The sequence below is a fragment of the Nicotiana sylvestris genome, chromosome 9, assembly GCF_000393655.2.
Source record: "Nicotiana sylvestris chromosome 9, ASM39365v2, whole genome shotgun sequence".
In the NCBI taxonomy this organism is placed as follows: Eukaryota; Viridiplantae; Streptophyta; class Magnoliopsida; order Solanales; family Solanaceae; genus Nicotiana; species Nicotiana sylvestris.
In genome coordinates, this window is record NC_091065.1 from 109,129,656 (window position 1) to 109,201,744 (window position 72,089).

At 39.8% G+C, this 72,089-nt stretch overlaps 3 protein-coding genes across 4 annotated transcripts; 2 read left to right on the forward strand and 1 right to left on the reverse strand.

Annotated features, from left to right (window-relative positions):
• The first annotated feature begins 5,757 nt into the window (after positions 1-5,757).
• LOC104243107 (squamosa promoter-binding-like protein 1) lies at positions 5,758-12,823 on the forward strand. The gene is made up of 10 exons (XM_009798256.2): positions 5,758-6,797; positions 7,261-7,442; positions 7,649-8,223; positions 9,733-9,807; positions 9,925-10,032; positions 10,119-10,239; positions 10,387-10,528; positions 10,688-10,838; positions 11,416-12,048; positions 12,182-12,823. Exons 1-10 carry the CDS (start codon positions 6,223-6,225, stop codon positions 12,623-12,625), a joined length of 3,006 nt encoding a protein of 1,001 aa, XP_009796558.1. The 5' UTR covers positions 5,758-6,222; the 3' UTR covers positions 12,626-12,823.
• Positions 12,824-23,752: 10,929 nt separating this feature from the next.
• On the forward strand, positions 23,753-27,028 carry LOC104243108 (tetraketide alpha-pyrone reductase 2-like). 2 transcript variants are annotated; one of them, XM_070156329.1, is made up of 7 exons: positions 23,753-24,107; positions 24,237-24,410; positions 24,485-24,657; positions 25,288-25,476; positions 25,576-25,738; positions 26,245-26,434; positions 26,662-27,028. In XM_070156329.1, exons 2-7 carry the CDS (start codon positions 24,272-24,274, stop codon positions 26,801-26,803), a joined length of 996 nt encoding a protein of 331 aa, XP_070012430.1. In that variant the 5' UTR covers positions 23,753-24,107; positions 24,237-24,271; the 3' UTR covers positions 26,804-27,028. The 2 variants fall into 2 exon arrangements, with proteins under 2 accessions (XP_070012430.1, XP_009796559.1); XM_009798257.2 differs by lacking the exon at positions 23,753-24,107 and having other exon boundaries at positions 24,190-24,410.
• A 27,542-nt stretch (positions 27,029-54,570) lies between these two features.
• On the reverse strand, positions 54,571-55,467 carry LOC138878034 (uncharacterized). The gene is made up of 5 exons (XM_070157690.1): positions 55,400-55,467; positions 55,237-55,304; positions 54,998-55,125; positions 54,778-54,944; positions 54,571-54,679 (listed from the first exon to the last, which is right to left on the reverse strand). Exons 1-5 carry the CDS (start codon positions 55,465-55,467, stop codon positions 54,571-54,573), a joined length of 540 nt encoding a protein of 179 aa, XP_070013791.1.
• Between the last annotated feature and the right edge of the window lie 16,622 nt (positions 55,468-72,089).

Sequence of the window (72,089 nt, forward strand, 5' to 3'; positions counted from 1 at the left end):
TATTTTCAAGATTCTAATCTATTAATTTTTAAAAAGTATTGAAATTTATTTTCTATTATACTAAATTTATATTTTCAAATTAAGATCAAAGAGATATCTAATTATAATTTTAGAATTACTAAGAAAATTTGATCGATAGAGTACTCTCCCAATATCAAATGATTCTTCAAGGTTATTGTTATCAGCATTTTAGATTTATTTTTGTGCATAATTATTCATCATCATTCACAACTTTTCAAGCCTTTTTGAAGGGCTCAAAGTTTAATATATTTACCATCTTCTTGAAAATGGCCGTCCTCCGCTCTTCCTGCCAATCATGCTCAATCTCCATGATAAGAGTCTGGCATGCAAAAAAAGAAGAGAATAGGTCAGTGGAAATAAGTTACACCTACGAAATGAACTAACCTAACATGGGAAAAGCAAACTTACTCGCAAGGCCATGCCAGATATACCCAATGATAGATCCGCATCTTTCAGCATCTGCAGCATCCTATTCTCAGAATCTGCGAACAAAGGAGCGAACGCCGGTACAGCCCGTTCTGAGTTAGCCAAGAGGTTGTAATCTATGGGGATGACTATGTGCCGATCAATTCCCTCCGTCCTTATCTCCACTCGGGTAAACCTCTCCTTAAAAGCCCGCACTTCCTTAGGGTCGACGTTAGAACCCGACCCATCATCTTCTACGAGGATAGTTCTATCCCTTCCGTCCGCTGAAGATGAGCTGACTCTGACTATCCGAGCAGGTTCCCTCCTATCGTAGGTCGCCTCAATTGCTGACGGTCTTTCCTCTGTGACTATAGCCGGCGTGAGAGCAGCCTCAACATTTAGTAAGGGAGTCGCCTTCACGTCCAAATCAATGGGCCTTTCCGACTCGTTATCAGCAGCATCGGCCCTTCCAATCTCCACCCTTCGTCTTTTCATGGGTACCGCCTCCCCCTCGTCGTGAGACGACTCGTCAACTAGATGTAGGACGTGGTGATCAGAGGTCTCAACAGATGTGATGGCTGCCCGTAGGGCGGAATCACCCGACAACGGAGCTAGAGTTCGACCACCCCGTACAGACTTAACCAGTACGAAACTGCATTCCAGCCGATGCAACGGCCTGTCGGAATGCTGGCACTGGAGCCTTCGCCTTCTTGGAAGCTCGCAGACCTGGCTCAGGTAAAATCATGTTTAACTGAGGACGACAATGAGACATTATTAATCTATAACGAAAGCGAAGGTCGTGAAAATAGAAATTAGACTAACTGGTCAAAGGCTTAGGACCAAACCGCTTGTTAAAGGCCATCCAGTCACGAATCCCCACGGTATGTGGCAAGACACGAGTTACCCAGTCCTCGATATCAGAAACCAAGGGAGGTAGACGCTTACCGGCTGAAAGTAGAAAGACGAGCGAGTTAGAAACATAAAAAAAGAGATTAAAAAATATACGACGAACAATAAAAAGCCATTACGGTTGAAGTTTCACTGCTCGGGGAACCCGGCTGGATCCGCTACCACGTGCTCAGTCATGACAAAGAAGTAATTGCACTGGAACCGGCGGTTCACCTTGTCATCTATCCCCATCACCAATCCTTTAGTCCCACGGTGACGGAGATGAATTAGCTTGCACCTGTAGAAACCTGGCGAGAAGAGATGCAGCAGATGACGAATGAAGACTTCGCAACTGGCCAACTCGGCAAACTTCGCTAGCATCAAAAAAGCTTTATATAGGTAAGGGGAAAGCTGTGCCGGGCAGACACCGTAAAAGTGGCAGAACTCCTCAGCAAGTGAGGGAAGAGGAAGAGAATAACCCACCAAAAATGGGTATAGGTAGAATGCCTAATACCCAGGTTGGTGAACTTGTATTGAATCGTTCCCCGCCAGAACAATATCGACGTGAGAAGGAATGTAGAATTTAGACCGCAGTTCAGATATTTGCTTCGACCCCATGGCTGATAATGCCTGTTCAGGAGCGGGGGTAGGCTCTTTCTAAAAGTTGTTCCTGAGGAATTATCTCCTTCGCGATAGGAAAACTTTCATCCTCCGCAATCGTGGGTTCTCCACTACCAGTAGGCATATGTACCGATAAAGGGGTGGCATCGGAAACTGTATCAGAAGAGTGAGGAGAGTTTGTCATTTATACAAGAGACGTGTGTACAGTAGAACTGAAAGTTGGGTATCAACGAAAAAGTGTTTGATCAACGGGAAATCTAGAACTAAAAAGCAGAGGTAAATCGGAAGCAATGGTTAGAGAAGAAGTAGAAGAACAAGCAAAAGTGCCAAAGGAGTACAAAATTTCGAAAAGTCTCATTTTTGAATATCATTTTCCCTATTTATAAGGCATTGTGACGCTAAGATCGATGCATAAAGATTGTCATCAGCGCTAAGATCGAAGCAACAGAGGCATTGGAAACGACGCATTGCATCGGGAAGACGGGTAATGATGACGCACGTGGTCATGACGTTATCCTACGTTAGCCACGCCAACCACAACCTTTGAACCGATCCGTCATCGACATGACCTCGGCTGATTTAGCCCATCCACCATGGCAGAATACTTTGTGATTAGATATGGGTAAAATCAGCTCAACGAGGACCCCAAAAGGACAACCTCAATAAGCGGAGGGACTAACTGTAAGGGTCAAAATTAGATCTGGTTTAGCAAATGCAGATGGACGAGATAAGGTCGAGGTCGAAACCAAGTATGGTTCAGTGGCAAGGAGTCGCCCAAAAGGGGAGTCCCACATCTAGTTCGAGGAGCGAGTAAACAGATGCAGCAATTATAATGTTCCTAGGGTTTTGAGCAGGAACATTCTGTTGAATATTCCCCCATTTTGTACTTTTTAAGGGGTTTTAAGGATTTTCCTTATAAATAGGAAGAGAAAGGAAACAAAAAGGGATTTTTCGAAACTTTTGTAAAGGAACATCTTGTAAAAGAGTTGACTATCAAGAATATACAAAAAACTTGTCTTGCCTCTTTTGTTTGATTCCATCACGTAACATTCTACTTTAGTTCACAAGATCCGAGGACACATTGTTCACTGCTATTGCATGCTGTCACACGTTGCCTCTGAAGAAGGAATCATCCACCTCATCCAACATTTGGATGACTTATTGATTCTTATTACATTAATTGCCATTTATCACATTTATTGCATGCATTCACTCTCATATTTACATCTAATCATTGAGCATTAACTCGACCATCTAAGTTGTTAGATTTCGGGGCTAGGATTTATTACTTTTAACTTGGATTCACTCCTCATCCATTCATTAAATTGGTTTAACTAAAAAGGGCTTAACACTTTTTGGTCAAACAATGGTCACTTATAATTTGAACAAAAGAAAAGATTTTTTCAAATTTTGTGTGTATTATTTTAGATTTCTTATGTATAAAAATAAAATTCTCTTGTAAAAATAACATAAACTAAAAATTAATTTGTAAAGAACCAAAAATTCAATTGACCCGAGAATTCATTTGGACCCTTCATTGAAAAATCACATTGTGCAAATAAGTATAGATAATTTTTGTGTATAAATATAAATTTTTAAATTAAGTTAACATAAGACAAACTTTTAGTATAGCGACAAAAGTAAGTTAAAATTTATGGCAGTTCTTCCATTTTTTGAATTCCCTAACTCCGAAACTAGCTATTAGAGCGTTACGTAATACTTATATTGTGGCATAATTGAGGAAGATTTGGTTTTGCAATTCATTAGAAATGTTATTTTAAATATATAATATTTTTCACAAAGATCAATTAAAAATTAACAAAAAAGCTATTTGTAGGAGTATTTTCTTCTATTTAAATTATTATAGGCGAGCATAAGAGAATATTTCTTCCTAAATTGTTGTTATAGTATATACTATAACTAGTTCTACAAAGCCCGTGCTGATCCCGGGCCCAAAATCAAGGTAATAAAATTCATAATAATAATAGTAATTTGTGTTACATTTTTAGGCATAACTTTTTAAGATCATCTCATAACCATTTATTATTCATTATTTATGTTTTCTGATCATATCATTAGATAATTTATTAAAAGAAATATTTATAAAAAAGCAAGTGTGCTAAGGAATAAGCATATATAAAGGGACAAAAGTAACTTGATATTTAATAACATAATTTTAATTATGCAAAATGATTCCAAATGGACTATAATCATAAATTAAAGAAGATATTTTAATATTTGATGAATTTGTGGGCATATAATTTCTAATTAAAGGTAGAAATAAAGAAGATGTTTTAATAGATTATTTTGGTATTTATTGATTAACTACTCATAATTTCGTATGACCATAGTTTATGCTAGAAAAAATATGGTGATTAAAGTCTAGGTTTAGATGAAATTCAGAAAGACCCAAATTTATTAAAACAAAGTCCAAGAATTAACTTAGTTTGTCATTAACACATTAATGCTTTATTTTTAAAAGAAAATTCCGCTACCCAACCAATTAAAAATTATATGATTTTTGAAAAATTAAATTGCTTTAAGAAACAAAAAATATCTTTGTTTCAATAGCATGTGACCATCAGGCATATTTAATAAATATGAGATTACAAGTTGATCACTTGCTAAGCATCTCTCCCTTTTCCTCTATTATATTCCCACTTAATTAAGTAAATAGGATAAATTTTAAATATTTTTTATTTTATTTTCAAGATTCTAATCTATTAATTTTTAAAAAGTATTGAAATTTATTTTCTATTATACTAAATTTATATTTTCAAATTAAGATCAAAGAGATATCTAATTATAATTTTAGAATTACTAAAAAAATTTGATTGATAGAGTACTCTCCCAATATCAAATGAGTTCTTCAAAGTTATTGTTATCAGCATTTTAGATTTATTTTTGTGCATAATTATTCATCATCATTCACAACTTTTCAAGCATTTTTGAAGGGCTCAAAGTTTAATATATTTACCAAATTAAATATAGGAACCTAAGCAAAAATAAAAATAAAGTAGGGGCAACAAACTTATTGTACATACTCACCTACAAAAAGTTAGGTTAAAGAGCTATGTATTACCAAAAAAGGTTTGAAAGTATCTTGATTTATTGAAAAGATATTTTAGTATACGAAGTAATAAATACTTCATCCGGTCTAAAATAAGTGATTTTTTTAGATTTTAAGAATGAATTAATTATTTTTTTTCTACTTTGCCCTTTAAGTAATTAATGTTGGAGTATGTGTTAGGAGTGTTTATATGAAGAGATAGTAAAGGTTAATATGGTCAATTTCATTGCTAATTAATATTAAAAGGTGAGTTTCTTAATATGTATGAAAACAATCAAAAAATCACTTATTTTGAACCAAAAGAGTAGCAAATACAAGAACATATTTGAAAGGGCAAACCTTTTTGGTTGGCAAGCTAACAAAATAGTTACAATGTAACTAAGGACTACAAAACTTTTTACATTGGACCTTGTATATAGCAGTAATGCTTTGCGCTTAATGGTGTAAAGTCCTAGATTGCCAAAGGAATATAACGCAATACTACATTGAACATTATTGAAGTAGTTTTGTAATTTGTGTAATTATCATGGACAAATGTGATGTGAGAGACGTGAGGAAAGAAGAAGGAAATTAAGAAAGTAAAATAGTACACTGCTTAAAGAAAGAGAGCAAATAAGAAAGTAAAAACAGTATACACACTACTTAAAGAAAAAGAGAAAACCCAAAACCACCGCATCAGTACATGTACAGCTGAGCACACCCACTACTCCCTCCTATACAACACGCTTCCTTTCACATTCACATTCATATTCCTCTCTAATCTTATCATTCATCCGAACCTTTCGCTCCCCCTCCCCCACCTCCCAACTCCCTAACCACCTTCCTTTGTCCTTTCTTCACCGTCGGTCGCCGCCGTCCCCTTCTTCCCGCCGTTTCCTGACCGCCGGAAAGAAGTTCTTTCTTCTTTGTTGAGCTAAATTATCTGATTTCCGGTTCTAGATGCTTCAAATTCACGAGTCTTTTCCTTAGTCAACGCTGAAATTAGGTGTGGGTATGTGGCTTGCTGTTAATCGGTATCATGGTTGTCATCTCTTTGTACTCGACTTTTGGGGTCGTACCGAAGCTGATTAGTGATTAGTTCTCATCTTTCTTCTTTTTTATTTCTTCTCAATTTTGACTTTTGATCTGTTATTCAAACTTGTCCGATCATCAATCACCTAAATCTCCGGATTTAGATCTTCAAACGCGCGCGTGCACACACACAAAAAGGAGCTTAGATGGAAGCGAGTGTGGGAGAGCGTTATTACCATATGGGAGGACCGGATCTGCGAGGATTAGGGAAGAGGAGCTTAGAGTGGGATGTAACTGATTGGAAATGGGACGGAGATCTTTTTATTGCGACTCCTCTTCGTCAAAACCCTTCTAATAATTACCAGAGCAGGCAGTTTTTTCCAGTCGAAACTGGGAATCTGGTGGCTTCATCCAACAGTTCATCTTCCTGTTCAGACGAAACAAATCATGGGATAGAACAACAGAGGAGGGAACTGGAGAAAAGGAGAAGGGTGATTATCGTTGATGAAAATGATTCCGGTGGGACCCTTTCGTTGAAGCTTGGTGGACAAGCTGAGCCTGTAGCTGAAAAAAGGACAAAATTGGCTGCTGCTGCACCTGCACCTGCACCTGCACCTGTTACTGGTACTACAAGAGCTGTATGTCAGGTTGATGATTGTGGGACCGATCTAAGTAAAGCTAAAGACTACCATAGGCGGCATAAAGTTTGTGAGATGCACTCCAAAGCTAGTAGAGCTCTCGTTGGGAATGTTATGCAGCGTTTCTGCCAGCAGTGCAGCAGGTATTTCTTTTTCACTTTATATAAATGACTAATATAGCCGATCTATATAATTTGGGATTGAGTTGTAGTTGAATGATTAATTGATTGATGGCTAGTCTTGTGAATCCTTTAAAAAATTCCATCTTTTTCTGCGTTTGGTTGTTTGTGTTTGGACTGTTGATTTCTGAATAATTCTGTGTTTATTATTCCAAAGATTCTGCTTGGATAAAACACGGGTTTCATCCTAGCCCGGCATAATAAAAGAATGAAATGGGTGCGAAAAAAGTGGAAATGATATGAATGACTAATATAACTGACCTAGAATAATCTGTGAATGTTGAGTAGTGGATTGATTGATGGCAAGTCATGTGAATCCCTTTAAAAAAATTTTAATCTTTTTCTGTGTTTGGTTGCTTCATCTTGGGAAATTGCTTTTTCAATAATTCTGTGGTTATATTCCAAAGATTCTGCTTTTGATACACAGGTTTCATGCACTTCAAGAGTTTGATGAAGGAAAACGAAGTTGTCGTCGACGCCTAGCTGGGCATAATAAAAGGAGGAGAAAGACACAATCAGAATCTGTAGCTAACAACAATTCATCGAATGATGGACAAGCTAGTGGTTATTCCTTGATGAGCCTGCTAAAAATGCTCTCCAATATGCACTGTGAGTAATTCCTAGTTTTTCTTCTGCTATGTTTTGAATTTGCAAATAGTTTTAAATTATTTTTTTGGTTCTGAGAATTTTGTTTCTTGTGCTATAGTGAGGATTCATAAGCAGACCCCAAATTGTTTGGGGATTGAATAGTGGTAGTAGTAGTTGTTGTTGTGCTTTAGAATTAACTGCAAGGTTATGATTTTCATATATTGCAGCCAACGGAACTAACCACAGTGAAGATCAGGACCTTTTGGCCCATCTACTAAGAAGCATTGCCGGCCAGGGTTCGTTGAACGGGGATAAAAGCTTATCCGGACTTCTGCAAGAATCTTCAGACTTGCTGAACAATAGGTCAATCCTTCGAAATCCAGAATTAGCTTCCTTGATCTCAAATGGTTCACAGGCACCTCCTAGAGCCAAAGAACATCAGTTCACTAATTCGGCAGCTGAGGTGCCTCAGAAAAGGTTGGATGCACATGATGTCAGGCTTGAAGATGCGCGGACGGCTTCTTCTCAAAGCCCAGGCATTTTGTTTCCCCCAATTCAAAGCAATTCTCAAGCTTACGCACAAGGCAGGGGAAGTACCACTGGAAGGAGCAAGTTGATTGACTTTGACTTGAATGATGTTTATGTTGATTCGGATGACAATATAGAAGATATAGATAGATCCCCTGTGCAGTGCCCATCTTGGTTACAGCAGGACTCTCACCAGTCAAGTCCACCTCAAACAAGTGGTAATTCAGATTCCGCTTCTGCCCAGTCACCTTCCAGTTCCAGTGGTGACACTCAGGTACTCCTATAATCATCTAAGTACACTTTTACTTGTGCTGCAAATTTCATTTTGTTGGTTTCTTCTTTTTTCGTTCTTTACTTTCTTCTTTATACCCTTGTTTTTATTGAAATGGTTTATCTGAAGATGGGATCAAGTTACCTTTTCTCAGCTGGACACAGAGACTTAGAATTGGGTACATTTTTCAGTGGACTAAGTTTGATAAGGGGACAGAGGCAATAGCTTGAATCATAATAGTTTTCTCGAGTTCTATAGCCTGTTAAAACCTATCAATGAAGTCTCTCTTTCTGTGTGAGGAATACCTTGCTAACTATAGATCCATATTTACACTTTTGGTGTCTGAGTATTATAAAGTCAATTTCTGTCTAAGTGGTAACACTTGAGTTCCTATTTTCGTCTTTAGATCACCTCTTTTTTTGGTGGTCTATTCTTACTATTGAAATATCCCGCTAACATTATGATAAACTTTCTGAAGCTGAATTGTGGTGATTTCTGCTTTTCTCCCCTTCCTTTCATTGGAGGTTGACTTGTACGCTCTATCAAGTTCTGTCTTGAGTTGTCTCTGAATTTCCCTTATCTCTCCTACTTTCGCCTTTAACTATCTTCGATGTTCTTTTCACACACTGTGAGTAAAAACAGGGGAAAGAAAAAGAGGGAATAAAATATTCATTAAGAGTGCAATACTTATCGTACTCTGGGTTTCGAAATGATCATCGAACTGTTAAATGTCCCTTGCTGGTCCTTTTCTCCAAGATTGATGCTAGGCAACGCGAACAAGCTGGTGGCTGCAATTATAGAAGCTCTAGTTCCAGTAACCGGCAGCAAAATTCTTACTACTATTTAATTATGGTTTCTCTGATCCTTAAGAACATGCCAGTTTCTGAGTATTGCAGAATGGTCTTATTTGATGATGCATTATGTAGTTAGATAAAGGTTGAATGTCATCAAATTGCCAGTTCGCTCAGTATTATTAAAGGTCATCTTTTGTTGCTTAAAGTGTTGCGAAGCAAGGTGTTATCGCTTCATTGGTAAAGTCATGTCCTGTAGAGAGGGGTGTGATTCAAACAGGTGATGCGTTGAGTGCACCAACAAGAAGCAGTCGATGTTTTGAATCTCAGCTTTGGGGAGTTAGATTAATATCAGCATCATTGTATTTCGGACGCTAAAATTAGTTTTTTCAATTGATACTTGTTTGTGATAGTACTTATTCATATACATGCGGTACTTTGACCTTTCGTAAATTTTGTACGTCACTTCTAAGGATGTGCTTCACTTCTCCCATTGCACTTCAAGCTTCGCAGACCTCGTCGCTTCTTTGTGCTTTTTACTTTAAAAACACTGTGTCCGCCAACTTATATCTAGTACTTTTCGGTGCTTAAGTTTGTGGTTTTATTATAAAAGAAAGAGTATCTTACAAAATGAAAGAGAAGGAAGATGACAACAACCAAGACTAGTTAACTTGATATCCCTTCTTTTCCTGAACTGAAAATTTATTTTTGTTGGATGCAGACACGCACGGACCGGATTGTTTTTAAACTATTCGGGAAAGATCCTAGTGATTTTCCATTTGTCGTACGAGCTCAGGTATTTCATTGTCTTGAGTACACATGGTTGTTGTTTTGTTGTATGTTTCTGGATGGCTTAAACTCCGTCTTACTTTTTCTTTTTCTGAAATGCTCTTTGAATGGTTTAAAATTTCAGATTCTTGACTGGTTATCTCACAGTCCTACTGAGATTGAGAGCTACATTCGGCCTGGTTGTGTTGTGTTAACAGTATATCTGCGGCTTCCCGAGTCTGCATGGGAGGAGGTACTGCATGTTCATTGAAATCCTGTATTTTGTAGTGGGCTGTCTGTGGAATCCTGTTTGACGTGTAAATTAATTGGTTTGTACAGCTTTGTTATGATCTGAACTCCAGTCTGAGTAGGCTTTTGGATGTCCATGGTGATGATAGTTTCTGGACAAAAGGATGGATTTACATTAGCGTGCAGAACCAAATCGCATTTGTGTGTGATGGTCTGTTCAAATCTAATGTCTTCTTCCATTTAGAATTCCTTTCCAAACCCAAAATATAAAATCAGCTTCACTAAATCTTTTCTGGCAACTTTTGCATCAGTACTGTCCTTCACTGAGATTTTACTTTGTTCTGTTTATGTGCTGCAGGTCAGGTTCTTTTGGATATGTCCTTGCCCTCTGGAAGTAATGAGCACAGTACAATTTTAAGTGTCAGACCAATAGCTGTGCCAGTATCTGGGAGAGCTCAATTTTTAGTCAAAGGCTATAATTTGTCAAAGCCATCCACAAGGTATGCATCAATCATCATTATTATGCGTGCGATATTGCACAAGCCCCTTTTTCTGTTATCCCACTTAGGAGGATTTTGGTGGTATATTCCTAGCAAAATATGTTAGTGAAGTGCAGTAACTTAAGTCTTTGTTTTTCTGCTTTCATTTTTTATTGGCAGGTTACTTTGTGCTTTAGAAAGTAATTACCTGGTTCCAGAAGCTAATAATGAGGTAGAAGAACATGTTGATGGCATTGACAAGGATGATAAACTCCAATCCCTAGATTTCACATGTTCAGTTCCAGCAGTTACTGGAAGAGGATTTATTGAGGTGAACCTTTTCTCTCATCTTCTTGTTTCTCTCTTTGAACATGATTCCTCAAAATTGACGAGGGGAGTTTATTCTGTCTCTCATTTTCACTGCTATTACCGGCCAAGTTTGGTCAGTACCAGCTCTTTTCTTTTATTTTTTGACAAGGAACAGGAAACTCGGCATGATTTTAATCTCTTTAAAAGTTCAGAAATGGCTCAACAGAGTAATAAAAGTTTATTAACTACTTGCGAGATATAGAAAATAAAATTGAGAACACTAAGTCGGGATTACATAAATTACTATGGTACGAGATGTGGAGGCATTTATCACTTTTTTCTTAATTATAAAATATGACCATGAGGTAGTGCATATATTGCAGAAATGTGAGTCTTGTGCACATCATCTTTAGCTATATCAGTTGCTTTTATTTCTACAGTACTGTGTTTATGCTATAAAAGATATCTGGTGCCTATATGATGTGTACAGTATGTAACAGTTACAATGTTATGCATTTTGTAACTTCAAAAGAATCTGACACATTCCCATTCAAGCGATGTACAATCTAAGTCATGCTGAGATTCTTTTGTTTATCCAGGTTGAAGATCACGGACTCAGCAATAGCTTCTTCCCTTTCATAGTTGCAGAGGAAGATGTTTGCTCTGAGATCCGTATGCTTGAGAGTGAACTAGACTTGACTTCAGCTAATTATGTCAAGGGACAGATAAATAATATGGAAGCAAGAAATCAAGCCATGGATTTTATTCATGAACTGGGTTGGCTGCTTCATAGAAATAATTTGAAGGCTAGATTAGAGCATTTTGGTCCTGACGCTGTTCTCTATCCTTTGAAGCGGTTCAAGTGGCTTATTGATTTCTGCGTAGACCATGAATGGTGTGCAGTAGTTAAAAAACTGTTGAACGTTCTTCTCGGTGGAACTGTGGGTGCAGGAGAGAGCTCTTTTTTGAAATTTGCTCTCACTGAGATGGGTCTTCTGCATAGAGCTGTCCGTAGGAATTCTAGGCCTCTGGTGGAATTGCTATTAACATATACTCCAGAGAAAGTAGCAGATGAACTAAGTTCTGAATACCAATCTCTGGTTGAGGCTGACGGGGAATTCTTGTTTAGACCTGATTGTGTAGGGCCTGCAGGCTTGACACCGCTTCATGTTGCAGCTGGCATAGATGGATCTGAAGATGTACTAGATGCATTGACAGATGATCCTGGAAAGGTATTTAATTCCTCTTGTTGCAGACCTCGTTCTTATACAACATTCTGTCAGATGCAGTTATTACCTTTTTTGTGAGGCTATGATCTATTTATTTATCTGTATTCACTAAACATGCTAAAATTGCCCCATGCAGGTGGCAATTGAAGCATGGAAGAATACTCGTGATAGCACAGGTTTCACACCAGAAGATTATGCACGCCTGCGAGGACATTATTCTTACATTCACCTGGTGCAGAGGAAGATTAGCAAGAAAGCAATCAGCGGACATATAGTGGTTGATATTCCTATTGTTCCATCTATTGAGAACAGCAACCAGAAAGAAGAAGAGTTTGCAACCAACAGCTTAGAGATATCAATGACCGAGAGAAGACCCATTTCTCGGCCCTGTGGGCTATGTCATAAGAAGCTGGCTTATGGTAGTCGGAGCCGATCCCTACTGTACAGGCCTGCGATGTTCTCGATGGTGGCCATGGCGGCCGTATGTGTTTGTGTTGCTCTTCTCTTCAGGGGCTCACCAGAAGTTCTGTACATTTTCCGTCCATTTAGGTGGGAGATGGTGGACTTTGGAACAAGCTGATTTTACCACCCCAATAAATCTCATAAAAAATATATTAGTTACTTGTAACAGTACTCGTCTATATAAAAAAGACGTAGGGTCTGAGATATGCTGTAGGAATAGCCCTTCAGGCAGTTTGTTATACCAAGTGTTAACATATTTATTTTGTTTGATGAAATGTATCTTTCCATTGGGGCCTCGTAACCAGGCCTAAAACTATCTACCTCGTTCACTCTGCCCTTTTAACTTTACTTGCATTTTGGTAATATTTGATACTGTAAAAAAGATAAATTTATTTGTGAAACAAAAATAAGAGTCTTTGCAGATGTATTTCGAAGGTTGACTGCGTCCTTTTCATTTTTGGTCTCAAGGCAGAGATTACGGTATGCTCTTTTGCTTCCATTTTGTTTTTTTAGTCTGTTCTAAGAAATTGCACCTTTCTTTTTCTGATATTATTTAATTTTAGTATTTTTATTTTATTTTTGATGACATAAGAAGAGAAAATAAATAAAAAGACGTGTGATGGTGGCAAACATTTTGATACTTTGTACTCCTTCCGTTTTAATTAATGGAAACTTATTTGATTGAACATGAAGATTTAAATGTGGTCTTAAGCATGATCTAGTATTTGTGTTTGTTGTAAAAAAAAAAAATTCATTAAAGGCAGAATAAGTTTACATTAAATTATTTTTAAATTTAAAAAATAATTATTCTTTTTTAAAAAATCACAAAAGAAAATATGTTAACATAAATTAAAACAGAAAGGATTTATGAAGGTAGCTTTCTTACTAGAGAGAGAAGCTCTCCCTTCTCTCTAAATCCCCTTCTTCTTAACACTCCTTTTCCATGTCCCAACACACCATAGACCCTACCCTAATGGACACATCTATACCTCCAAAACCCCCTGACCCAATAATTGAAGCTAGATCTATGAATAACGACACTCCTTTAGAGATAAACTCCTATCCCCAAACCCAATAACCTTCTTGCATGATCATCAAGTTTCCTCCTTTCCCATAACAAATGATTGCCATGAGGACACGCCGAGGAATTCATATCATGAAGATCCACCAAACAGCGATCAACCCATTATTCTATCGCCAGAGGAAATGCAAAGGCTTTATGAGCCATGGAAATACTCGGTTATTATCAAATTATTTGGCAAGCTTATCCTTCATCAATATCTCAAAAAGAAGCTCCACGAACAATGGAAACCTACTGAACAATTTCCCCTCATCGATTTGGGTAATGATTTCTATATAGTTAAATTCTCCCAAAGCTCTTCACCAGGGACCATGGCTCATCAATGGACATTATTTGTCTGTCAAGAAATGAGTTCTTAATTTCGTAGCTTCTAATGAAAAGCTCACTTCTCCGCTGTCTGGTTAAGGCTACCCCAACTCCCTACGGAATTTTATGATAGAGCCATTCTCTCAAAAATTGGTAATAAGATTGGTAAGCTCTTAAAAGTGGATGCTTGCACATCCGCCACCCTAAGGGGTAGATACGCTAGATTATTTATTGAGTTTCCTCTAGAACGCCCTGTCCGACCCTTCATCTATATAGGTTGTCACAAACAACCTATTTTCTATAAAGGTGAAAATTTTCTTTGTAAAGGCTATGGTAGACTAGGCCACATTAAGTCTAACTGCAGCTTCGTCAGTAAAGATCTTACCCAAACTAATACTACTTCTCCTAGATCCACTAATGACCCCCAAAACCATGTTGAGGAGGACCAATGGAAGGTAGTTTCCTTCTCCAAACAGAAAAATCACCGCACAAAAGGCAATTTTCATCCAAAAGTCTCCACAAAAAAAGCTGATTACAAGGAAGGTGGGGGTATCAAGGCAAAAATTTTTTATGCCAACACCGGAAAATATATTAACACTCAAAATTTTTTTTACAAAGAAAAAAACTTCTCCTGCAACAAATCCCAACACTACTACTCGAAACTTTAGTTTGGACACTGTTAACAAGTTTGATATCTTGAACACGTCGGATGACAACCAACTGGCACAAATCAATACTAGAATAAACAATAGTATAAGACAAAAGAGACAAAATAGCCCTTCGACATTCTCTATGCACAACCTGATTTGCATGGAAAAAAATACAAGCCACGTGGCAAATAATAACGAAGGAAACTAGCCTACTAGCCACTTGGCTCCCCAGAATGTCTCCAAATCCTTAATTACCCACAGTTTTAAAGACAAACCACTGGGAAATGACTACATGCAAAACAAGCATTCTCCCCTCAACAAATGGCATCCGAACTTCCTATCCTCCCTAAGGTTAAAATCCATACGCAAACCCATTCAGACTCCATGCAAGTGGATACTATATTTTCCATAGCTATCCCACAAAATACTACTACTCACGTACCCTGCAAAGCCTTAGATTTTATATACTCCCATAATCCTTACAATGCCTCGTCTACCACTTCTCCTTCAACGAAGAACTACTCTACTCAGATTACCACGCCTAAACCACCCTCAAATGGACAACCTTCCACCACTACCACCTCACAACAACCCTCTCATCTACTCAACCACCCCTCTCCCAATGAATTATCAACCTCAATCATGGTTAGAGAGAGGGATCATGGGCTATGCAGCATCATTCAGCCTGGATATAGAGGGTCAGGAGGTTGTCATTATCCTCCAGAACTCAAACTTCTTAGCACAATTGATCATGGAGGGCATGCAATTAGCGATGAACAACTATGTCAACCAAACCTGGTTGACCGACATATTGAATCCAATAACACCAAATGCATCTCCAGCCCTAATCTAAGCCATGCAGGTTCACTGGGGCCCTCCTGCACGCTTCAACCCAGTCCATGTGGTTCAACCACTGCAGAATCTACCTTTCTTCGCACCACAAAACCAAGTGAACCCAATCTTCCTAGCCTGACAAGCAGCAGACCAGGCTCAACATGTGATCAACCTTGTGATACCCCAGAACCAAGAGGATCCTGCTCCAATGGATGTCCAACTACCTCCCAATGTACAAAACTTGGGAAATCCACCACCAGAGCAAGGGGAGGCAGTAGCAAGACCTTTAAGGGAATCTCGAATAGAGTTTAAAAGCCTTAGAGAAATAGAAATATTGCTCTACAAGGAGAGGCAGGACAAGAAATCTATCATCAGTTGCCCAACAGCATTATTCAAATGCTCGATGGACATACGACCCCCACTAAACCCTGCAGCAGGAAAATATGCAGTGGTGCTCAACCCCTCTCTGAGGGAAGGCCCACCTTTACGTTTGGAGGAGAATCAGGGGAACCACAACAAACAACCTTTACAAATGACACGTCCAATTAACTTCATAGTTTGGATCGTGAGGGGGGCTAATAATGCCAACTTTCATAGGACCTTCAGGGATATAATGGATACCCATAGACCCTGCTTTGTTGCTCTCTTAGAAACTCGCATGCAAGATCATGTTCCTCTACAACATGATTTCAACTTCTCGGAAATGGTGGAAATACCATCAGATGGCCGCTCAGGGGGGATTGCCATCATGTGGATGCATATCATGATCACAATAGATGAGGTTGTTAGAGAAGACCAGGAACTGCATGCGATGATTAAGGTACTCCCCAATCAAAACTCTTGGCTTTTAAGCACTATTTATGCAAGTATTGATAGTTATAAATGTAGGATAATGTGGTACAACATTACTAATATATATAAAAAATATAAAGTCCCGTGGCTAGTGACTGGTGACTTTAATGATATTTTCTCTTCTGAGGAAAAATGGGGAGGTCGACCTGTTAATTTTAATAAAACTACCAAGCTTTGGAATCTGGTTAAAAATTGTGATCTTTTTGACCTTGTATTTAAAGGTCCTAAATACACTTGGACAAACTATAGGAAAAGAAGTAAGGGGCTCATTATGGAACGTCTTGATAGATGTTTCGTAAACGAAGGCTGGGTCAATCAATACCCAAATGCCTTAGTGGATCACTTGCCTAGAACTTATAGTGACCATAAACCCTCTCCTAATTAAGCTCAACCCTAAATTTAGTCCTCCAGTAACTAGGTCATTCCGGTTGGAAACTATATGATGTTTCCATCCTCAATTTCCTAATCTTGTGAAAACTTGTTGGAACAATAGGTCCTTTGATGAGACTCTTCTTCTTTCTAAGCATGAAGGCACTAAGTGGAATAAAGAGGCTTTCAGAAATATTTTCAAAAAAAAAAAGAACCCTTCTAGCTAGAATAAATGGTATTCAAAATTCCCAAAACTATCCTAGAAATTCTTTTCTCCTAGATCTTGAAAGCCAGCTTATAAAAGATTATAACGATGTCCTTAGAATGGAATTTGGAAACTTAGATCGAGAGTTAATTGGCTTAATAACGGTGAGGCGAACACTAAATTCTTCCACATCTCTACCCTTATCCGTAGAAGAAACAATAAAATTTCTCATTTCAAAAATGAGGAAGGCAACTGGATTGATGATCCTTTAGAAATTTCAAACCACACTCTCGATTATTTTATGTACATATTTACCACGACACTCACCACCTCAAATAGGGCTGATATTATAAACTCTCCAAAATGCTTTGACAATTTGGACTTAAACTTCCTAGATGCTCCTGTCACTAGCCAAGAAATCTCTAATGCTATTTTCTCATTTAAACCAATGAAAGCTCCTGGTCTGGATGACATCCATCTTTTTTTCTATCAAAATTTTTGGCCAGTTGTTGGTAGTTCAGTTATTACTTATTTCAAACTAAAATAATTCCGGAACCTCTTAACTACACCCATCTCTGCCTAATTCCCAAAGTGCCTAATGCTAATCTTCTAAAAAACTTTCGTCCAATTAGCCTTTGTAATATTATCTACAAAGTAGTCACAAAGATTATTGCTAACAGAATAAAACCCCTCTTACCTAAGATTATTAGTCCTTTTCAATCTAGCTTTATTAAGAATAGAAAGGCTTGCGATAATAGTATTATCATCCAGGAGGTTCTCAACAAATTCAAAAATATTTAAGGCTCTAGGTCTAATATGATTATAAAACTAGACTTAGAAAAAACCTTCGATTACCTGGAATGGTCCTTTATTTATAGGACTCTTGTTTACTTCAATTTCCTCCCCAAAATCACCAATCTTATAATGAGATGTATCACCACTAGTAACATTGCTATTCTAGTCAATGACACTCGCACTAACTATTTTAAGCCTACTAGAGGTATTCGTCAAGGAGATCCTCTTTCACCCTACATTTTGTTCTCTGTATCGAAATGCTCTCACGCTGCATAAATCACCAAGTCGATTGTGCAATTTGGGACCCCATTAAACTTAGTCCAAAAAGACCGGAATTATCCCATATTTTTTTCGCAGACGACCTTACATTGATGGCCAAAGCAAATAACAAAACCTGTGAGGCCATATCTACTACCTTCTCTATGTTTTGCAATTTATCAGGTCAAAAAATAAATTACCAAAAATCAAAAATCATTTTTTCTACTAATTGTCCCCAACCCCTACAGGATAAAATCGCCAATTTTCTAAATATTTCTATTAGCAAACAATTTGGCAAGTACCTGAGCTTCCCTATAACCAATAAATCTCCCAATCATAAGGATTTCCTTTTCATTCTAGACAATATGAGATCAAAGCTTGCTAACTGGAAATTAAATTTCCTTAACCTAGCTGACAGGGCTACACTAATACAATCAACTCTTAGTAACATCCCTAACCATGTGATGCAATACTTCCATTTACCTAAATATACCCTTAAGCTCATTGATCGTATCCAAAGGAATTTCCTTTGGGGTTCTACGTTTGAAAAACAACATCTCCATTTAATCAATTGGGATATAGTTACTAATCCTAAGGAATTAGGGGGAATTGGCTTAGTCAAATCCAATATAAAAAACCAAGCCCTTCTTGCAAATCTCACATGACGTCTTTACAATAATACCATGACCCCTTGGGCTAAGACTCTTATTAACCAATACTCTAATAAAGCCTCACCAAGGAACACTTTTTTATATGGAAAAATATTGTGAATGGTTGGAATCTTTGTAATAAATGTTTTGCTTGAAATATTGAAAATGGAGATAGTGTTAGATTGTGGGATAATAGCTGGATTCCCAATCTTCCTCCTCTTAAAACTCTAATCCATGGTCCCCTTAACGCCAATGAGGATCACATGCTAGTTAGAAACATTCTTGTTAATCAAGAATGGAATCTTGACAAACTCTCCTTTTCCATCCCTAGTGACATACAAAATGCCATTCAAAGCATCCATATAGGCTCCTCAACCCTTGCTAAAGATAAGGCCTACTGAAAACCCACCAATAATGGTATCTTTAATCTAAAATCTGCTATAATAATTCTAACTCCTCCTAAAGACCCACCCATGAATACCTCATGGATTTGGAATCTCAAAATTCCTAGGAAGATTTGCTTCTTTCTTTGGCTTTGCTACCATAGAAAACTTCCAACTAGAACTTACCTCCTACACATAGATCTTAATATAGATGATATATGTCCGGCTTGTAGAAGAAAAAAAGAAGATATTTATCACATCTTCCTAACGTGTCCCATAGCTAAAAAATTCTGGGATGACTTAGGCACCTCTCCCCATCCGCAACAGATATTCACTGGTTGGATTCCGTTAGACTCATGAATCCCTCAATATCGTTCAAAGCCCTAAAGTGGGAAGATATCTATCCCTCCTGCCTTTGGCATATTTGGCTTAACCGCAATAACAACAACATTAACAATATTTCCAATGGAGTCTCAGTCATCACGACTCTCAACAAAGCCGCTGAATTCAAGTACCTCACTGGTTACAATCATCCACCCTTAAATATCATTACTATCCCTATTAGATGGCAAAATCCCTCTAGGGATTCTTTTAAGCTTAACTGCGACAGTGCTTATACCAATAATACCAACACTGGAGGTTTGGGAGGAGTCATACGAAACAACAATGGCAAATGGATAGTGGGGTACCAAAAACTGACTAATGTCATTAGCAACACACATGCTGAACTCCTTGCACTAGAAACAGGTCTAAGAGTTGCAGTCCAATTCAAGCTTCATCCAATCGAAATAGAAACGGATTCCACAAAGGTAATATCTCTTTTTGACAAAGATCACCAAATTTATGATCATCTTATCTCCTCATGCAGGTGGTTAATGACACAATTGGGGACACCATTGCTCAGATATAGCTTCCGAGAAGCAAATTCAGTAGCTCATCTTTTGGCTAAGGATAGTAAGAAATTAAAGTCCATAAATAAAACAATCATCCATCATACACCTACCCAGCCGGTGGAAGTAGCTTTGAAGGATGATGCTGTTGGAAGACAGTACTTTAGGTTAATATCGGAAGAAGTTTGTAATAGATTGGCTAGTATGGGGAACATTAATGCTGTTCAAAACTCTAGTACTTTTGTAAACTCTCTCAGTTTCGATCCCAATGGGATAGCTGGGAGAGTCCTATGTAATGTTACTTAGTTTTTAATAAAGTATTCGTATTTACAACAAAAACAAATACAGAAAGAATATATATTTTATTTAAATGTGACTTTTTTTTACATTTATATTATTTTTTGCTCGTAATCAACTACATTTATATAAAATGGGATGAAGGCAGTATGGATGGGTAAAATTGTGTGGGGTAGCCACTTTTTAAAGTGGTATTTACTTTTTATCCAGCATTTTTAATGCCGAACAAAAGTAGCCACTAGTCTATTAAAATTAATATGAAAAGACAGTGTTACCCTTTCTTTCCCAGACGGAAATACGCCATTTTCAGATTCTGTACAACAGAGCAGCAACCGAAGTTCGTTGTATTTGCAGCTGCTTCAACTTCTATGGATATCTGTGCAGGCACTCGTTGTGTGTACTGAACTTCTATGGTGTGGAAGAGATCCCTTCAAAATACATTTTATAAAAAGGATTACAAGCAATTATGTGCATCAGATTTTGAATCTAGTTATACTGAGTCTACTGAACACATTCAACGGTTTAGCCAGTTGTATAGAAGTGCATTACAAGTTGTGGAGGATGGGGTGATTTCCCTAGATCATTATAAAGTAGCTCTAAATGCATTTGAAGTGTCTCTGACCAGAGTTCACCACATTGAAGAAAAACTAAATAAAAATTCTTGGTAATTAACGTATCTACTTAATAAAATTCTTTGTAATTATTTTGTATTTTGTCCTTAATTTAGAGTTACAGGCACATAAATTAAGGATTGGTAGTCCTGAACTTCGAGTTCCAAGTTCAAAAGTTAAGGACACTTGGTCCTGAACTTAGAATTACAAGTTTAAAAGTTAAGGACACTTGGTCCTGGACTTAGACTAACAAGCTCAAAAGTTAAGGACAATAAGTCCTGAACTTATAGTTACAAGTTCAAAAGTTAAGGACAATAGGTCCTGAAGTCCTGAACTTAGACTAACAAACTCAAAAGTTAAGGACAATAGGTCTTGAACTTAGGCTAAGAAACCCAAAAGTTAAGGACAATAGGTCCTGAACTTAGATTAATAAGCTCAAAAGTTAAGGACAATAGATCTTGAACTTAGACTAACAAGCTCAAAAGTTAAGGACACTTGATCCTGAACTTACAGTTACAAGTTCAAAAGTTAAGGACACTTGGTCCTGAACTTAGACTAACAAGCTCAAAAGTTAAGGACAATAGGTCCTGAACTTAGACTTACAAGTTCGAAAGTTAAGGACAAGTAGTCCTTAACTTAGAGTTACAAGCACATAAATTAAGGATAGGTGGTCCTGAACTTCGAGTTCCAAGTTCAAAAGTTAAGGACATGTAGTCTTGAAGTCCTGAACTTAGAGTTGCAAGTTCAAAAGTTAAGGACATGTCGTCCTAAAGTCCTAAACTTAGAGTTGCAAGTTCAAAAATAACGGACACTTGGTCCTGAACTTTATGAGCAGAAGGGTGTTTTCGTCCAGGCAGGTAAAATTTATTAAAGTAGTGGCTAAAAACTAAAGACATTTTAGACAGTGGCTTAAAAGTAAATACATGTGTTATTAGTGGTTAACCATGCACTTCCCCTTATGGATGGAGTAGGTAGAAGCTGGGGGATTTGTCAAATCAATGCAAGTCATTTTGGGCACAACTGATTATTTGGACTTATGCAGGTCATTTTCTCTTTTGTTGTTTATTTACTTAATAGTACCTTTTTCTACCGAAAGGGGGCCACGTAAGCAGGGAGAAGTGCACGGTTAGCACATGTATTTACTTTTAAGCCACTGTTTAAAATATCTTTAGTCTTTAGCCACTACTTTAATAAACTTTACCTGCCCGGACGAAAACACCCTTCTGCTTATAAAGTTCAGGATCAAGTGTCCTTAACTTTAAAACTTGTAACTCTAAGTTCAGGACTTCAGGACTACATGTCCTTAATTTTTGAACTTGTAACTCTAAGTTCAGGACTTCAGGACTACATGTCCTTAACTTTTGAACTTGGAACTCGAAGTTCAGGACCACATGTCCTTAATTTCTGTACTTGTAACTCTAAGTTAAGGACTACTTGTCCTTAACTTCTGAACTTGTTAGTCTAAGTTCAGGACCTATTGTCCTTAACATTTGAGCTTGTTAGTCTAAGTTCTGGACCAAGTGTCCTTAACTTTTGAACTTGTAACTGTAAGTTTAGGACTAAGTATACTTAACTTTTGAGCTTGTTAGTTTAAGTTCAAGACATATTATCCTTAACTTTTGAGTTTGTTAGTCTAAGTTAAGGACCAATTGTCCTTAACTTTTGGGCTTCTTAGCCTAAGTTCAGGACCTATTGTCCTTAACTTTTGAGTTTGTTAGTCTAAGTTCAGGACTTCAGGACCTATTGTCCTTAACTTTTGAACTTATAACTGTAAGTTCAGGACTTATTGTCCTTAACTTTTGAGCTTGTTAGTCAAAGTTCAGGACCAAATGTCCTTAACTTTTGAACTTGTAACTCTAAGTTCAGGACCAAGTGTCCTTAACTTTTGAACTTGAAACTCGAAGTTCAGGACCAAGTGTCCTTAACTTTTGAACTCGTAATAGGTCCATAGTCGGACAGATAGAGTAGGCACTGAAAGATCCTTATGTTCATGACAAATCTAGTAATTTGTGTTCCTTATTGCTCATGCGTAACCCTTTGCATCAGGCAGGTCCATTGCGGCTTGTGAGGTGCTAGACAATGCTGGTTACAACAACATTTCTGGGTTCAAGGTGGTTTAGAAGCTGCTGAAGAAGAGGTTTCAAATTAATCTTACTTATGTCTTTTTTGCTTTAATATATATTCATCTTTCCAGAATACAAGTTCATATATTTAAATACAATTTGGATCAGGATCTTGAATGAGAAGGTCCACAACCATTTAAGTTCGCAGGAATTGGGGGGCTTTCAGAATTCCTCGGGTAATTATTTCATGCTTGTGCCTAACACATGAAAGAGATAGAAGAAAGGGTAACATAGTCTTTTCATATTAATTTTAATAAATTAGTGGCTACTATTGCTAAGCATTAAAAATATTGGATAAAAAGTAAATACCACTTTAAAAAGTGGCTACCCACACAACTTTTACACGTAAGTATCGTCTGTTATTTACTCTTTGGGAATGGATAAGATTTCGGACCATGTGTTCGCTCAATGTTGTGCCACCAATGTGGATATCATTACAATAAGTCATTAGGTATTACGGCATGTAATAGACTCAGGTTGTTAGGAAACTAGAATATCTCTGATGATGATCCACCAATGTGTGGTGAATTTTCAAGTACTTGTATTAACCCCAACAATTTCTAGTTTTTATATATAATATTTCGGTATTAACAAAAAAAAAAAGATGTTGTGCCACCCAATATAAAATAAGTATTGATTTATGGTAGGAGATCAGTTTAAGAATTTCGCTTTATTAGACAATTCATATTTGATTTTAATTTTATGGTGCGATAGCATTTTTTCAACCAACTGTATACAGAAGCAGAGTTAGTCTATTAGGCATGGGTTCAGTCGAAAAATTTATTAAATATGTATAAATATTTAATTGCAAATTTAGTAAAGAAGACGAGCTATGAATTTGTGACAAATTTAGAAACACATAATTTCAAATTCTGACCCGCTTCTGATTGTATATAATAGGAAGTTCTTATCCTCCATGGCATAGTCAAGTTCTGATGCATGCATAAGCAACAATCGAACTTGACAAAGTCAAAAGGACCCCTGGATAAAATCTCCTATATGTGTGAGGTCACACTTGGATTTGGACGGTGATAAAACCTATTCGCATCGATGCATGTGTTATCAACTTGACAAAGTTAACTTGTTTGGTTTGATATAAATACCGATTACAAATAAATATTTACCGTTTGAGCGAATAAGTTATTTTTGGTTTGGTCGCAGTGAGGGAAACTCACTAGGCTGGGACAATAAACTATGGTTCGACAATAATTCTACTGAAGTTAGAAGGGAAGAAGGTTACAAAATTTGATTCTCAAAGTATTCTTTTAGTTGCGCAAATGTTGAAATTAAAATAAGGTAAGATCAAAATCGTGTGAACTAACAGTTCTAGTTAGCATTCCTTCAAATGCGCTTTAATTTATTCTTATTAATTCTTCCCACAAAATTTTCAAGTTGTACCAAAAAGCAACCTGTTTTCCCATTTAGCTGCATAGATAAAAAGCATGGCCTAGGTCTGTGAAATGGATCGGAGAAGAAAAAGAAAGAAACAAGAAATGGCAGAATATTGTGTAACAGGGGGTACAGGTTTCATTGCGGCTTGCCTTATTAAGGCCCTACTACATAAAGGTCACATCGTAAGAACCACTGTTCGTGATCCAGGTTTGTAATAATCGTTTCTTTCCTCCTTCCAAATATGAATATTATTTATTGAAAGTGTTTTTTGTAATTAGCAGATAATGTAGAGAAAGTGGGGTTCTTGTGGGAGCTAGAGGGTGCTAAAGAGAGGCTCAAGATAATGAAAGCTGATCTTCTAGTTGAAGGTAGCTTTGACGATGCTATTCAGGGAGTTGACGGAGTCTTTCATACTGCTTCACCCGTATCTGTTCCTTACGATGACAATGTTGAGGCAAGTTTTACCTTCACCTTCATCTTCTTTTTTTGTTAGATTGTCCCGCATCAGTTAATTAAAGGATTAGGTCGTTGTTTCCTTATATGATTTTTAGAAAATTCCCACTTCTATGTCGGGTTGAGTTAGAGCATTCGTTTTCTAATTATCACAGTATCAGAGCCAGCCCTAATCGTATTCTTGATTTCCTCATTTTTGGACTGCCCCTCATGTTGTGTTATACACACTCCATTTATTATAAGAGTGGATATAGTGTAGAGCTTATGGGTTCATCCGAAGAAATTCACTAAATGATCCAGTATACATATTATACTCGAACCCAACAATCAAATGGCTGTGTTAGAATTCTGAACTCAAACCTGTAATATGTTTCTTGATCCGCCTTTTGAGTTATAGGGTTGTTAAGTTATCTCATATTAGTCGAGAGAATGAACTATTGTCTCCTTATATGATCTTGGGAAACTATCACCACAAGAGCAGCTCGAATTCGCCCAAGGTCTATTTTCTTATCAATTTTCTAACACATACACACCACACCTCTTATATTGTTCATTTTCTTGAGTAGTGAGATTACTCTCCTCAAACATTAATCAATCAACTTAACAAACTGGACCTACATTGTACTTGCAGAAAACACTGATTGATCCAAGCGTAAAGGGTACTTTGAATGTCCTGAATTCATGCAAAAAAGCAAGCAAGTTGAAGAGGCTTGTGTTGACATCATCTTGCTCTGCAATCAGATACAGAGATGATGCCCAACAAGTTTCCCCTCTCAATGAATCCCACTGGAGTGACCTTCAATATTGCCAAAGATACAATGTATGTATGGACTTCAAATTTTTTTACTTGCTACATAGAATAGAGAAACATGAAAAATATTGCTTAATTGATATTTAACTTTGTTTTGTTTGACTGCAGCTATGGTATCCTTATGCTAAGGCTATAGCAGAAAAAGAAGCGTGGAGAGTAGCCAAGGAATGTGGTATCGATTTGGTGGTGGTAAATCCATCCTTCGTTGTGGGTCCTTTGCTTGCTCCTCAGCCCACCAGTACATTGCTTATCATATTGGCCATTGTTAAAGGTTGTACCTTTTGACAATACCACACAATTGAGGTCCACTATTTACATAGCATTATTATACGAAATGAAAATAAAACGTACTAGAAATTCAATATATTTTCCACTAGCATATAACTCTCTGTCAGGACTAAAAGACTCCTAGAAAATATAGGACCTAAATTAAACGTACTAATAAAAATATACTACAAGTTCACTATATTTTTTGTTGACATAAATATGCCGACCAAAGACTCCTAAAAAACATAGGATCTAATATAAACACGACTAAAAATATTCCCAACTTAATAATATTGCCCATGGTGAAAAGAAAAAAGATATAGTCTATACAAATCTTATTCTTCCATTTTATTTTCCGCCTAGATCTGCATTAATTCCAAGAGATTATAAGTTTTTTGATACAATTTCATTTCACTTCATTTTAGTTTTACCTTGTTTCCTTTCCAAGATGGTGCTTTATGAAAGGCATAACAGTTTTCTTGTTTGTATTTTTTTCTCCCTCTGGACTAGGTGTGCTTGGAGAGTATCCCAACAAAAGGTTGGGATTTGTTCATATTGAGGATGTAGTGGCAGCTCATATTTTAGTAATGGAGGAACAAAAAGCTTCAGGTAGATACATATGTTCAAACTCAGTGCAACACATGTCACAGATCATTGACATGTTAAGGACCAAGTATCCATCTTATCCTTTTGAGAATAAGTAAGCAGATCAACTGAAGTTTCGAACCCCTTTCTTTTTGGATTTAGTTTATATATACTGACAGTGTAACGGTCAGTGAATTTTTACTTGTGATAGCAGATTAGTTACTACTTTTATCAAATACTAATTAATGTTTATCAAGAAATTTACCTATTTTTACTTAATAAATGACCTGATTGTGTAAATAATTTTTATACCGTAAACTCTCCTTTGTTTTTCCTTTTTAGGTGTAGCAACCAAGAAGGAGAAGACATGCCACATAGCATGGACACCAGCAAGATAACTGAATTGGGGCTCCCTCCTCTAAAGACTCTCACTCGAATGTTTGATGATTGCATTAAGAGTTTCCAAGAAAAGGGATTCCTATGAGATATACCTAAGTTGTCACCTCTATATGTGACCTACAAGTTCTTTGTGCTTGGACAAAAGGGTTTAAGTAAAAATTGAAGTGTTCCACTCCTTTACAAGAAATAGAAGTGTTACTAATATCCTTTTTACTGTATTGGGAAAAACTTGACATTAGCTTATTTAAGAAGGTGAAGTTAAGAAATTCAATCTCAAGGCTTAAATAAAATGGCTTATTCAAGAATGTCACTCAGTGGGGGTGATGCTTCTAAGTGAAATGTGTTGCTACCAATTTGCATTAGCCCTAGATATGAAAAAGTAGGGTAAGGCCACAAAACATTGGTTGGAGTATTGTCAATATTGTCGAGAAAAATAAATATCGAACGTAACTCAATCCCAAAGAGTTCAGGACCGGATATCTAGTGCGTAGATAAAATAACATGAGAACTCATTATTAGTAAACCAAAAATAGGAATAGTCTGATCTAATATCATGTCAAGAAAGTAGTTCTTTGACCTATCTCAATCACAAAAATTAGCGTATGGAATGAAGATTGTCAAAAACCATACAAAGAACCAACTATTTTGTCAATCTATCCGAGACACTTAAACAAATATCATACGAACATGACAATAAATATAGTGGCAACATGAGTATAATCATAGAAACTTGTTGTATCTCTATTCATGAATACAAGAGATTTATACATTTACACTAGACTCTATCAAAGGAAACAAAATCAAACAGAATAAAGGAAAATATCCTAAGGATCAACTCCTATAATATAATTAAGTCACCTATCCATGGAAAGCAATCTATTTACATCTCACTAATTATTCTGTAACACTCCCCCTCAAGCTTGAGCATAGATACTAAGCATGCCCAGCTTATTACAGAGGTAATCAACTCGAGTTCCATGCAACGCCTTTGTGAACAAATCAGCTAGTTGCGCTCCTATCTTCACTTAGCTAATGGAAATCAAGATTTCGTGAATCTTCTCACGAATAAAAATGACATTAAACATGAATATGTTTAATTCTTTCATGATACACCGGATTTGAGGCAATATGAAGAGCAACTTGATTATCACACCAGAGTTTTGCTGGCGTATGATGCTTCAACCCAATTTTAGTTAAAAGATAATGTATTCACATAATCTCACACGTAGACTGTGACATAGCTCTATACTTGGATTCTGCACTAGATTGACATACAACACTTTGTTTCTTAATCCTCCACGTTACCAAGTTCCCTCCAACAAAGACACAATAGCTTGTAATAGACCTAATATCAATTTTGGATCTAGCCCAATCAATAGCTGCAAAACACTCAACACGAGTATGGCTGTGGTTGCTATACAATATGCCAAGTCCAGGAGCTTCTTTCAAGTAACATAAAATCTGTTCCAAAGTTGCCCAGTATTTGATCGTAGACGTTAGGAGTGAGCATTCAGTACTTCGGTACAGTATTTAATAACTATGGTTCGGTACGTCGGTATTCGATATATCAATTGTGCATATCAAATACCATACCAAAGTAGTTCGGTACGGTTCGATATTTTCTTATTTCGTTCGGTACGATTTCAGTGTCATGCCAAAGTCTTTCAAATCTCCCAAGATTATGCTTAACGTCTCTTCTGCTAAGAATTCAACCTCTTTATGCACATATATGTAGTTTCTCTTTTGTTTTGATTTCATCAAGAGCTGATTTGGCTCAAAAGCAAACTTAGAAAATAGAAAAGGAAAAAGGGGTAAGCAGAAGAAGCTACTGTCGTAAGCCTCTAAGCCTAAGGGAGGCTGCTAGGCACTAAGGGATTAGGGAATTAGGGGGCTTTGTGTGTTGGTCTTAGACTTATTGGACTGGAAAATAGAAATAAAGGTGGGCTTGGACTTAAATATTTTGATATTTTGGTATACCGAAATGCCAACTGTGCTCGGAGACTAGGGTAACCCTAACCCTTGCACACATAATGAACTTTTACTCTCCCAAATTTTTTCGTAGGGGAGTAATAAACTTTAGTAAGCATGATCACCACGCTCTCCCAACCAGCGTAGACAACGACAATGATCGTGGATGGATGGAACGATTCGTCGTCATTGTTGCCAGGGACATCATTCTGACCACAACTCCAACTTTTCCTGAGTCGTGAAATCGCTTTCATAAGTTTCCAGTCAATCACTTCCTTTTCCCGTGAAAAGATTATCTTCAATTTTGCTGATTTTCCATTTTCTTCATTTCAGGTACTCATTTGGAACCTCCAAGGATTCAAGGCCTGGACCAATGGGTTCAAAAAATTCTGGAAATTACAACTCTAGAATACCGACGGTGGAAAGAGATGTCACCCAAATATGGGTGGAAATCCAAGCACCATGGTACGTAAAAATCCTTCTTTCTTTTATGTTTGAGCACAAGAAATCTCATGCATAAGTTGCTAACTTCGATTTTATCTTATATAGGGCTTTCGAGGGGCTTTGTCACCTGCCTTAAGGTCAACGTCTTAGATGACCCCGATGAGGCTAGAAGGGTGCTACAAAATGATCTTGCTCGAAACAGAGCTCGTGGATCTGCTTCCGGTGAGGGTGCCTCTGCTCGGAGTCCCTAGCCCAAGGACAAAAAACCAAAGAGAACGTTCCTCCTCGGTTGGGACTCAGGAGAAGAGAGTAAAGAAAATGCCATCCGAGCCGGCCATAGTGGTCCTCATGGATGTGGGGGAAGCCAGTGATGAAGAGGTTTCCTGTCAAAGAAGAAAAATATCTTCATTAGCTCAATAGGGGAGCTTCAAAACCCGACATCAGATGAAGTCGAGGCCCTTTGGGGTGAGATGGGCTTGGTCGAGAATGCTGATTCTGTCTTCCCTGCCCCCATTGTTGTCTCGGGTCCAATGAGTTTAGACCCTGGACCTCTTCTGCCTCCAACCACTGAGCAAACAATACTCCTTCTTCCATAATTGCTTCTTCTCTTTCCACACTAATGGCTTCACGCCCACCAACTCCAGTTGCTCTTTCTCCACCAGCAACTGCCTCTCCTCCACTAGTATCAACTGATCAAGAAAAGAATGTTTCTCCTTCTCGATATCACGAGCACGGGAACTTGGGGCACGATTATTCAACCCCTTCCCCAGATCCTCGAGGGAGGAGAAGTTCAACTCTTTCAATTTCGAAAGAGTGTCATCTTTTATCCAGGTCGGTGGAGCTTGTAAATTATCTAAAACCACTAGCTTAGGAGAGAGATTAGAAGAAAATGGGCTTCCTTTCTGGGGAATGTTTGATAAACAACGACATGCATAGTGCAACACAGGTACCCTATTAGTTTCCCTCTATCTATTTTTTGATATGCATACGCTGCAATGGTAGCTTTAAAATCTCTTATTTCTAGGACAACCTCTTTATTTCTGAGAGCTTGCAAAGATTGATCCTTGTTACTCAAGAGTGCTTCCGAGCGGGATCAACTTTTGGCTGAGAGGAACTAGCTTGTTGTGCGCCTCCTTTGTCTTTGAAAAGACTTATGCCATATATCATATGAAGAGGAAAACCTTGGAGGAGGCCAAAGTGGGCATCGCCAACATAAACGATTATATTGCCCAGGCCCGGGAACTAGAGTTATTTGCTTGTGAAAATCGTCCTTCTCAGCCCGTTGCAACTGGCTCCTTGAGTACTGGTTTTGAGTATTCGGGAACCGAAAGAGTGAATCCACCTTCCTCTACCTGGGGAATGTAGATCCTTCTCTTTCTTCGGGTTCTAGCAGCAATGAAGTATAACTTTTTTTTTCTTTTTATCTCCTTTTTTTATTTTGTAATTATGCCAAACCTTTCACTGAGTTTGACACTTGATAAATAAAGAATTTTTTTGCTTAAGTATTGTTTAAAAATATTCCTTTTATGTTTAGTTTATTAAAGCTTCAGGTATATTTTCATTCGATAGCTTTTGATTCCGTGCATAAACTCTTCTAGAATCTACCATTTACTATGAGGATTTCATAAGAGAGGGCCCTTATGTTTACGGTGCTCTTGAAGAGGACGTCTCATGTTTATTCTGTCAGAAGCATTTGAAGTTTTAGTTAACTTTCAAATGATAAAATTAACTCATCATTTGGACAAGAAATAAGATAAAAATAAAAGGACTTTATTTTATTTCTTCTATCTTTAAAAGTACATAGGCTTTTGTTTGCTTAAATAAATAAAGTTGTCAATACATGTGACCAACTTGTAAAACCTATTTCTATGGAGCTAATCATGTAGTCCCCGACCCTGATGATGGGCATTCGTTTGATTAAATAAATAAATTTGCCAATATATGTGGCCAACTTGTACAACTTAGGGGTTGATCATGCAGTCCCCGGCCCTGATGAGACATTATTTCTCTCGGTTCTAGCAGTCATCGATTTTTGTGGCGTTCTTGGTGCCGTATCTTATACTATACTCCTTCAGTGTTTGAAAATTCAAACACTGCAAGTCTTATACCCAAATGTTGCTTCACATGTGGAAACAACTTATGAATAGTCAAATAATCTTTTTTATTAACGGAAGAGAAGGCTTGTCATTGAGTCAAAGATTATTTAACCATCCATATAGTTGTTTACCATCAATGCGAAAGTTGTAATACTTGTTATTTAAAGGTCTTTCCTTTGCCGATGATGCTACCTTTATAGTATGTTTCCGTCGATGCCTCGTTACAAATTTAGCCAGAAAAATTCGATTAGGATAAAAATTGGTCGAAGAGAAAAAGAGTGCTACGACACATACTTTTAGTCTGGGTAGGCTTTATCAGCAATAATACCTTTTGATGTGAGTTATGTTCCAATTGCTAGGTAATTTGACTCCATCTTGATTTTCCAACTCGTATGACCCTTTACCGGTGATAACTGAAACCCGGTAAAGGTCTTCCCATGTTGTTCCTAGCTTCCCGAGTTCTCTGAGTCACTTTTTTCAAAACCAAGTCTCCTACCTTGAAGTAACGGAGATTGGCCCTATGGTTATAATATCTTTCCTTCTTTTGCTTTTGGGCCATCATCCTCACATACTCCAAGTCACTATGTTCGCCGAGCAAGTCCATTCTCACCAGCAACACTTCATTGTTTGCTTCTTTATTTGTTTGGGAAAACCTTAAAGTCGGCTCCCTCACTTCTATCGGTATCAAAGATTCTGTGCCATATATGAGAGAGAAAGGTGTTTCTCCGTGCTCGACTTCACCATTGTCCGATATGCCTATAGCACACCCGGTAGATCATTGAGCTATTTACCCTTAGCATTTTCTAACTTCTTTTTAAGGTTCTGAATAATTACCTTGTGGGTTGATTATGCCTATCCGTTAGCACTTGGATGATAAGGTGAAGATGTAATTCTCTTGATTTTCAATCCTTCCAAAAGATTTATGACTTTCAAACCTATGAACTACGGCCCATTGTCACAAGCATTTTTCTCCGATATTCTGAATAAGTAGATTATGTGGTCCCATATGAATTCGAACACTACGCATACCTATTTAGTGAAGTAATAAGTTAAAACCAAAAGATATCTTACCTTTCAGGGATCCGGTGATAGAGTACCAACTATATCCATCCCCCATTTCCTGAATGACCACAGGGACAACACCAAATACAAAATCTATGCTGGTTGATGCAATAACTACACATGGCACTGACATTTGTCACATCTTTGAACGAATTCCTTTGCATCTTGTTCCATCTGGGGCCAGTATTAACCTGCCCCAATCAACTTTAGCACTAACGAGTCTGCACCAGAATGATTCCCACAAACTCCTTCGTGGACCTCTCTCATCACGTAGTCTGCTTCCGAGGCCCCTAAACACCGGTCAAGTGGTCTTTGGAATGACCTCCTGTATTTGCCTATCCACGATGTAGTAGCGAGCTGCTTTGGTCCATAGTGCCCGGGACGCCTTCGGGTAATATATATCATGTCGGAGATATTCGATGAATTCGTTCCTACAGTCCCAGACCAAGTTGTTCGCATTTACCTCACTGTAGCCATCCACATCCAGTACTGAATGTAAAAGTTGAATGAGCGTACTGGAATCAGACCTTTTCATCTTCGTAGATTATCCCAAATTAGCCAATGCATCTGCTTCCACATTTTCTTCCTTTGGGATGTGGATGATTGACCAGTCTTTGAATAGTGCCATCAATGCTTAAACCTTTTTTTAATATGGTTGCATGCATTCTTCCTTTGTGTTGAAAATTGATGTCACCTAAGTTCACACCTCAAATTGGAGTTGTGAAGCGGTCAATGCAATTATAATTAGTCAACTAGGAGTCGGGATCGAATCCACAAGGAGTGTAGATGGGGTTAGGTATATACTCGGACTAAGCATATAATGTGTCTAAAATGCACTTCCACATACTTTGTCGTTTTTGTCTACTTATAAATTAAGCTATTTCTTGCAAATATAAAACTAGAGAATGATATTTTTGGTGTTGTTTTTCAAGTTGTAAAAGATCTAGGGCTATGACTTTCACCTAGGTGGTTGCCTAACGGGTTGTGGGTTTTAGAGCGAGTTTCGTTGGTCGGGGTGTAATATAGCAATCAACACGAAATTATCCACTCAATACCTCTCGATAATAGAGTGATTTTGTCCAATTTTTCTGTCTCAAGCCCAAATGGGTAATTCACAAAACAGTTGATAGATGCTCAAGTCGGGTTTTACTATCTCAAGATTCAACTCTATAATTGGGACTATCATTTTCTTGAGTTCACCCCAATATCTTGATAGATAAGTTTTCCTAGACTCAATCTCTCTTTCTCAAGTAGAGACTAAGTCAATTAGGCATGAAACAATATTTGCAACCATTAATTCTTAAATTAAAGCAAGAACTAGGCTAAATATCACACACCCATCCTTAAACAAGCCCTGAATCAAACACCCATTAGGTACCCATATGTTACAACCCATATTCACGTATGTTAGTTCATGCCATAAGGTAGTCGACGTAAATCCATGAAGAGATTATCTTTAAAATAATAAGAAGTTAATCCTATTAGTCTTAAATGATACAAAGGTGTATAAGGGTGGTTAATACGTATTAGAAGTTAAACAAATCAAGGATGTTGTCAACCGTATTTTTGGGTAAACCTAGAGGTGCTTAATACACTCAAGAGGTCATGTTTTAAGGTATTTTAATCATATAATATCCGTATCATAAGTCTTGAAGTCAAACGAGTTATGAAACAAAGGTCGACAAAAGTTGTCGCAACTTAGGTTCATAATTTTACTTAAATATTAGGTCAAATGTTACTAAGCTTTTCTCCCAATTTACAAGGAATTACACGGTGATATACCCACCGAATTAAATATATATGAGTCTAGTTTCCAACGCATCAAACCGTTTGTTAATACGATCTCGGAATATAGAGATATTCATATTTTTGCGAGCCTGCGCAGATTGGTAGGCGACAAGTAGGTGCATCACCTACTTGCCAAAATGAGAGGACAAATTAAAAGAACCAAAGTTGGACAAGAGAGGAATTTTAAGGTATTATCAAATCAGTTATTTCACCCATATTTAAGACCTTCAAAACCAAATTGAACCCCTGCAACTCCTCCCCAAAAATCCCACACAAACCCTAATCGATTTTCCCTCTCTTTCAAGTTCTAATTGGAGGTAAAACTTAGAGTTTGAAGAACCAAGGGAAGATATGAGTTATCAAACAAGTAAGGTAAGTTTACTTCTCTCTTTCATACATTTTTTCTGCTGTTAATTCATGTAAATTCGTTCTATACATGTAAGAACTCACGGGACGGTGATCGGTAGCCGTGAGTTCGAGTTATTCACTTGTAGCGGGCTGTTTTGTGGACTGTTTTGTGTTGCTGTTGGGCTGCGTATATTACTATTGTTTTGTGGAGTTTTGGAGGATTAAGGATGTGTATAAACATCATATATATGTAGGGTTGTGGGCTGGTAGTTCTTCGTAATATTTTCGGGTCGTTTGACACGACTACTGTGGCCGTCGTATGTATGAAATGATTAGGTTGTGCGTGGACTGTTTTGGGAGGCTCTATATAATTATTATTGATGTTGTTTGGGCTGTTTGGTGATTGTTTTGAATTGTGTGAAGTCATATATATATGGGAGGTGCTGTCCGTTTCCTCGTAAAATAGGTTGTGGTCGATACATAATAGTTATGACGCTTAAATGATAACGATAATATCGTTTCTCTTATTGTAGACTAAGGAGTCATGACAATTGCATAGCTTGAGATTGGGGCATTATATACAAGGTATGTGAGTCTATCCCTTTCCTTCTTTTGCATGACTTCGATCGTACATAATGTAATGAACGAGCTTCCAAAGATACTCTACTCTTAGAAGCTAGCAGTACTTACATTGTTTCCCCTCTTATGGAATAATTGATGTTGATGTTTCTTCTCTTATTCTTATGTTATCAATGTTGTTGGTACTTCCTGATTCTTATAAGGTTCATAGTGAAGAGTTAGTCCTAATAACGTGTACAGAGGATACCAATCTTACGTCACTCTAAAAGGTTTAGAACGTGATTCTATGAGTCGAGCATGAATTATATATATGTATCTATTTTACTCTACCGAGCCATGCTATTGTCGGCCGGGTACGACACCTATTGTGCAACCACTGATCAATTGGGATTTACCGAGCTCCACGTGGCCGGGTACGATACTACCGAGCCTTATGATGGTCGGGTACATTTTTTTTACCGAGCCTATTACGGCCGGGTACGATATGATGATGATGATGCCCACAGAGGCGTATGTTTTAAAAGTTTATGTATATTGTAGACATGTGATTTTTGACCCTCCCCAAGATTTTTTATATATTAGCGTAAAATATTTAATTTAGGCATAATATAGATATTTTAAGTAATTTTAACTCTTTTACTTTATTTTATTACAAGAAACAAAAAAATGACAAAAATAGGTTCATTAATGTTTTGTAGTCATTTTTAATAAAAAAAAAAATCTTAAAAAAAAATATATATAAAAATAGTATCGTATTTTTAATATGATATTTGAAAATGTCAAAAATAGGTTTGTTTCAATGGGTAGTTTTATTTTAGTAATTATTTAAATAGTAGGAATAATTAATAAATGGGCCTGTATTTTTAATCTCGTTCGCAGCGAAAGAATAGAGCTTGGGCTCGAGCAACCCATTGTTAGGCCTAATTTTGGACCTAGCCCATAATTTCTAAGCCCATAATTCCTAGGCCCATACCCCCTTAACCTAAAACCCTACCACTAACCTAGACCTATGTATATAAACACGCTAGCACCTAAAGAATGGAAAAACGGATGAACAAAAAATGGAAAAAGGCTGCGCATAAGAAAAAGAACAAAAGGAAAAATGCAGCAAAAGCTGCGCATGAAAAACGGAAAAAGTCGAACAAAAAATAACAAAAGGCTGCGAACCAAAACGACCCCCTGAGATCGTCTTCTCCAAAACACCCCCCCTTTTTGCGCGGTCTTCTCCGACGACCCCTGTGCGCAGGACGACCCCATCTTCTTCTTCGACCAATGGTGACAACACAGCCATATCTCTCAGGCGGCGAGTCAGATGACCCCAGCTCGCCGGAAAAACGCCAATGACCCCAACGTTAATCATCAAACGACCCCCATCTCTGCCTGAAACTCTTCGGAAAAAACGAGCTCCACTAGATCATTGGATTAACGAGTTCCAGATGCGCCGTTGCTAGCCTCTAACCCGCCAAAAAACTCCAGTAACCGGCGATCATTTGTGACGCTACAGTTATCGCCATTTTCATTCTCTCCCAGCTCGCTGCGTAAGTTCGCAACTTTGAGTCTCTCAAGGAGCTCGTTTGTTAAACCTGTCCGAAGCTCCGTTCGTTGTTGCTTGTTTCGTTCTGGTCGTAGTTCCGTCGAGGTCGTCGAAAAATGTTCCGGTCAGTTGGTTTCTTTCTCTGCTATTTGGCTTTCATTTTTTCATGGATTCAGAAGCTGGATTTAGCTTCATTTTGATTGTTGTTGTTCATCAAGATAAATGTTTCTCTGTTGAAAATTTCGATCCTTATAACTTTGACTCATTGAAAATTACTTGGAGTACAATGGTCACTCTTATCTTTTAATGGTTGTTAAGTTGTGTACGTATTTGTCCCTATGAAGTTTCATGTCATTCCAACAAATTGATAATAGAGGTATATAATGTGCTTTCAATAAAAATGATTTAGTTTAAATTAGTGGGTTCTTTTTCTGCTGGATTATCTTTTTGTTATTCAAATATCCTTAAGTTGCATGCTTTGATCAAATTATGGTTAATGGACAGGTTGATTTTATATTGTGATTTTAAACAACAGATTTCTAGGTTTTTCTTTTAGTCGATGGTGCAATGGTTGTTGATACATAGTTGATGTTGACCAATCATGCTCAATAACAATATGATGGCTACTCGTAAAACTAGTCCTTACAACAAATTTCAGAGTAGATCGGAAAATAATTAAATGCGCTAGTTGCTTTAGGCGTTAATTAAATAATTATCATGGCTACGGGTACGGTTCCCGTGACGTAGTTGTGATTTGTAAATACTAAATCCGTGTGTACATTTCATGTGACCCGATCCAAATCTCAACGATGTTAAAATATGTCAAGACCACGGGCGCCTTTATGTGACGTGGTTCGAGATGTGTTTTAATAACGTTGCAATTTTCTCTAAAAAATAAAATAAAGCGGTTAAAAGTTAAAATGCACGTAGGTTCATAATTGTTTAAAATCAGATAATTAAGCCAAATATAGCAGTTGAGCGACCGTGCTAGAACCACGGAACTCGGGAATGCCTAACACCTTCTCCCGGGTTAACAGAATTTCTTACCCAAATTTCTGGTTCGCGGACTGTTAAACAGAGTCATATTTTCCTCGATTCGGGATTCAATTGGTGACTTGGGACACCATAAATCTCCCAAGTGGCGAATCTGAATCTTTTAATAATAAATCCCGTTTCGATTGTCCTTTAATTGGAAAAACTCCATTATACGCCCTTCCGGGGGTTTAGGTAAAAAGGAGGTGTGACATATATATACATGTGTATTATGCATTTCATATCAGTAGCCCTCAGAGGTACGCATATGTTACAAGTTGTATATTCTCTATCCCTACTTACATTACTGTTCGTACTTATGGTTCCTTGCCTTACACACTCAGTACTTTATTCGTACTAACATTCTTTTATTTGTGGATGATGTATGTCGTGCTGCAGGTCCTGATAGACAGAAAGGTGCAGCTTCCCCACCACAATAGGTTGTATCTCTTCTCCGGACATGTCGTGGTCTTGGTATGCATTTTTGTTATAGTTATTATGGGTATGTCAGGGCCCTATTCCAGCTATGTTGCAACACTTATGTTTCTTTAGAGGCTCATAGATAGGTGTCGATTCATGTATAGTTTGGTATGCCTTGTCGGCTAGTTTTTGTTGTATAGTCTTTCATGGTAGCGTGGTAGCTCGTACCTTATATACAGTTTCTTGATTGTTTGATCATCCCATGTTATGTATGTTCATGCCATCATATTTTATTGTTGGTTGTCCATGATCCATGTCTACCATTTATATTGATCTCGTCAGCCCTAAAAGATAATAAAGAAGGTTAGATAAAATGTACGTTGGTGCTCGGCAAGTATGGTCGGGTTCTAGTCATGACCCTCCAGTTTGGGTCGTGACAAACTTGGTATCAGAGCAAGTCTGTCCTAGGGATTGTCTATGAGCCGTGTCTAGTGGAGTCTTGATTATGGATGTGTAGAGCGCCACATTTATAATTAGGAGGCTACATGACATCTAGGGTTGTTACCTTCTTCCTGAATCTAGATCGTGCATAGAGTTGAGTTGTAAGTGTTCATCTCTAATATTCACCTTATTTTCTTTCAGCGATGCCTTCGACTAGGAAGCAAACAATTAGTAGACGGCTTGATACAACTGCGGGAGAGTGTATCAGTCAGGTGCCCCAAGCTAGAGCAGGACAAACTGAGGCTCAGAGTGATATGCCGTCTCATACCTCATCTACTTCGTCTCCTCAAGAGGAAATTAGGAGGCATCCAGCACCATCTGTTCCTCCGTCTGACACTACAGACTAGGATATGTGGAATGCGGTACAATTGTTAACTAGCTTGGTAGTTGCTCAGGCTTAGAGGCAGAATACTGGTGTTGTTGATAAACCAGTTAGTACAAGAGTTCGTGATTTTATTAATCTAGACCCTCCAGTGTTTATCGGATCAGACCCCAAGGAGGAACCGCAGACTTTTATTAATCAGGTTCATCGTACACTACGAGTTATGCATGCTAGTGATACAGAGGCAGTAAAGTTGGCTTCTTATCGGCTACGGGATTTAGCGGTTCTCTGGTATGATAGTTGGGAGAGATCCAGGGGTCTGAACGCTCCTCTAGCTGTGTGGAAGGATTTTTCTGAGGCCTTTCTTCGTCATTACTTGCCAGCTGATATACGACAAGCTAGAGCTGATAAGTTCTTGAACCTTAGACAAGGTAATATGAGTGTGCGAGAGTACAATATGCAGTTTGATTCTTTAGCAAAGTATGCTCCCCATATGGTGGCCGAGATGAGTGATAGGGTGCATCTGTTTGTGAACGGGTTGGGACCACATTTGATAAATGAGTGCACGACAGCCTCCTTGGTGGAGGGCATGGATATTTCTCATATTCAGGCTTCTGCCCAGACCCTAGAGGATCGTAAGCGCTAGCATAGGGCATATAGGGAGTAGGATAGGGGCCAACATAAGAGGGCGAGAATTATAGGGTATTCCGATGACTTCAGAGGCAGCGTCAGGCCCCAGTATTCGAGGAGTTTGGTGCCTCCTATAGCTAGTGCTCCTCCACAGTTTCAGAGGCCTCGATATGATCGATTTACCTATTCTGGTCCAGTTCAGAGTTCATAGGCATCAGGCTCGCAACATCACATGGATACTAGTCAGACAAGACCCCCAACACCACGTTGTGATCAATGCGGCAAGGCCCACTTTGGACTGTGCCATCGAGGTTCTAATGCGTGCTATTCTTGCAGATAGCCTGGCCATATGATGCGGGTTGTTCTAATAGAGGAGGTGGTGGTATGGCTCAGCCGACTGGATCTGTGTCTGGTTCTTCCTTATCAGTTCGACCTCCAGCACGGGGTTTTCAACAGTCGACAGGTCGTGGTAGAGGTAGAGGTGCAGTGCCGAGTTTGAGTGGTGCTCAAAATCGAACCTATGCTCTAGTAGGTCGATAGGATCTCGAGTCATCTCCAGATGTTATTACAGGTATATTGTCTGTATTTTCTTATGATGTATATGCACTGATTGATTCGGGATCTACATTATCATATGTTACACCCTTTATGGCTAATAAGTTTGGCGTTGAACCTAAATTGATAAATAAACCCCTTGCGGTATCTACTCCGATAGGAGTTCTGTGATTGCTAGAAGGGTATATAGAGGCTGCACTGTGATGATTTGTGGTCGTCAAACCTCGGCAAATTTATTTGAGTTAGAAATGGTTGATTTCGATGTGATAATGGGAATGGAATGGTTGGCCTTATGCTATGCAAATGTTGACTATTGTACAAAGATGGTTAGGTTTCAATTTCCTGGTGAACCCATCATTGAATGGAAGGGGAACATTGCTACACCGAAAGGTAGGTTTATTTCCTATTTTATGGCAAGGAAAATTATCTCAAAAGGTTACATTTATCATCTCGTTTACGTTAGGGATGCGGAGGCGAAGCCGCCTACTGTACAATCAATCCCCGTGGTCAATGAATTTCCAGATGTTTTCCCAGATGAACTCCTAGGCCTTCCTCCTGAAAGGGAGATTGAGTTTAGCATTGATATGTTGCCTGACACTCAACCGATCTCTATCCCTCCATACAGATGGACCCGATAGAGTTGCGAGAGTTGGAGGCACAGTTGAAGGACTTGTTGGATAAGGGCTTCATTAGGCCTAACACTTCACCTTGGGGTGTGCCAGTTTTGTTCGTGCGGAAGAAAGACGGGTCGTTAAGGATGTGTGTCAATTATCGACAGTTGAATAAGTTTACTATAAAGAACAAGTATCCACTTCCAAGGATTGACGACATTTTTTACCAACTCCAGGGTGCCAAGTATTTCTCCAAGATTGACTTATGTTCAGGGTATCATCAGGTGAGGGTTAAGGAAAAGGATATTCCAAAGACAGCCTTCTGGACAAGATATGGGCACTTTGAGTTCTTAGTGATGTCGTTCGGGCTAAAAAATGCTGCAACAGCTTTTATGGATCTCATGAATACTGTATTCAGGCCCTATCTTGATTGTTCGTGATTTTATTCATTGATGACATTCTGGTGTATTCTCGTTCAGAGGCGAAACATGTGGCCAATTGCGGATAGTATTACAGACGCTTCAGGATCGTAAGTTATATGCTAAGCTCTCCAAATGTGAATTCTGGCTGAACTCAATAGCATTCCTTGGCCATGTGATATCTGACAATGGTATTAGTGTCGACACTCAAAAGATCGATGCAGTAAAGAATTGGCCGAGACCTACAATACCATCAGAAGTCCGCAGCTTCCTGGGGCTAGCAGGATATTATAGGCGGTTTGTAGAAGGGTTTTCCTCTATATCAGCACCATTGACAAAGTTAACACAGAAAGCTACCAAGTTACAGTGGTCTGACGCTTGTGAACGTAGTTTTCAGGAGCTGAAGAATCGATTGACATCCGCACCAGTGCTCACTCTTCCTGAAGGGACAAAAGGTTATGTGGTATACTGTGATGCCTCAGGTATAGGTTTGGGGTGCGTATTGATGCAACGTGGAAAGGTGATTGCTTATGCATCAAGACAATTGAAGAAGCATGAAAAGAATTATCCAACCCATGATTTGGAATTGGCTGCAATAATATATGCTTTGAAGATATGGCGACACTACTTATACGACGTCCATGTTGACATCTACACAGATCACAAGAGTTTACAATACATCTTTAATCAGAAGGAGTTGAATTTGAGGCAGCATAGGAGGCTTGAATTACTGAAAGACTACGACGTCGAGCTATTGCATCATCCCGTTAAAGCCAATATTGTGGCAGACGCTCTCAACCGTAAGTCAATGGGAAGCTTAGTACATATTGAGGCAGGTAGGTGGGGGTTGACTAAAGAGCTTCATCAGCTAGCCAATATGAGAATAAGATTGTTAGACTCTGATGACGGAGGTGTTACGGTACAGAATACATCAGAATCATCTTTGGTAGCCAAGGTAAAAGCACGGCAATATGAAGATCCTATCTTAGTACGATTGAGAGAAAGCATTCAGCAGTGTAAAATTACGGCTTTTGAGATCGGAGGAGATGGGGCACTAAGATACCAGGGCCGATTATGTGTGCCTAATGTGGCAGGGTTGCGAGAGAAGATTATGAATGAGATTCATTAATCCCAATATTCCATACATCCCGGTCGACAAAGATGTATCATGATGTCAAGGAGCAGTATTGGTGGGATAACATGAAGAAGTCCATTGCAGAATTTGTAGCCTAGTATCCCAATTGTCAACAAGTAAAGATAGAACATTAGAAACCCGGTGGATTGCTTCAGAATATAGAGATTCCGACCTGGAAATGGGAGGTGATTAATATGGACTTCATTATTGGATTACCTCGCTCTTATCATAAGTTTGACTCCATTTGGGTGATAATTGATCGACTTACAAAATGTGCCCATTTTTTGCCAGTTAAGACAACTTACATGGCTGAAGATTATGTGAAGTTGTATATCAAGGAGATTGTTAGGCTTCATGGTGTGCCGATATCTATTATATCAGACCGAGGAGTTCAATGTATGACTAACTTTTGGAGGTATTTTTAGAAGGGTTTAGGCACACAAGTGAATCTTAGCACTGCATTTCATCCGTAGACTGACGGGCAGGCTGAATGTACCATTCAGACACTGGAAGATATGCTACAGGCATGTGTTCTGGATTTTAAGGGGAATTAGGATGACCATCTTCCACTCATAGAATTCGCCTACAATAATAGCTACCATTCCAGTATTAAAATGGCCCCATACGAGGCACTATACCAGAGGAAATGTAGATAACCAGTTGGATGGTTCGAAGTCGGTGAAACAGAATTATATGGGCCAAATTTGATTCAGCAAGCCATTGAGAAGGTGAAAGTATACAGGAGCGATTGAGGACGGCACAAAGCAGGCAAAAATCTTATTCTGATGTCCGTTGTCATGATCTGGAGTTTGAGGTTGGTGATTGGGTTTTCCGGAGGATCTCACCAATGAAGGGTGTTATGCATTTCGGGAAGAAAGGTAAGCTGAGTCCAAGGTATATCGGGCCGTATAAAATTCTTCAATGAATTGGACAGGTTGCTTATGAGTTAGAATTGCCATCCGAATTGGAATTTGTCCACCCGGTATTCCATGTATCTATGTTGAGGAAATGTATTGGAGACCCTTCTCGAGTCGTCCCTATCAAAGATGTACAAGTTACAGAGGATCTATCATATGAAGAAGTTCCAGTGGCTATAGTAGATCGACAAGTCCGCAAGCTGAGAACAAAAGATGTAGCTTCCGTCAAAGTATTGTGGAGGAACAAGAATATGGAAGAAATGACATGGGAAGCAGAAGATGAGATGAAGCCTAAATACCCTTACCTATTTCAGAATGACGATAATAAGGATGCTGATGGAACGCATGATACATTAGAAGGTGAAACGGCTCTATGAGGTAAGCAATAACTTGACAATACTCTTCCTTAATACAAAATGGTGATATGCAGATAATGTACATATCCATAATTCTTTGTGTAGCATTGTGAGGCCATACATTGGGCTTAACTACTTGCAAGCTTTGCTAGTGACCATTTTATAGGGGAAAATTGACCGAAAATTTCCGTTGGAATCCAGGATGATTTGGACTCCCCATAAAACCTTACATTCGAGGATGAATGTTCCTAAGGAGGGGAGAGTATTACAACCCATATTCACGTATGTTAGTTCATTCCATAAGGTAGTCGACGTAAATCCATGAAGAGATTATCTTTAAGATGATAAGAAGTTAATCCTATTGGTCTTAAATGATACAAAGGTGTATAAGAGTGGTTAACAAGTATTAGAAGTTAAACGAATCAAGGATGTTGTCAGCCGTATTTTTGGGTAAACCTAGAGGTTATTAATACACTAAAGAGGTCGTGTTTTAAGTTATTTGAATCATATAATATCCGTATCATAAGTATTGAAGTCAAACGAGTTATGAAACAAAAGTCGACAAAACTTGTCGCAACTTAGGTTCATAATTTTACTTAAATATTAGGTCAAATGTTACTAAGCTTTTCTCCCAATTGACAAGGAATTACGGGGTGATTTACCCACCAAATTACAGATCTATGAGTCTAGTTTCTAATTCATTAAACCGTTTGTCAATACAATCTCGGAGTAAAGAGATATTTGTATTTTTGCGAGCCTGCGCAGATTGGTAGGTGACAAGTAGGTGCATCACCTACTTGCCAAAATGAGAGGACAAAATTAAAAGCCCCAAAGTCGGCCAAGAGGGGACTTTTAAGGGATTATAAACTCCGTTATTACACCCATATTTCATACCTTCAAAACCAAATTGAACCCCTGCAACTCCTCCCCAAAAATCCCACACAAACCCTAATCGATCTTCCCTCTCTTTCAAGTCCTAATTGGGGGTAAAACTTAGAGTTTGAAGAACCAAGGGAAGGGCTGAGTTATCCAACAAGTAAGGCAAGTTTACTTCTCTATTTCATACATTTGTTTTATGTGAATTCATGGAAATTCGTTCCATACATGTAAGAACTCACGGGACAGTGATCGGAAGCCGTGAGTTCGAGTTATTCACTTGTAGCGAGCTGTTTTGTGGACTGTTTTGTGTTGCTGTTGGGCTGCATGTTTTACTACTATTTTGTGGAGTTTTGGAGGAGGAACGGTGTGGATAAACTCCATATAGATATAGGGTTGTGGGTTGGTAGTTCTTTGTAACATTTCCTGGTCGTTTGACATGACTACGGTAGCCGTCGTATGTATGAAGTGATTAGGTTGTGCGTGGACTGTTTTGGAGGCTCAATATGATTATTATTGATGTTTTTTGGGCTGTTTGGTGATTGTTTTAAATTGTGTGAAGTCATATATATATAGGGTAGGTGTTGTCCGTTTCATTGTAAAATATGTTGTGGTCGATACATAATAGTTATGACGCTTAAATGATAACGATAGTATCGTTTCTCTTATTGTAGACTAAGGAGTCGTGACAATTGCATAGCTTGAGATTGGGGAAGTATATACAAGGTATGTGAGGCTATCCCTTTCCTTCTTTTACACGACTCCGATCGTACATAATGTAATGAACGAACTTCTAAAGATACTCTACTCTTAGAAGCTAGCAGTACTTACATTGTTTTCCCTCTTATGGAACGATTGATGTTGATGTTGCTTCTATTATTCTTATGTTATCATTGTTGTTGGTACTTCCTGATTCTTATAAGGTTCATAGTGAAGAGTTAGTCCTAATAACGTGTACAGAGGATACCGACCTTACGTCACTTCGAAAGGTTTAGAACGTGATTCTATGAGTCGAGCATGAATTATATATATGTATCTATTTTACTCTACCGAGTCGCGCTATAGTCGGCCGAGTACGGAACCTATTGTGCAACCACTGATTAGTTGGGATTTACTGATCTCCACGTGGATGGGTACGATACTACCGAGCCTTATGATGGTCGAGTACATTTTTTTTACCGAGCCTATTACGGCCGGGTACGATATGATGATGATGATGCCCACAGAGGCGTATGTTTTAAAAGTTTATGTATATATACATATATATTATGCATTTTATATCAGTAGCCCTCAAAGGTACGCAGATGTTACAAGTTGTATATTCTCTATCCCTGCTTACATTACTGTTCGTACTTATGGTTCCCTGCCTTACATACTTAGTACTTTATTCGTACTGACGTTCTTTTATTTGTGGACACTGTATGTCGTGCTGCAAGTCCTGATAGACAAGTAGGTGCAACTCCCCCACCACAGTAGGCTATCCAGTTCAGCGGTGATTGGCGAGATCCCTTCTCCGGACTTGCCGTGGTCTTGGTATGCATTTTCGGTATAGATATTATGCGTATGTCGGGGCCCTGTTCCAGCTATGTTGCAGCACTTATGTTTCTTTAGAGGCTCATAGACAGGTGTCGACTCATGTATAGTTTGGTATGCCTTGTCGGCTGGTTTTTGTTGTATAGTCTATCATGGTAGCGTGGTAGCTCGTACCTTATATATAGTTTCTTGATTGTCTGGTCATCCCATTTTATGTATGTTCATGCCATCATATTTTATTGTTGGTTGTCCATGATCCATGTCTACCATTTATATTAATCTCGTCAGCCCTAAAAGATAATAAAGAAGGTTAGATAAAATGTACATTGGTGCTCGGCAAGTATGGTCGGGTGCTAGTCATGGCCCTCCAGTTATAGTCGTGACACCATACTAGGGTTGGATCACAACCCTAGCTAGAAATTTAGCTACTTATAGATAAAAATGAAGAAATTAAAGAAGAAAAGAAGATTAAACTCATATTAGATGATAAAGAGATGAAAATTCAATGTAAATTAGACAAGCTATTGTAAAATTTCCTAAACCAGTAAATAAAAATTGCTCTCTACTTTCTGAAGTTCAAACTTGACCTAATTTTGACAAAAAGACTATTTATACACAACTAAAAATTTCGACAAAATTGCTCTTTCGAAGGTTCTGCGGCCGCACAATTCTGTGTGCGATCCGCACTTTGAAGTTGAGATTAACAGAAGGGACTTCTACGACCGCACAATTCTGAATTGCGGCCACACTTCTTCAGGTTCTGTGGACCACACATTTCTGAGTGCAGCCACACTCTAGACTTCTGCGACCGCACAATAATAGTGCAGTCCGCACTTCTCGATGGGATTCAAGTTAGAACTCTCTGATCTTCCTCTTCTGTGGCCACACATTTCAAAGTAGCACTGCCAAAATTCCTTCACATTCTGCGGCCGCAGACAAAATTCTGCAGTCTGCACTTTGCCACTTTTTGCTTGGTTTTAGTCCTTGTCCAAAAATTCTCCTTCTTGAGTTGAATTTCATCATGTTGGCTCATTGTCAAATACGCCTGCAAGAAAGCACATCTATCAATTTTGGGGAATATCTTTAAGCATTTTTGAGCTAAAACAAAAGTAAAAGTGTGCAAATAAGTAGTCAAAATCTCTACTTAACAACTCCCCAAACTTAAGCTTTTGTTTGTCCTCAAGCAAATAAGGTAATTCCCACCTCCACAAGAAAAGAGCTATTTCAGCTAGCCTAAGGTGAATCAGACACATATCAATTGGGACCAACAATTACCCACAACACTTATGAATTATCAACAAGGCAATGATTTGACTTTTTAAGTACAATAGTTCTAATGTAACACTAGAGAATCAAGAGTTAACTTTATTCATCAAGGAAGCTCGCTCTTTCATGTAGGTCATTGTGGATCTCAAATTCCTCCTCCTCTACTCTCCGTTAGCATATCTTACTTAAGAATGTAGCACTCAATTCAAGAATTTGTGAAAAGTTCGCTCATCTCTCTCAAAAGAATGTCACAAGCACGGCTCTAAGTACTATATGCTTGCCCCTCATGTAAAACACCACTAATGTAAGTTCACTTGGCTTGAAATCACGTAGGGCTTTTTCAGAATGTAATGAAGGCTTATTGGATAAGGGTAGGGAATGTTGGAATAGAAATGGGTTCATCTTTCCTTAAGGATTCTATTTTCTCTTTTTGGCTCATGTTTTGCCGACTCTTTGAGTCATTATCTTTTTCCTTAGGGGAACTAGAGATACTTAACATTACTCTTTATCGGTCATGATGTTCATTTAACATTACTCTTTCTCGGTCATGATGTTCATTTTCTCCTTCTTTGTTTTCTCCATGCTTTACATCATTGCTTTTCTTTGAATCCGTTCAACTCTTCATTTTATTCACTTTCTTTTTGCATTTTTCTTTTGTTCATTCTTTCTTTTTCTTTGCATTTCCTTTTCTTCATTTCTTCTCTTTTTGTGCCTTTATACCACTTTCAAACTCTTCGTCTCTCCCCCAAACTTATGTTTTAGCCAATTACAAGAGTGTTAAGGAAAGCTAGGTGTCAAGAGAGGGTCACTACAAATGGGTAAAGGCTTGTAACGTGGCTATCAAATGAGAAAGGTCTTATGCTCAAATGAATTGACTAGGGATAACAACATTGGTGGGATATGGAACATTTTAAGCGGGTCAAGGAGAGCCTATAATCACTTCTCAATCCAAGCAAAACTTAGAATTTCGCCTAAAACACATTCGGGGCAAGTTCTAGACCATTTGCATGAGTACTTGCTCAGTTCCAACCCTATACCACTATAGAGTGGCAAGAGCGATCGATGCAGCTTTTACCGGAAAGGTAGGGATCGAATCCACAGAGAGCTAAGATATGTTTGGAATTAGATTCCTATCATATCTAGCAATGTGCTATGTTCTTAATTGCACTTCCAATCATTCTTTGTTTGTTTACTATTCTACTTTAATACTAATGATGCAGGAAAATAAGCTAAGTATGATATTTTTGTAAGGATTTCTTAATTGGTCTAAAGGCACTAGGGAAGTGACTTGCACCTAGGTGGGTATCTAACGGGATCTAAAACTTAGTACAAATTTGTTATAATTGGGATCTTGATATAGCCATTGCACAAATTTGGTCTAAAGGCACTAGGGAAGTGACTTGCACCTAGGTGGGTATCTAACGGGATCTAAAACTTAGGACAAATTTATTATAATTGGGATCTTGATATAGCCATTGCACATAATTGGTAGTTTGAGTGACTTTGCCCTAATTGACTTTCTCAAGCCCAATTAGGTGTCAAATAATGCAAGCAAATATGGCTCAAGTCGGGTATTATTATAATCACTTGAATTTCCTAAACTTAGTCTCTCTTTCTTAAGAAGAGCCTTTGCCTAAGTTAAAAAGGCACAAATCAGTGTTTGCAACCACCAATTCAATATTTAAAGCATAAATCAAGCCAGATATCATTCACCCATAAACATTTAAGCCCTAAAATTGAATAACCTACCCACACTAGGGTTGAGCCACAACCCTAGCTAATGGGTTTAACTACTCATAATCAAAGAAGAAATAAAAAATTGAGATGAAATATAAGCCATAAAAAGTAGTTACAAGATTAAAATCTAATATTAATTGCTAAAGATGTTCTAAAATTACTCAAAAAGGTAAAAGAAGATGATTCACGTGCTCTACAAAACAACCGATGACCTAAAAATCTGAAAAAGAATTATTTATACATAGCTAAATTTTTCGGACAAAAATTCCCCTACGAAGGTACCGCTGACAGTGAAAAATGGGCCATTGCAGTGCTATGACTACCGCAACTGTGCAAAATCAAGCACGGACCGTGGTCTTCAACTTTTAGCTCCACTTTGGTTCTCTGAATCTGGCTTCCACTGGCTTCCGCTGAGGGCGATAAAACGACCGTGGCCACACAAAAGTCACCGCTGCCGCTAGATTTCACCACGGGTAGTTGTAACTTGTTAAGCCTAAAATTACAGCTCTCTAAAACTTGCAACTACTGGGAGCAAAATCAAGACCGCCTCAGCGGTGGACCCTCCGTGTCCGCATTTGTTTCTTCGCTGTCAGCACTCTTTTGACCTAGCTTTTGAACTTGTGCAGGTTTCACTCATTTTTGAGCTGGTTATGAATTCATTTTCTTTTTTTTGACCAAACACTGCAAACAAGCACAATAAGTTACCTTTTGGGAATACTTGTACACACTTTTAATCCAAAACCTAAGGCAAAAGGAGAATAAAATAGGCTAGAATCCCTAGTTATGAACTCCCCCAAATTTAAGCTTTTGCTTGTCCTCAAGCAAACAAAGTACTTCCCACCTCCTCAAGATAAAAGAAAGGAAATTTCAGTTGTCCTAATGTAACCTCATCAAGAATCAATTGGGACTAACAATTACCCTCTACTCAAATGCATTATTAACAATACACAACCTTTTTAGCACCATGGTTATAGTGCAACACAAAAGCATCAAGAGTTGACTCAACTCATCAAGAAAACTCTTTCTATTACATTGGTCGTTGTGGAACCCAAACTCATACTCCTCAGCTCTCCATAAGCAAACCTCACTTTTAGATTGTAGCACTCAGAATGAGGATTGGGGAATACACACTCATCTCTCTCAAAGGAAGGTCATAAGTCCGACTCTAAGTACCATAAGCTTGCCCCTTATGTGAGTCACCACTAATGTAAGCTCACTCAACTCAAGATCATATAGGGCTTTTACGGGCATGTAATGAAGGCTTTTGGTTCAGGGTAGGATCTATTGGTCTAAGAAGGTTTCATCTTTCCTTAAGCACTTCATTTGCTTCATTTTGTCACACATTTTCTTGACTATTTGAGTCATTTACTTCTTCCTTAGGGGCTAGAGAGACACACTGTCACTCTTTCTTGTTCATTTCAATCCTTTTTTTCTCCTTTCTAATCTTTCCACGCCTTTCATCTTTTTCTTTTATTGAATCCCTTCATTTATTCTACATTGTTCATTTTTTTGACTTTTTGGCTTTTCTTTCTTTTTCTTTTTCTTTTTGCCTTTCCTTTTCTTCATTTTCTACCTTTTATCACTTTTGCATTCCTCATCTCTCCCCCTAAACTTATGCTTTTATCTTGTGCTAAGGAAAGATCGAGTGCTAAGAGAGGATAATTTTGGAACGGATAAAGGCTTATATCATGGTTATTGAAAGAATTAAGGCTATAGCTCAACGGGGTTGACTAGGGATATCATTATTGGTGGGCTATGGATGTTTCAAGTCTCAATTAGGATCAAGGAGAGCCTATAATCACTTCTCAAGTCGAGCTACACTTAGGATTTCGCCTAGACAAACATTCATGGCAAGTTCTAGGCTCATTAGCACGAGACTTAGATTTGCAAATCAATACCTCACCATACAAGCTATAGGATTGCTAAAGAGACAGAGTCGAGGGCCCACAACAACCTTAGCTAAGATTTGAGAAACACAAATGTTTCCGAGAAACCACTCGATAATTATTTAGTCAACACAAGAGTCTCAAGGTCACAACTATCACCATCCTATACACACCAATTTGTTTTTAACCAAGTGAAGCTTTGCCTGAGGCACCGTTGTTCACTAGCTACTATGAACACAAAAACGAAAAGAAAACAGACCCAAACCCTTAAGAAGGTTGTCATGCTATCCATCATAGGGAAGAGCCACTCGGTTCACACAAACTCCACCTTTGGAAAGAACCGTGGCATTAAGAAAACCAAAGGCTTATTGATCACAAAAACTTGTAAAATAAGAAGCTACGAACCAAAAAAGAAGCTACTAAATGAAATAAGAAGCTATACTATTAAGGAAAATTGCAAAAGAAGTTATGAAGTAAAATGCAGAAAGTAAACTAAATATGTACAATAGGGGATTGAGACAAATATACATAAGAGGGAATTAATATATACATGATAGAGTAGCTTTATATACAGACCAAGATTGTAAAATAACGAAAAGTGAAATAAATGGTAATATTATATACATACCAAAAGTGAAAAATAAGCATAAAGAAAAAAAATAGTATCATCATTACAAACCAACTACCAAATCATCAAGACCGCCCCCCTCAAATGAAAACTAGCATTGTCCTTAATGCTAACTAACCAAAAATAAGATAAAAAAGAAGGGTAGAGAGTAAAGAAAAATCCCTATGGGTCCTCTATCTGTATGAGGTCCTATGGCTGGGTCCCTGGATCACCTGGCTCGGGGGCCTGTGGCTAACTAGAGGCACCTCCCTCAGGATCCTCCAGCTCAATCTCTATATCATCAACCCGGGGCATCACTCTCCTCCTCCTGGGCTCTCCCTCAGTCTCCTACTCCTGAACCTGCTCTGTCTGAGCTGCTGGAAGCTGGTTCTATAATAGAAGCTCATTCATCTTCTCCACCTCTCCCCTCAATTGCTTTACTGACTCCTTTGAGGGCCAAGTCTTTTTCAGCTTCTTTGTCTTCTTACTCAGCTTCTTAAGTGGTTTTCCTTGAACTGTAAAAGTATCTATGATAAGCTTTTGGTTGTCTAGGAGCGTCTTCTGGTTGTCCAGAAGCTCCTTAAGGGACTCCTCCACTGAAGCTGGCACCTGGGGCTGTGCAGGAACTAATTGGGCTTCCACTGAACTGGATAGCACAGACAACTTAGACATTGCTGCCTACATCCAGTTGTTGATATTGGAGAGTGTCTGGTTTAACTTGTGAGCAGTCAACGGGTATGCTAAGAAGGATGGCACTAAGTACAACATGGAAGTAGATGGTACGGAGACAAGATCCGGTATGGCAGTGGGAGGCTATGAAGTAGTGACTACCACTGCTGGCTCTTTAGACTGGCTAGTAGAAGTAGTAGCTTTGCCCTTGGATCCCTTGGATTTGGTGTTGCCTGGACCCTAAAGGCTGTACTATGAGAAGGGCTTATTGGGCTTTACCATGACATCGAAATTTCTTTTCTCTACCTCCTGATCTTCCAAGTACATGGTGAGGAAGTTCGGGAAGGGGTAAGATCTATCACCCTCGTTGACCACTCTGGTGATCACCCTAGACCTGATATTACTAACATTGATCGGGAACCCCGCCATGATAGCCACCACTATAATCACCCGGGAAACAGGCATGGTGTTGTCGTGAATAGTGGGGTCTAGTATGCTACATACAAAGGTCTCCCAACCCTTTGCCTCAAAGTTCAAGGTGTTCCTCAAGATAGGAACCCCTACTGTGCTGGAGTAGTATCTGGGAGAGCCAGAAGTGATGCCAACCATGGGCGAGCTGCCTCATCCATCACCACCTTCTCTAAGTACAGTGACTCATCTTCATCATTGAATCCCAGGTAATCATTGATCATCTTCCCATTAACTTGACCTTTAGGTTCCGCACCTTAGTCACTTTTGTGCCCTTTTTGATGTGGGAGACATTGACGTAGAATTCCTTGACTAGGTGCTCATTAGCATCCGACACCTTGCTAGTGAAGTACTCCTATCCCACTAGTTCATTAAAGTGTTGATTCACATTGGGGTTGTGAGGCAAAAGATCCCACTCTATGAACTGGCGCTCATGAATGAGTGACTTTTGAGGCCACCACTCCCTGAATTTGTAGTATGCCAGCTCACTGACAAATCTCTATTGCCACACCTCCGGGTTTTGGGTCCTTTCCACACTTCCGGTCTGGGTGTCACCCCCTCTCCCATCATCCGGTACCTCGGCATTTACATCTATAGGATCTTGTGCCGGTGACGAAGCTATGGGTGAGGCTGAAGTTGAGGACTCACCACTCTCCGCTGAGCCATTAGACGACTTAGAAGAGGTATGAGAAGTAGGAGAGGCTGGGGGTGTAGGCTCATCTATCAACCTGAGTCTCCCCGGGAAGTCTAGTACATATGTTGGCACAAAGTCACCCTCTAAGGCCTCCCGGGAGGGGACATAGTCACTCTCCTCTGAGTGGGAAGCAACTCTATTTGCAGCTTTGATGTTCTTCCTCATTTCCCCAATTGATTTCTGAATTGCTGGGGTCAACTTAATTTGTCCTCGTCCCCTACCCCGGGAGAACTCTACTTTCCCCTTTTGTTTCTCACCACCACTCTAGATTTCACCATTGTCTACAAACATAATTAGTGGAAGAGTATTAGTACTGGTGCTAGAAGTGGCAGTGAAGAAAAATAGAAGAGCAATTTATAGTGCATGAAAATATTGCAGACCGCTGACATTAGAAAATAAAGTGTGGTTGCGGAATGATCACCGCTGACCGCGGAAAATACATCGCGGCCACGGAGGTGTGGGGATCAGGCTAGCCACCATATGATTCTATACTACCGCTGAGCATTGAAAATTGAGCGCGGTCGGGCGGAGGTTGCACCGCTATCCGCAAAAAATCAACCGCGGTCGTGGACCCTTATTTTTACTTCTCTGAACATGAACACCGCGGACCGCGAGAAAAGCATTGCAGCCGCGGAGGTTGGATCCCTGTCAGAGGTAATTGTCACTGTTGACCGTGGTCATCAATAGTTCCAACTCAGAGATAATTCAGCAATGTTGACCGCGAAAAATCAACTGCGGCCGCGAAAGTCATAATCTGGCTGAGTCAACCTAGGGTTTCAAATTGTCATGCATTTAGTAATATCTTCTACATTGTTAACCCTAACTAGCTATTAATTAATTCATCCTAACTATTTAAGCCTAATTTAATTAATACTAAGGAACACTAAGTTACAATTAAAAGAAAAAGAAGAAGAAGAAGAAGTAAAAACTATCAATTAAAAGAAAAACAAATACAAAATTAAAGACTAATGAATGAGTGAAATTACCAGATGGGAGATGAGTGGTGATAAATGAACTTTGATTGTGTTTGGGCAGATTAGGGCTAACGTGAACAGTGAAAATTTTGCTTTGACAGAGAAAAGATAGAAAATTGTAAAAGGGTTCCTGAGGTCCTATTTATAGAAAACACCTAGGGGCCCACACAACTCACCTGACAAGGCCTAGGAAAATTACCGCGGTCCACGCTTATGACGAACAGAAGGGCTGCTTTTCTGAGACTACCGTTGAGAGCGGTAAATGGTACGCGGCCGTAGTAAGGCACCACTCTCAGCAAAAAATAGCATCACAGACGTGGTGGAAACTTCAGAGAAGTCTCATTTTGGGCTTTTCAATCCCGTGTCTGCCACTAATTTCTGCCTCCGCGATAAGGCCACCGCTGACCACGAAAAATGGAGCGCTGTCAGTGGTCCAACTTCAAAGAGTACCAAATTTCTCCAACACAGTCCAGAACTGCATCAAACATTCCTACACATATCTCACAACCAGTTAGTTCAAAAATAAATCGTACACTACAAAGTTAATCAAAAAAAGATGAAAAAAACATGGTTTGCCTCTCAAGACGCGCCTGATTTAACGTCGCGGCACGACGCATGTTACCATCAATCACTTGAGATGGATCATTTCCACCACATGGCTATCATCAAACTTGTCAAGATAGTGCTTCACTCTGTGCCCATTAACTCTCAAGATTTTACCATTTTTGTTTTTCAAATCAAGAGCACCAAATGGAGTCACAAGCACCACCTCAAAAGGTCCACTCCATTTTGACTTGAGCTTTCCGGGGAACAGTTGTAACCGGGAGTTGAATAAGAGAAACAAGTCACTACTTTGAATTCCTTGATATGGGCATACTTTTCATGTAAGTACTTCATCTTTTCCTTATACAAGAACGCTATGGAATAGGCATGAAATCGGAACTCATCAAGCTCATTGAGTTGCTCCACCCGAAGATTTGCTGCAATATCCCATTCAAGATTTAACTTCCTCAAAGCCCACATGGCCTTGTGCTCTAACTCAATCGGGAGATGGCAAGCTTTCCCAAACACCAACTAGTATAGAGACATACCAATTAGAGTCTTGTAAGCAGTCCTGTAAGCCCACAAAGCATCATCCAGTTTCTTTGACCAGTTAGTCCTATTTGCATTGACAGTCTTTGACAATATGCTCTTAATCTCTCTGTTGGAGAGCTCAACTTGCCCACTAGCCTAAGGATGGTAAGGGGTTGAAACCTTGTGATTGACACCATACTTTGCAAGCAAAGTGTCAAATGCCTTATTACAGAAATAAGAACCCCCATCACTGATGATTGCTCTAGGAGTGCCAAACCGAGTAAAAATATTCTTCTTGATAAAATCCACCACACATCGGGCCTCGTTATTAGGTAAAGACACGACCTTAGCCACTTGGAAACATAATCAACGACTACAAGAATGTATGTGTTGCCACATGAGCTCACAAAAGGTCCTATGAAGTCAATGCCCCACACGTCAAATATGTCAACCTCAAGAATAGTGGTGAGAGGAATCTCATCCTTCTTTTAAATTCCATCTGCTCTCTGACACTCATCACATCTCTTTACAAGCTCACCCGCATCCTTGTACAATGTTAGCCAATAAAAAGCACAACTAAGCACCTTTGAAGATGTCCTCGCCCCATGATGACTACCATAGGGAGAGGAATGACAAGCATCCAGAATACTTATTTTCTCCTCTTCCGGAACACATCTCCGGATCACACCATCATTACAGATTTTAAACAAATAAGGCTCATTCCTGTAGTACTCTAAACTATCCCATTTAAGCTTCTTTCTTTGGTTAGAAAAGAGCTCACATGGGACAATGCTGGTCACAAAAAAGTTGGCAACATCCGCAAACCAAGGCATGTTATTCACAGATACAAAGAGGGGTTGCTCATCAAGGAATGAATCATTAATTTCGAGGCCATCACGGGGCCTCCCCTCTTCCTCCAAGCGGGACAAGTGGTCCACCACTTGGTTTTCACTCCCTTTCCGATCAACAATCTCAAGTTCAAACTCTTGAAGCAATAGAACCCATCTCATTAACCGAGCCTTAGAATCCTTCTTTGTCATCAAGTAGCAGAGTGCTGCATGGTCAGTATGAACTATTATCTTGGCACCCATGAGATAAGGCCTAAACTTTTCCATTGAAAACACAATTGCTAGCAACTCTTTTTCTGTCACCGTGTAATTTACTTGAGCATCATTCATTGTTTTGCTTGCATAATACACCGGGTGAAACATCTTGTTCACTCTTTGACCCAAGACCACTCCTACCACAACGTCGCTTGAGTCACACATGAGTTCAAAAGGTAAGCTCCAATTGGGTGCGGTAATAATGGGAGTGGTTGTCAATTTGTACTTGAGAAGTTCAAAAGCTTTCATATATTCCTTATTAACTAACTTGGCATCCTTTTTCCAATAATTTACACAAAGGATTCACTACCTTAGAAAAGTCTTTGATGAATCTTCGGTAGAACCCTGCATGCCCAAGAAAACTCCTTACTCGCTTGGCTGAAGTAGGAGGAGGAAGCTTTTAAATCACTTCAATTTTAGCCTTGTCCACCTCTATACCGTTCTTTAAGATCTTATGGCCGAGGACAATGCCCTCCTCGACTATAAAATGGCATTTTCCCAGTTAAGCACAAGATTTGTCTCTTCACACCGGGCTAACACCTTGTCAAGATTATTCAAACACTCATCAAAGGAGTCACTCACAACACTAAAATCATCCATGAACACTTCCAAGAAGTCCCACCATGTCGGTAAATATAGCCATCATACACCGCTGGAATGTAGCCGGTGCCTTACACAAACCAAATGGCATCCTAGAAAATGTAAAGGTGTCATACGGACATGTGAAGATGGTTTTCTCCTGGTCTTCGAGCAATCAAACTCTGGTTGTAACCTGAGTACCCATCCAAGAAACAGTAGAAGGCATGCCCAGAATGTCTATCTAGCATCTGGTCAAGAAAAGGCAATGAAAAGTGATCTTTGCGGGTCACTTTATCCAGCTTGCGGTAGTCCATGCACACTCTCCATCCGGTGATAGTCCTGGTGGGAATCAACTCATTTTGCTTATTGGTAACCACAGTCACACCACCCTTCTTCGGCACACATTACATCGGCGAAGTCCAAGAACTATCCGAGATAAGGTACAGAACCCCTGTATCTAACCACTTGATCACCTCCTTTTTGACTACCTCGTTCAACCTCCTTTGATGTTCCACGGAGGGTTTGGAATCATCTTTGAGTATAATCTTGTGCATGCAAAAGGTGGGGCTTATTCCCTAAATATTGGCTAGAGTCCATCCAATTGCCTTCTTCATTCTTTGGAGCACCTCCAATGTTGCATCTACCTGCATGTTAGTAAGACAGGATGAAAGAATAACATGTAAAATTGAACTAGGGCATAAGAATTCATACCTAAGGTGTGAAGGCAAAGGCTTCAACTCCAAAACGGGAGGTTCCTCAATTGAGGGCTTTGTTGGCGGAGTCTTTTTGTTCTCAAGATCCAAAAAAGAAAGCTTACGGGGCTCATAAGAATAAAAGCCCATTCCGTGCAAAGCATTAACTCACTCCACCCGACCTTCATCTTCATTCACATCAAGGTTTAACAAAACCGCTTCTAAAGGATCCTCCACATTTACCATAGCACTAGTATCATCAACTATCTCCTCCGTGACAAGATCCACAAAAAAGCACACTTCAGTACCATTCAGCTGCCTCATTGATTTGCACACATGAAAGGCCACTTTTTCATCACCCACCCGAAAGGTGAGCTTCCCTGCTTCCACATCAACCAATGTCTTCCCAGTTGCTAGGAAAGGTCTCGCTAAAATTATCAGCACCTTATAGTCAGCCTCGCAGTCCAGAATCACAAAGTCAGTAGGCAAAATAAACTTGTCCATCAAGACAAGAACAACATCAATAATACCAAGCGGCCTCTTCATTGTTCTATCTGCCATTTTCAATCTCATTGAAGTAGCTCTCGGTTGACCAATACCCAAAGTTTTGAACACGGAGTAAGGTATCAAATTGATACTTGCTCCTAATCATACAATGCCTTTGCAAAATCCGCGCTCCCAATGGTACATGGAATGGTGAAAGCGCCATAATCTTCAAGCTTTGGAGCCATCGAGTGCACAATTGCACTTACTTGATGAGTCATTTTGATGGTCTCACAATCCATGGATCTCTTTTTGGTCACCAAGTCTTTTATGAACTTGGCGTAACCCGACATTTGCTCAAGAGCTTCCACCAAAGGAACATTGATCGACAAGCTTTTCATCATCTCAATAAACTTCTTAAATTGGTTTTCATTCTTTTACTTTGCAAGTCTTTGAGGGTAAGGTGGAGTAGGCCTTGGCAAGAGAGCCTTAGCCTTGGGCACTACCGTTTCTGATATGTCTATTACGTGCTCCCTAGACGGGTTCACGTTATCTTGAGTCTCCACCTCATTATCATGAATATCATTCTCACTTCCGTATTCAAATTCTCTTCACTCACTTGCTCATCAATTATAGGAACATCATCTTCTTGCACTTTAAGCTCATCACTCACAACTTCCTTTTGTTTGGAGGTATTCACATCACCACTTCGACCGCTTCTTGTGATCACCGCCATTGCATGCCCGGTATTGTTCACACCCTTCAGGTTTACTATCGTATCACTAGGTAGAGCCCCCTTAGGGTGAGTATTCAAAGATTGCAAAATCTGGCCTAGTTGAACCTCCAAGTTTTGGATTGAAGTATTATGGGATGCCAACTGAGCATCAGAGTCAGCATTCTTTTTCAGAATTTGTTCAAATATCATCTCGATCCTTCCTTTCTAATTGTTTGAAGATCTAGGACCTTGGGATGGAAATGGAGGGGGGTTGTTTGGTTGTTGATACATCGTAGGTCTTTGAAAGCCTTGCCCATGATTCCCTTGATTGCCATTATTCCAACCCCCTTGGTTGTTGTTTCCTCCCCAATTGTTGTTGTTGCCACTCCAGTTGCCCTGGTTGTTCTGATTGCCCCAATTCTGATTGTTGTTCCCCCAGTTACTATTTCCTTGTTAGTTTTGATTACCCTAGTTTCCTTGGGATCTCTACTGTTGTTGTGGTTAGGAGAATTGCCCCTTTATCCTTGGTAATTGTTCACGTACTGCACTTCCTCACTTTGCTCATCATACCCATCATCTTGGTTGAAACCACCACTTGCCTGCTCATTTTGATCTGGACTACCTTGACCTTATTGACCTCTTTGTCACCTCTTGTTGACCAACATGCTAACACCTTCCATAGCATTTACTTGCCTCGGTGCTTGAACTTGTTGCAATTGAGCTTTTTCCAACTGGTTCATTGTTGTAGTTAACTCTGCTATTGTCTGGCCATGGTCGTGGAGCTCTTTGTGCAGGTGAATGACAGTCGGATCACCCTGTGGCACATTAGTTCGACTTTGCCAAACTGAGGAAGTATCTGCCATCTCATCCAATATCTCACACGCCTCAACATAAGGTGTGTTCATAAAATTTCCCCTTGCTAGCTGGTTCACTACACACTTATTGGTCGTATTAATGCCACAGTAGAATGTCTGCTGGATCATTGCTTCGGTCATGTCATTGTTCGGACATTCTTTCACCATTGTCTGATATCTCTCCTAGATCTCATGAAGTGGTTCATTAGGTTCCTGTTTGAAGGCCAAAATCTTATCTCTCAAAGTCGCCATATGCCCTGGCGAGAAAAACTTAGCTATAAACTTGTCTGCCAACTCATCCCACATAGTGATGGAATGGTTGGGAAGTCTTTCAAGCTAGTCAAAATCCTTCCCTCTAAGTGAAAAAGGGAACAATATCAATCTCAATGCATCCTCCGACACATTGGTCTGTTTGCTTCCCCAGTAGGTATCCACAAAGCCTTTAAGATGTTTATATGCATTCTGATGGGGAGCGCCTGTGAAGTACCCTCGATGCTCCAATAAAGTCAACATCATATTTGTAATTTGGAAATTGCCCGCTCGGATCCGGGGTGGGAAAATTGCACTTGTGTATCCTTCATTTGGAAGCACCCGGGGAGCGACTCTTGGAGGAGGCGGGGGAGGGTCTGGAACATTGTCATTGACCTGGCAGCCCCTTCTTTGACCTTGAGGTACTAAAGGCACCTCATCTTCACCATTATCATCTACCTCCTCCCCTGGGAGAACATTTCCTAGAGGATCATTGTTTGCCATTTTGTACCTGAATTGATGACACACACAAGTTAGTAACACATAAGGAAAGAAAAACAAGACATAAAACTAGTCAGATAGATAGCCAAAACCACTTAGCTCCCCGACAATGGCGCCAAAAAGTACTCGGTTCCAACTCTACACCACTATAGAGTGGCAAGAGCAGTCGATGCAACTTTTACACGAAAGGTCGGGATCGAATCCACAGAGAGCTAATATATGTTTGAAATTGGATTCCTATCTAATCTAGCAATGTGCGATGTTCTTAATTGTACTTCCAATCATTCTTTGTTTGTTTACTATTCTACTTTAATACTAATGATGCAAGAAAATAAGACTAACTGTGATATTTTTGTAAGGTTTTCTTAATTGGTCTAAAGGCACTATGGAAGTGACTTGCACCTAGGTGGGTATCTAAAGGGATCTAAAACTTAGGGCAAATTTATTATAATTGGGATCTTGATATAGCCATTGCACATAACTACTCACTCTATACCTCTGGGAAGTTTGAGTGACTTTGCCCTAATTAACTTTCTCAAGCCCAATTAGGTGTCAAACAATGCAAGCAAATATGACTCAAATCGGGTATTAATATCTCTAGGTTTAACCCTTTAATTGGGGCTATCAATCTCTTGAATGCACCCCAATTTCTTGTTGGCTTGAATTTCCTAGACTTAGTCTCTCTTTCTCAAGAAGAGCCTAAGTTAAAAAGGCACAAATCAGTGTTTGCAACCATCAATCAACATTTAAAGTATAAATCAAGACAAATATCATTCACCTATAAACATTTAAGCCCTAAAATTGAAAACCCATTAAATACCCACAATAGGGTTGAGCCACAACCCTAACTAATGGATTTAGCTACTCATAATCAAAGAAGAAATCAAAGATTGAGATGCAATATAAGCCATAAAAAGTAGTTACGAGATTAAAATCTAAGATTAATTGCTAAAGATGTTCTAAAATTACTCAAAAAGGTAAAAGAAGGCGGTTCACGTGCTCTACAAAACAACAGATGACCTAAAAATCTGAAAAAGAACTATTTATATACACAACAAAATTTTTCGGACAAAAATGCCCCTACATAGGTACCACTGATAGCGGAAAATGGACCGTTGCAATGCTACGACTACTGTGGCTGCGCAAAATCAAGCGCGGACCATGGTCTTCAACTTTTAGCTCCACTTTTGGTTCTCTGAATCTGGCTTCCGCTGAGGGAAATAAAACGACCACGACCACACAAAAGCCACCGCTGCCGTGCAATTTCACCGGGGGCAGTGGTAACTTGTTAAGCCTAAAATTATAGCTCTCTGAACCTTGCCACCACTGGGAGCAAAATCAAGACCACCTCAATGGAGGACCCTCCGCATCCGCATTTGTTTCTTCGTTGTCAGCGCTCTTTTGAGCCATCTTTTGAACTTGGGTAGGTTTTACTCCTTTTTGAGCTTTGATCGCAGCGGACTCAACCTAAGGAAGAGTGGCCGCTAATACTTTTACCCAATAGTGGTATCGGGGTTAATTTTCCACAAAGAGCTTCAATTTAGAGGTGAGTGTTTGTATGGTCTAGGTCTATGTTTTAGCTCCTAATTGATCTTCTAACATTTTCGATTTTCTTTTGAATATCAAATACAATTTATCACTACAAGTTTAAAGCTAAGTTAGGCTAAGATATTGATTCTAAGTTGTATGCAATATAGAGAAAGGCACTAGGGTCGTGGCATGTACCTAGGTGGTCAACTAACGGGTAGAGATTCCTAATGCAAGAATGATGAATATGGGACTTATGCTATAACCGTTGCACTTTTGCACCCACTCTCACACCTCTCGGTAGAGAGAGTGATTTTGCCCAATTGCCTCTCTCGAGACCAATTGGGTAGGCCAATTTTCCCAAGCAACTTATGGTTCAAGTTGGGTAATTACTCTCTCGAGGTTTAACCCGTTAATTGGGACTACCATTCTCATGGATCCATCCCAATTCCTTGTTGGAATTAATCTTGGGGTCATAGACTCTCTTTCTCAAGAAGAGTCAAAACTCACTAAGATAGACTTAGTGTTTGCAACCACCAAATCTTAATGAAAACATGAGATTAATCCAAATAACAAATACCCAACATCACTCATGCACTAAACAATCACACCCATTAATTACCCACACTAGGGTTGAGCCACAACCCTAGCTAATGGGTTTAGCTAGACATAATAGAAACAAAAATTGAAGAAATAGTAGATGAAATTGACATAATAATTAACTACAATGTTAATCTACTCAAATCCACGTTAATACTAGAAGAAATTGCCCAAAATAGGCTAAAACTATGAAATCTCGAGTTCAGTTGCTATCTGATAAAAACTAGAAACTCAAAATTGTACCTAAAAAGTAAAATGTTCTATTTATACTACACAGGAAAAACCGGACAAAAATACCCCTGAGGGTCTGGCGCGGACCGCACACAAATGACGCGTGGTCGCGTAGGGGTTTGGGTCTTCATATCTTGCTTCTGACACTTGGGGATGCGGACCTCGCAAATGTGACGCGCGGCCGCGTAGGGCATTTCCATGCGGACCGCACTGATTAGGTGTGCGGCCGCGTGGTCTTTTGCCTTGAATGACCAAGTTTCTGACACTCTTGGGCGCGGACCGCGTGGAAAGGAGCGCGGACCGCGCATCTTGACTTGAAAATTGCATGGTCTCTGAACAATCCTGCGTGGCAAAACAGGGCGGACTGCGCAGGTTGACCTGGAAATTGCCCAGCCTCTAAACTCTCTTGTGCGGCCGCGTGACAAATCAGTGCAGACCGCACAGGTCATTTTGTTCCCCACTTCAGTTGTCTTTTGACACTTGGCAGATTTCACTCCTTTTTGAGCCGATCTTTGGTATTTGTCATCTTGTCGCTCAAACCTGCAATCAAGCGCAACTTGTAAGCATTTTGGGACTAATTTATGGCAGTTAATGCACAAAGCTTAGGTAAGAATGGGTATAAAACATGTACAAATCACAGTTATCAACTCTCCCAAACTTAAACCTTTGCTTGTCCTCAAGCAGATAAAATGAGACCTACCCCTCAATGGAAAACACCCAAGTAATTCCTGTTTATCCTAAAGTAACCTCAACAAGCATCAAATGGGACTAATAATTGCCCTCAATGCGAATGCATCATTAACACATTTAAACTTTGAAATCTTGTGGATCAAGTGTGACACAAGAGCATCAAGAGTTGACACATTTCATCAAGGAACCTTTCTCAATTTCTTTTGTCATTGTGGAACCCAAACTCACACATCCTCGACTTTCCCTAAGTGAACCTCACCTTTTTAGAGTATTTGCACACAAATCAAGGTGAATGGACTTCTCTCTCATCTCTCACAAAGAAAAGGCCCTAAGTCCGGCTCTAAGTACCATATGCTTGCCCCTTATGTAAGTATCCACTAATGTAGGCTTTCCTCAACTCAAGATCATATAGGGCTTTGAGGAGTCATTGTGAAGGCTTTGGGTAAAGGTAGGACATGTTTTTATTCAAATGGGTTCAATCTTCCCTTCAACACTTCTTTTGATTTATTTTGGCACACATTCTTGACTCAATTAAGTAATTCACTTCTTTCAAGGGGTTAGAGAGACACATTGTCACTCTTTCTTTTGCAATTTAAACTCTTTCTCCTTTTTACCACTTTTCCACACCTTTTTCACTTTTTTGTTGTCCTTGGATTCCTTTTTTGGTTCTTATTCATTTTTGTCTTTCTTTTTGTCTTTTTCTCTTTTTCATTGCCTTCCTTTTCTTTTGCTTTTGCACCTTGTTACCACATTGATGCCTTTCTTGTCTCTCCTCTCCAAACTTAGACATTTGCCATTTACTCAAAGGAAGATTTGGGTGCCAAGAGAGGGTCTCATTAAGAATGGGTATAGGCTTGTAGCTTGGTTCGTGAAAGAAAAAGGTTTAAGGCTCAAAAGGGGTGAACTAGGGATTATTTCATTGGTAGGTCATGGGAATTGTTCAAATTTTGCATTTTGGATCAAGGAGAGCATATAATCACGTCTCAAGTCAAGTTCCACCTATGATTTTGCCTCAACAAACATTCAGGGCAAGTTCTAGACCATCGGCTCGGTACTTGGGCTCACGATTCGAATTCTCACTACACACACTCAAGGATTGCCAAAGACGGAGTCGAGGGCCCACAACGACCTTAGATATGATTCAAGCGTACAATGGCCAAAAATGACCACATGATGATTATTTGGTCAACACAAGAGTCTCAAGGCCACAACTTTCACCATCCTAAACACAACATAATGTCTTTGACCATAAGATCAAAGGCAAATGTGCTAGGCCCAAGTGAAGCTTTGCCTGAGGTACCCTTAACTACAAAAACTTGAAAATCAAAAAGAAAAATCAAAAACAGACTCAAACCCTTAAGAAGGTTGTCACGCCATCTATCATTGGGAAGAGCCACCCGGTTCGCACAACACTCTACCCTTGGAAAGAACCATGGCATTAAGAAAACCAATGGCTTATTGCAAACGCCAAAACAAAACAAAAAGGCTACGAGCCTAACTTTGCAACTAAAACGAAATTTTTTTAACGAAAAATAGAAAACCAAAATGAAAACCGAATGAATATATACAAAAGGGGAGTAGAATATACAACCAGGGGGAATGAATATATACATAGAATTTAAAAGCATCTAGAATGAATAGTTATATACAAGCCATCTACAACTACGAATGTGCTGAAAGTAAAAGAATATATACAGTAATCCAACAGTCAATCAAAATAGTAGGGCCACACCCCCACGAATAAAAGCTAGCATTGTCCCCAATGTTAACTATCAAAATAAACACCAAAATGAAAGAAAGGATATAGAAAGGCCCCTCAAGCCTCATCCGTCACCCTGTGCTGGTCAATGGCTCCTAAGTCCTCTGTACTAGTGGGGACCTCAGACTGGTCCCCGACCTACTGCGGTTGTGCTGCTGGGACAGGTGCCTGCTCAAGAACTGGCTCATCAACTGGTGGACCAGTGGAGGGACTCTCCTGAACCGGTGCTACCTCAATCACAACTCCCTTCGTGCTAGGGAGTTTCCTCTTCTTCCTCGACCTCTTCTCCTCCTCCTGTACCTGTACTACTGCTGGCTCTACAGCCGGATCCCCAAACAGTAGGTCAAGTGGCAACTGACCCGCCATGAGCTTGTCCACCTCCACTCTCAACTGTGTCACTGACTCCTTGAAAGCCTTCTGCTTCCTCAGCTTCTTGTGCTCCTGAGCCAATTTCTCCAATGCTTTGCCATGTGCCCCAACCGCCTTAGTCAAGGCATCTTGCGTCGCCATCATCTTTTCCTGGTTGGCCAGAATCTTCTTCAGTGCATCCTCAATGGAGGAAGGAATCCCAACAGTAACTGGTGTTCCCTGTGCCTGTACAGTAGTGGTCAAAGTAGACAACTTGGATGTCGCAGCTGACATCCAGTTGTTCAAACTGGCAAGGGAGTGGGTGAGCTGGTTTGTGGTGAACCGGTGAGTCTTTGATGAAGGGACTACTGGGTCAGTTGCAATAGAAGGACCAGCTGCTGACGACGGACCTGGAGGCAATGCCTCATCAGTAGCAGGAATGGTGGAAGGCTCACTAGGCTGCTCAATGACCGCTGGCTCCTCAGACTGGCCAGGTGCGGTGGAAGTGGATGCCACATTCTTCTTGCCCCTCTTCGGGTTGTCTAGACCCAACTGACTATACCATGAGTACGGGGCCACCGGAGGTACCTTGACATCATATTTCTTTTTCTTCACTTTCAATTATCTGAAGTACAAAGAGAGTGTCTTTGGGAAGGGGTAGTTTGTTTGGGTCTCATTACCAACTGTAGAAATCACTCTCGACATAATATTACCCACATTCAGAGGGAAACCCGCCATGATAGATGCTGCCAAGACAGCACGAGGAAGGGAAATGGAGTGATCATGTGTAGACAGGTCAAGTCGCCTACACACGAAAGTCAACCACCCTTTGGCTTCAAAGTTCAGGGTGTTCCTAAAGATCTTTTCTTGTGATTTCAACCAGACTAGGACTGTACCCGGGGCTTCCAAGTGCTCAGCCAACCAAGGACGAACCTCCTCTTTCATTGCTAGCTTTTCTAAATATTGTGATTCATCCTCTTCTTCGAACCCCAGGAATTCATTCAACGATTTGCCATCAAACACAACTGTCTTGTCCCTCACTTTAGTTGCCTTTGAGTCCCGAACTACATGGTGAACATTGCTGTAGAACTCCTTCACCATATGTTCATTCGCCATCTCAACACGTTCTTTGAAGAAGCCCCAACCCTCTCTAGTGCGGAATTGTGCTTGCACATGAGGGTTGAGAGGGACAAAATCGGCATTTATGAACTTCCTCTCCAGAATCAGTTTCCTTTTGGGCCACCACTCCCGGAATCTGTGGAAGGCAATCTCACTAACAAACTTGTCTGCCCATGCCTCCGGTTTTCTAGTACGCTCTATCCCCCCGACCTGTGGCTCACCTCCCTCAGCATACCCTCCACTCTCCCTTGATAATGAAGCTATGGGAGATGTGGAGTATTGCTCTTCTTCTCTTGCTACGGACTCATCAGACGAGTCCGAGATGACATTAACTGGCTTCTTGGAGGAGGCTACATTACCATGATCCGAGGAAGGGGAATCATGGAGCTGAAATGAGGTGGACATGTGGGTGGGGGCAGACTCCGAGGTAATGCTCCGTGAAGGTGCATACTCACTCCCCGTGGAATGAGATGCAGCTCTATTAGCTTCCCGGATTATCTTCCAAGTTTTCTTTATCAATTCCCTGGTTTTTGGAGTGAGTTTCAGTATCCACTTGCTTTTCCCCCCTCGGGAGGAACCACCTCTCCCGGGTTGTTTTTCTTTGCCTGCTCATTTTTGAACCATTGTCTGCAGGGAATACATGTCTAACATTGTTAGTAGAAGCACATAAGGTGGAGTAGACAGTTCAGTTGAATGCAAAGCGTGCAGACACAGTGACATAGACAAAGGGGCGCGAACCGCACCAAAAGGCACGCGGTCCGTGCAAAATACTGACACCCACACATACCTTTCTGAATAAACCGACGCGGACCGCACAGAAATGGTACGCAGCCGCGTTGGTTCAGCGCGGACCGCACAGAAATGGTACGCGGTCTGGGTAGGTGAAATACCCAAATGTTGACCTTTCTGAACTCTTTACACGCGGTCTGCACGTTTTGGACCACGGTCGTGCTGGGCTCACACGGACCGCACATAAATGGCACGCGGACCACGCAGAGAGGTTCATCATCTCTTAACCAGAGTCACGCGGACCGCGCACAAATGCTGCACGGCCACGTAGGGCTAATTTAACTGAGCTGGATGTTTGTTCAATTAAATCCAATTTTTGTTCACCTTTTTGGGGTCCTAAGTGTCCCTACTCAGTTATTTAACAAGATTCCATGCCCATGATTAAACAAAACCACACAAAAATCTAATCTAACAGTTAAACTAAGAAGAAAAAGACGAAAGTAAGAAATTACACTAGTAGAAAGCAATTAAACAAAACAAAAATTAGACTATGATTGAAATGAATGAGAGTTGTTACCAGGGATTAATGACATTTCTACTATGTGCACAATTAGTCTTGATGAATAGTGAAAATAATAGCTCAGGTGTAAATTTGGCGAAAAGGTTAAAATGAGGCCCAAGGCCTCTATTTATAGAAAACCCCTGGGATCCAGTACCTACCTACCAGCGCGGCTGCACAAAAAGGGACACGGACCGCGCTGGATTTTGCATCCTACACATTAGCTGTTCAGTCCACGCGGACCGCATTTTTTTGGTGCGCGGCCGCGTGGGTCTTTGTCAAAGACTTGGTACTTTCAGCCATCCCAGCGCGGACCGCACTGCTTTGGTGCGCGACCGCGTTGGACTTTGTTAGAGAGCATGTAATTCTGGGTCCTCCAAAGCGGACCGCACAGAAATGTCACGCGGCCGCGCTGGGTCTTCTGGGCCTTAACCCTTCAGCTACTCAAACCTACGCAGACCACACTGTTTTGCTGCGCGGCCGCGTAGGCAATATTCAGAGACTGACCATTTTGCACTTTTGCCCTGCACTGGTTCAACATTATCCCTGCAACACTTCACAAACTATCAACTCGAAAATCCTACTCTACAACAGAAAAACAAAGAAAAAGAAAAAGACATGGGTTGGCTCCCAAGAAGCGCCTGATTTAACGTCGCGGCACGACGCATGTTACCATCACAGTCATTTCAAATAAATGAGTGCCACCACGTGGCTGTCATCAATCTTGCCCAAATAATGCTTGACACGATGCCCATTGACCCGGAAAACTTCACCATTCTTATTTTTGAGATCAATGGCACCAAAAGGAGTTACACCAACCACTTCAAATGGGCCGCTCCACTTAGACTTCAGCTTTGCCCGGAAATAACCTCACCCGGGAGTTGAAAAGAAGAACCATGTCACCAACTTTGAATTCCTTCCCTCGGACATACTTGTCATGAAGGTGCTTCATCTTGTCCTTATACAAGGACGAGCTGGAGTAAGCATGAAACCTAAACTCATCAAGTTCATTCAATTGCTCAACCCGGAGATTTGCAGCGACATCCCATTCTAAGTTCAACTTTTTCAGGGCCCACATAGCCTTATGTTCCAATTCTACCGGAAGATGACAAGCCTTTCCAAACACCAACCGATACGGTGACATACCAATTGGAGTCTTGAAAGTTGTACGATAAGCCCAAAGAGCATCATCCAATTTCTTCGACCAGTCGATCCTATTTGCATTGACAGTCTTGGACAAAATACTCTTGATCTCACGGTTGGACACTTCAACTTGGCCACTCGCTTGAGGATGATAAGGAGTGGTCACCTTGTGATTTACCCCATACTTGGCTAGCAAAGAGTCAAAAGACCGGTTGCAAAAATGAGAACCCCCGTCACTGATGATAGCACGTGGAGTGCCAAACCTCGTGAAGATACTCTTTTTCAAGAACGCCACCACGCTTCGAGCTTCATTATTTGGCAAAGCTATGGCCTCAACCCATTTCGACACATAATCAACTGCTACCAAGATGTAGGTGTTGCCACAAGAACTTACGAATGGTCCCATAAAGTCTATCCCCCAAACATAAAAAATGTCAACCTCTAGAATTGTGTTCAGGGGCATCTCATCTTTCTTCGAAATCCCTCCGGCACGTTGGCATTCATCACATCTTTTCACAAAGTCACCGGCATCCTTGTACAAAGAAGGCCAATAGAAACCACAACTCAATACTTTAGACGTCGTCCTCGCCCCGCCATGATGGCCACCATAGGGCGAAGAGTGACAAGCTTACACAATACTCAATTTCTCTTCTTCGGGAACACACCGACGAATTACACCATCGGTGCAAATTTTGAAAAGATACGGCTCATCCCAATAGTAGTCCAAACAATCCCGCTTGAGCTTCTTCCTTTGGTTAGAAGAGAGCTCATACGGAACCACACCGGTAACAAGATAATTGGCAATGTCGGCAAACCATGGCATGTCTAGCATTGAAACCGAGAGGAGTTGTTCATCCGGAAAAGCATCATTTATCTCAAGGCCGTCCAAAGTCCTCCCTTCCTCCTCCAATTGAGACAAGTGGTCTGCCATTTGATTTTCACTACCCTTTCTATCAATAATCTCCAAATCAAATTCTTGAAGAAGAAGCACCCATCTCATTAACCTTGCTTTTGAATCTTTCTTCATCATCAAGTACCTAAGGGCGGCGTGATCGGTATGAATAATCACTTTGACCCCCATAAGGTATGGGCGAAACTTCTCCATGGCAAAAACAATGGCAAGCAATTCCTTCTCGGTGACCGTGTAGTTCCTTTGAGCTTCATTCATTGTCTTACTTGAGTAGTACACCGGATGGAACATTTTGTTGATTCTTTGGCCCAAGACCTCCCCCACCGCAACATCACTAGCATCGCACATGAGCTCAAAGGGCAAGTTCCAATTTGGTGCGGTAATGATGGGGGTAGTCGTCAACTTTTGCTTTAGAAGCTCGAAAGCCTCCATACATCTCTCATCGAACACATATTTGGCATCTTTCTCTAGCAATTTACACAACGGGTTAACTACCTTAGAAAAGTCTTTGATGAATCTTCGGTAAAAACCCGCGTGTCCAACAAAACTCCTTACCCCTTTGATAGAAGTAGGGGGAGGGAGCCTTGATATAACCTCAATTTTCGCCTTATCAACCTCAATCCCTCTTTTTGAAATTTTGTGCCCCAACACAATTCCTTCTTCTACCATAAAATGGCATTTCTCCCAATTGAGAACCAAGTTTGTGTCTTCGCATCAGGCCAACACACGATCCAAGTTTTGCAAGCATTCACCAAATGAGTACCCAACCACACTAAAATCATCCATGAAGACCTCCAATATGTCCTCCACCATGTCGGTGAAGATTGCCATCATACATCATTGGAAGGTCGTCGGTGCATTACATAATCCAAATGGCATTCGAGAGAAGGCGAATGTGCCATAAGGACATGTGAAGGTTGTCTTTTCTTGGTCTTTCGGGGCAATGAGAATTTGGTTATAGCCTGAATACCCATCCAGAAAACAATAGAAAGCCCAGCCCGCCAGACGATCAAGCATTTGGTCCAATAATGGCAATGGGAAATGTTCCTTTCTAGTCACCTTGTTCAACTTCCGGTAGTCCATGCATACCCTCCAACCCGTCACAGTACGAGTCGGAATAAGTTCATTGTTGTCATTGGTCACCACCGTCATTCCTCCCTTCTTTGGCACACATTGTACCGGAGAAGTCCACGAACTGTCAGAAATTGGATACACCACACCGGCATCAAGACACTTGATGACTTCCTTTTTGACCACCTCCTGCATAGCCTCATTGAGTCTCCTCTGATGTTCAAGAGACGGCCTAGCATCCTCCTCTAATATTATCTTGTGCATGCAAAACGCGGGGCTAATACCCTGAATATCCGCCAAGGTCCATCCAATCGCCCGCTTGCACTTTTGAAGAACCGCCAAAGTGGCGTCAACCTGCACGTTAGTCAAGCAAGAAGAAAGAATAACCGGAAAAGTGAAATTAGGACCAAGAAATTCATACCTAAGGTGAGGAGGAAGTGGTTTCAACTCCAACACCGGTGGCTCCTCAATAGATGGCTTGGTGGGTGGAGTTTTGCGATTTTCAAGATCAAGAGATAACTTCCTCGGTTCATAAGAATATGAGCCCATGCCATGTAATGCGTTCACACACTCCACCCTTCTAGCATCATCATCAACATCCATGTTCAATAGCACAGCCTCAAGTGGGTCCTCAACATTTGCCATTGCGCTTGTGTCATCCACTATCACCGTCATGACAATGTCAAAAAACGAACATACCTCGGTGCTATCCGGATGCCTCATTGATTTGCACACGTGGAACACCACCTTTTCATCTCCAACACGGAAGGTCAATTCTCCCGCTTCCACATCAACCAAGGCCTTCCCCGTAGCTAGGAAGGTCCTTCCAAGAATGATAGGCACCTCGAAATCCACTTCGCAATCCAAGATCACGAAATCGGCCGGCAATATGAACTTATCAACACGAACAAGGACATCATCAATAACCCCCAAAGGCCGCTTCATTGACTGGTCTGCCATTTGAAGCCTCATAGAAGTTGGACGAGGTTGTCCGATACCCAAGGTCTT

Excerpts from the sequence above, each read along its gene's own strand:
- LOC104243108 (XM_070156329.1), top strand. The coding sequence starts at position 24,272 with ATGGATCGGAGAAGAAAAAGAAAGAAACAAGAAATGGCAGAATATTGT. Across the intron at positions 24,411-24,484 it reads AACCACTGTTCGTGATCCAG|ATAATGTAGAGAAAGTGGGG; the intron begins GTTTGTAATAAT and ends TGTAATTAGCAG. Across the intron at positions 26,435-26,661 it reads TCTTATCCTTTTGAGAATAA|GTGTAGCAACCAAGAAGGAG; the intron begins GTAAGCAGATCA and ends TTTCCTTTTTAG.
- LOC138878034 (XM_070157690.1), bottom strand. The coding sequence starts at position 55,467 with ATGGGGGTTCTTATTTCTGTAATAAGGCATTTGACACTTTGCTTGCAA. Across the intron at positions 55,305-55,399 it reads AGTATGGTGTCAATCACAAG|GACTAACTGGTCAAAGAAAC; the intron begins GTTTCAACCCCT and ends CAATGCAAATAG. Across the intron at positions 54,680-54,777 it reads GTGGAAATGATCCATCTCAA|TGTACGATTTATTTTTGAAC; the intron begins GTGATTGATGGT and ends TTAACTTTGTAG.
- LOC104243107 (XM_009798256.2), top strand. The coding sequence starts at position 6,223 with ATGGAAGCGAGTGTGGGAGAGCGTTATTACCATATGGGAGGACCGGAT. Across the intron at positions 8,224-9,732 it reads GTTCCAGTGGTGACACTCAG|ACACGCACGGACCGGATTGT; the intron begins GTACTCCTATAA and ends TGTTGGATGCAG. Across the intron at positions 10,240-10,386 it reads AATCGCATTTGTGTGTGATG|GTCAGGTTCTTTTGGATATG; the intron begins GTCTGTTCAAAT and ends TATGTGCTGCAG.